This window comes from Oncorhynchus mykiss, chromosome 16 (genome assembly GCF_013265735.2).
Source record: "Oncorhynchus mykiss isolate Arlee chromosome 16, USDA_OmykA_1.1, whole genome shotgun sequence".
Taxonomy (NCBI): Eukaryota; Metazoa; Chordata; class Actinopteri; order Salmoniformes; family Salmonidae; genus Oncorhynchus; species Oncorhynchus mykiss.
Window position 1 is genome coordinate 49995211 of NC_048580.1, and position 72089 is coordinate 50067299.

Below are 72089 nucleotides of genomic sequence, written 5' to 3' on the forward strand. Positions count from 1 at the left end.
AGATGGGATGGCGTATGGCTGCAGAATGCCATGGTAGTCATGCTGGTTAAGTGTGCCTTGAATTCTAAATAAATCACAGACAATGTCACCAGCAAAACATCGACACACCATCAAAACTCCTCCTCCATGCTTCATGGTGGGAACTACACATGTAGAAATAATCTACTCTGCATCTCACAAAGACACGGCAGTTGGAACCAAAAATATCATATTTGGACTCATAGACCAAAGTACAAATTTCCATCGGTCTAATGTCCATTGCTCGTGTTGCTTGGCCAAGCAAGTCTCTTCTTCTTACTGGTGTCCTTTAGTAGTGGTTTCTTTGCAGCAATTCGACCATGAAAACCTGATTCACACAGTATCCTCTGAACAGTTGATATTGAGATGTGTCTGTTACTTGAACTCTGTGGAGCATTTATTTGTGCTACAATTTCTGAGGCTGGTAACTCTAATGAACTTATCCTCTGCAGCAGAGGTAATGCTGGGTCTTCCTTTCCTGTGGTGGTCCTCATGTTAGCCAGTTTCATCATAGTGCTTAATGTTTTTTTGTGACTGCACTTGAAAAAACTTTCAAAGTTCTTGACATTTTCCAGATTGACTGATCATCATGTCTTAATAAAGTATTTTCACTTTGCTTATTTGAGCTGTTCTTGCCATAATTGCCAAATAGGGCTATCCTCTGTATACCACCCCTACCTTGTCAGAACACTACTGATTGGCTCAAACGCATTAAGAAGGAAAGAAATTCCACAAATTAACTTTTAACACAGGAACACAGGAACACCTGTTAATTGAAATGCATTCCAGGTGACTGACTACCTCATGAAGCTTGTTGAGAGAATGCCAAGAGTGTACAAAGCTGTCATCAAGATACATGGTGGCTACTTTGAAGAATCTTAAATATAAATATATTTGTTTAGCACTTTTTTGGTTACTACGTGATTCGATATGTGTTATTTCATAGTTTTGATGTCTTCTTCCTAATTCTACAATGTAAAAAATAGTAAAAACGTATATATATTTTTTTTGAATAAGTAGGTGTGTCCAAATGTTTGACTGGTACTGTATAGAAATATATATAGAAATTAAATGTAAAAAATGACCTAGGTCCGCACCACGGTGTCCTTAAATGTAGTTACGGCCATGGGTTTTAGACAGACTGGTCTAGAATATTAATTAATGTTGGATAGTTATTAGTAGCCAATCACTAGTTACCACAGACACAAAGTCATAATTATGGCTAAACCCCGCCTATTTCTACAATTTATCTTCTTAAAATCTGATTTTAAACGTAACCCTAACCACTCTGTTAACCGTATGCTTAACCATAACCTTAAATTAACACCAAAAAGCTAATTTTTGTTTTCATGAATTTTTACAATATAGGCCTAGACAATTTGTACTCAGTGGCTGTGGTAACTAGTGACAACCAAGGCCTATGTTTATGTAATTGGGAACGCATGAAATTGTTACAAAAAAATCCCACCCTCCTCAGCAATGAATCATGCGTTTTATATTTAATTTGAATGAAGCAGCAGCTTGCTAGTCTAAAAGACTCATAACAGTCAGTTGCAGACGAACTAATTTACAGTGGTAGTACCAGTGTAAGCATTGCTTCAAAAAAATGAAACACTGATTCAATCATGGAAATAACCAATTAGGCTCTGAAATCCAAATTTCATGTTGATTATTTAAAAAAAAACTAAAACCCTGAGACGGACCGCCCTCAACAATCGCCGCTATCAATTCAACGCTTTGGTGCGGACTGGACACAGTGCCTGAGACGTTTACACTGGCACATGTGAAGGTGGGAAGATTTTGGAAAGTAGAGAGCATCCAACAAATTCTAAAGGTATGTGTATTTTTGACATATTTTCCAAGAGGATGCCCGTTATAGCTGCAAATGTTTTTGCTTTACACACTATAAGAGCTTTTTTGTTTTTGTTTGTTTTTTTGCAAGCTACAGAATGTGATATCAATGTTACTGTCATAGACGCGATTGTCTGTCATTAGCCTATGCATGCCCAGCGAAATAGAATTCCGTGTCATTTTAAGAAAATAAAAATGAATAGCCTATCAACTAAACAATATCAATTAGACAAATAAAATGCATTTGGTCATATGGGCACATTTTGGGCACTAATGCACGCGCAGTCTCCAAATAACCCCGCCCCAAACAGGTTGCATGACAAACACGCCCTGGCCAGTTGGTTGCCTTGTTTGGAGAATTTGGAGGGTATACATTTAAGTAAAAAAATATATAAATGTGTGTGTGCGCTCGTATGTGCCTGCGTTCGTACGATCGTGGTTATTGCAACAAGTTGGCTTTCTAAGAACAAAGGATGGAAGTGAAATTAAATTACGAATATCCTTGACTGTTGTGCCTTCACAATTACATACTGCACATGACTGTTTTGTATCTCACTCAAATGTAACATTAAAGGCTTCACATCAAAGGCTATCAGTAAGTAAGCAACTTGAGGTGTTTCCAGGTCTGTTCTATTTGTGCATATTGTGTTGCTGGTTTTAATGGTTCTGTTCAGGAGTCCCAGCCCTCCAACATATCTTTGCCCTAGAACACACTGCCCCTGCCAGGCAGCTGTTGAGTGGTATGTGTTGTGCCTGCTACTTTAGTCCAAAACCCTTTTGCAATCATGCCAAGACCCTGTGCTGAACTAACTGCTTTTTCTGGGTAGTGGAAGTTAAGGGGACCAGGGGTTAATGTTACCTATGGATTATTTTGAGTAGCAGGATGGTATATAAACTGCTGGGGGGGAATGCATAAACCCTTTCAGTAATATAACCACAGGAGGTCTGAAACATGTCATACCTGCTCTGTCAGTGTTATGGATATCAGTACAGTGGGGGGATGGTTGGTGGCAAAATCTGGATCATAAAATAGGGATCATATTTTTGTATGTGTTGGAGTGGGTGCAGTATGTCCACCCAGTCCTACTGGCACCATGGCCGGTGGGAGAGTGTTTTGTTTGGGGTATCACAGTGATGGGACAGTGTGTTGGGGAACTGTTGTGGACAGTCTGATCTCTCTCTGTCTCTGTCTCTGTCTCCCTCTCTAGCAAAACAGTATGGCATGGCTCCAAGCTTGGAAAACTATTTCTGGATCAGCTATGGGAAAAGTCCATAATCACTCACCAATAGACAGCTTTATGAAAATTCCTGGAAAACAAAAGTTGACTCTGAGATTTATGGAATCAGAGTAAAAGTAAAGAACCTTCCATATGTCATAGTAGACTTTTCACTGTGGTCCATATATTAGTTGAAGTTGGTCTACACACAGTATGTTGTTGACTTGTATAACATAACTGTTCTAGTTTTATCAAAGTCATGTTTCCTGGCAGTTATATGTTTAAAAAGAGTTAAACGATATCACTGACACCTAATGATGGAAGTTCAGTTTACTTCCCTCTAAAACCCTAGGCCTTTGTGTAGGTGTAGGCTAACAATGGCTTATTTTTAACCTGTGGTTGTTGGGCGAGGGGGGTGGAAGTGCCAGGACAACAGAGGAAGAGAGGCCTCCTCATACTTCATCCTTCCTGGGATTCTGAGAGGCTCTCCACAGCCCTTTTGTAATACAAATAAACAGGCTTCTCCTCAGTGAGTTAGTCAGTGAGCTATGACAGCCTGACCTACAGTAAGCAAAAGAGGGGGGATTAAGTGGGGGGATTAAGTGGATTAAGTGTAGAGGTCGTCCCTAAACTCAACTACCACCACTTGTGGAAAGAAACAACAAATTGGCATCAAAGAGCCACCTTCAAATAATCTGCCTCTAAAGCAGGGTTTCCCAAACTCGGGTGCATGATTTGTTTTTTTTTGCCCAAGCAGTACACAACTGATTTAAATAATCAAAGCTTGATGATAAGTTGGTTATTTGAATCCGCTATGTAGTTCTAGGACAAAAACCAAAATGTGCACCCAGGCAGGGGGGTTGGGAAACCCTGCCCTAAAGGACAGAAAGATGCATTGCTCTCGGCGGTCATGGGGTCGTCAAAGGAGCTGGGAAATCCAAATAATTTTCATGAAATACGGAATGCATGATTAGCAATCTCTTCAAGTCAAATGGTTAAAGATGCTTCTAACGTGTGGGTGGAGATTCAGTACCCAAGTAGTCATCAAGGTCTGTCTCAGAGGAATTAATACATCTGAATGAAAGTTAGAAAGAAAAAAACTGGGAAAGGAAACGCCAAACTGCTCAGGGAAATGTTGGTGACTGTGGTAGTTAAGGTGAAGACTAACAGTGAAATGCTTACTTATGGGTCCTTAAAGATCAAATAGAAATAGTGACACAGAGAATAAATACTCAGTGAATAACAATAATGAGTCAAAATAACATGGCTATGTACAGGGAGTACCAATACCGAGTCGATGTACAAGGTAATTGAGGTAGCTATTCACATATACTGTAGATAGGGGTAAATTGACTAGGCAAAAGGAAAGGTAATAGAGGAAGAGGCTCTAGGGTCTCTGGCATGATGGTGTTGATGTGAGACATGACTAGCCTATCAAAGCACTTCATGGCTATAGATGTGAGTGCTATGGGACGATAGTCATTTAGACAGGTTACCTTGATGTTCTTGGGCACGGGGACTATGGTGGTCTGCTTGAAACAAGTTGGTATTATTCAAGATGTTCAATATGGTTCAAGACACACTCTAGTCACATCTGTACTTTTCCAGTGGCAGGCCTCTTTGGTAGAAAATGATGTAAGGAAGGGTGAACTTGAAAATATCCATACACTGAAATGGTACATTGATCAAGAGGTTAGCAAAGCGCTTCAGTGTTACATGTAACACAAGGATATTTAAAACAAGTTAAAGTACTTCGATTTGATGGTCCTATATCAAAGCTTAGAATAACTCTGAGTCCGCCTTAAAGAAGACTTGGACTGGAATGACAACTTCATGAATTTCATTGAGTGGTTATGAAGAGCCTCCTGAGTGGTTATGAAGGGACAGTTTCTAGCAGTAATTACATTTTTATATAGTCATATCTTGAAACTGTTTGTCCTGGTCTGCAAATCAGTGAATAAATACATCTAAATAGTGTAGAGCATTCATTTTTGCTTAACTACAGGTATTATACGTACCAATTATTTCTTGAATGAAGTGAACTACCTGGGATGCTGGTAGACCAATTATATTAATTCCTTGAAGCTAGAATCCTTAATTGAAACAATAAGAAAGCTGTCACCTCAAATTCATAGACATAGCTAAAGATGCAAGGAATGACCAATGATCGTAACCATAGCCATGTTGAGGCTTTACAGTGTTTGTTCCCATTCACATTGTTTACAAACATTGGAGTAAAACAAGCTCATGTTTTAGGTTCTGATGGGGTATGACAGTTGAACTAAGCTGAGGCATTTAAGTTGAGATTTTTTAAGAATCAATGGGCATACATATCATTTAAAAAAATGGATGCAGCAACCTAAGGATTCTATCTTTAGCGCTGTGTTTTGTTTTGAGTTGGCATTCTGCTTAACCTAGATTAGGGCTCAGGTTAAGGGGCCAATAGCCTCGCAAGGCGCCTGAGAGGTATACTGCTAAAGCTAGCCAGCTCCAATTAGCTTCCCATTCCAGCTCAGGCTTTATCCATACGACGGTGGATATTGCTCGTTCACCTGCCGCTAACTCTAGGCTTGTAACTGTGTGTAAATGTGTGTATGTCGCACATGGCTCGTCGAACGCCAAACTCTTCATTGAAACATCTGAAACATTAATCCGTGGACAAGTCAGTGCGACATTTTAATTTATGCCGAAATCAAAATGAAAAGTTCTCGCAAATCCAGAAGGCTATCGTGTGAAATATTGTTTTTGAAGTGCTGTCTTTATTTTATTCGTTTGGTGTGCTCTGGTGTAGTTATCAATGGACAGGCACCCCCCACTATTTTTTTAAGTCATACAAAAGTTTTCCTGTGCGTGAAGTTTCAAATGTATTTGTCATTACTGAAGGTCTCTCGCTCTCATGAAAAATATCAAACTACTATTACTACAAAAAAATGTACGCTTCAACCACTTTTATTTACACTAATACCACAACTATCCCTATTACCACTACTAGCTATCATTTCTAGCTACTAACACTATTACTACTATTATCATCGTCCCTATATTTGTGATACAACTACCATCATTACCATTTGGGATAATAATCATGGAAATAATAATAGCGAGTGTTAATGCTTAATTAGGGAGGAGATTGTGGATCTGTCTCAGTCTGTACTTTCGTCACACGCGATACCTCAGACAGCACTGTTCCGATTTTGACTCAATTTGGATGAATTATGTGTCTTGCCATAGATCCGGCATTTACAAAATGACACTGATTGGCCCAAGGGCGAGAGCTATAGTAATTAACTGAAATGTGTTAGTCACGCGCAATATCGCAATTGGCCCAGTGTCAGGCAATGAGTGGCAAATACATATTTGGCTGCAAGAGGAGCCAACACTCCTTCGTCAATGAGTATTTAACCTTTTTCCTCTGGGTTTAATATATATACATTTTAAATAAATTGAGTATTTTCTTCAAAGAATGACTCTTTCTGAATAATATTTTTTTTAATGGCGGAGGAAGTGCATCTCCATCTTTACTTCCCCTGTCGTGCATTGACTACATACACACACTCCTCTTTGGGTAGCCAAGTCTTTTTGTGTCTCTTTTCTCTATAGCCAATAAAACCCCACAGTGGAAGTGTCATAAAACCTAGCGGTCAAACAGGGACATTTTTCTAATCTTTTTTCCACCAATAATTTTTCCCATGGGGAATTTTATAAGCACTTACAATTAGGTCTGTGCTATGTGTAGGTTTACCTTGGCGTGACGTTTTGATAACCATGTAAATCTCTCTTGGACAAAGTGTCTTATCAATATATTCAGCTCTATTTACTCTCAGATTTGAAAATGCTAATTAGATTAAAAGTAGACATCACGCAAGACTACAAATCCCTGCAAGCTCCTGCATATCACCTCTAGCTGACACCTTTGCTAACAGGTATTGTCAATTTAAAACTTGGACAAGACAGACGATTGTCGATTTTTAAAGAAATGTTGCCAATTTATTAATTACTAAATGTAGTTAACATTAGAATCCAGAGATTCTTACATTTTCCTCGATTTGGCAGTCTCATCCAGATCATCATGGCATTTGTAGTTCTTTGTGATAGCCACATAAGCAGCTAATTAGCTTTAAATTTTGGAGGAATAAATACAGACATGTATTGATCAAAGTCACCTTGTCCTAGAGATCTACAACGTTATCAAAACATCACGCCAGGGTAAGCCTACACGAAAAAGCCCTTATTTGAAGTGTTTCTAAAATCTCCTATAGGAAAAATGAATGGTGGAAAAACAATTGGAATCATTTCCTTTTTTGACCCCTAGGTTTTATGGGTATTAGTACTCATTCTGTGGTACTGTATTGGTGGTCACTGAGCTTGTATCTGGTCATGTTGTTTCTGTTTTGTATTTCTGACAGGGTAGAGCGATTCTGCTAATTTATAATCTCTTTTTAGGGCCGAATAGCAATTTGGTATATAATTTGTTTTTGTTTCATTTTCCCAATATGTCTAATAGGAGGTTTTAATTTCTGTAACAATCTGATTGATTTCCCTGTGTGCGTCTCTCTCTCTCTAGGGCTCGTGTCATGTGACACTTGACATTTTTGATATAGTGAAACAAGTCTGATTAATTGATATCATCAGGATGTAATATCCTGCTCATTACTACTCAGTTCATGATAACAACCAGACTGTAATTACAGTTCTCATTTCAGTTTGTTTTCCTTGGCATAGGAGGCAAATAGCAGTTTTACAGACTGAAAGGGAATGGGAAGTTGCTTGATTGTGAAAGGGTGTTGTATAGCGTTGAATGAGAACACTACTGAGCACTTGTGACACCAGTGTCCATCCTGGGACTTTGGTCAGGTGACAAGCCATTGAAGAGATATAGAACCATCTATATAGACTACACCAGCACACTGCCTGATGGAGAATGATGATGTAGTATTTACAGCCTTATCCATAGATTTGGTTTTACCTTCAAACATAAATGGATGTCAAATTGATACATTTGTGAAGTGAAACTATAGAAACTGACAGTGTTTAGCAGTTATCAAACTATATACGTTAACTAGGCACTACATCAGTTTTGATCAGTTTGATTAAGTGATAGTTAGTTGTATTGTTAGCAAATTACAATCATATTACTACTACAAATTATTTAATAAAAAAAATGTTTTTACTCCGTGTGTTTGTTTTCCTTGTATAGGAGGCAAATAGTAGTTTTACAGACAAAGGAAATGGGAACGTTGCTTGATTGTGAAAGGGTGTTGTATGAGAACACTATTGAACAAGTGTGACACCCATGTCCCTCCTGGGACTTTGATCAGGTGACAAGCCATTGAAGAGAGTGGACCCTATATATAGACTACACCAGTGTATTGAGTTTCTGGGCCAACCGTGCGCCTCTGTGGATTGTCCTGCCATAGGGGTCAGCCATTGGGCTTGTGTTCTGCCTCTGTACCAGGTCTTACCCCCTCTCTCTCGATCTCTGTATTCCTCTCTTTTATCTCTCTCTCCCACACCCATGGTCACAGATAAAAGGTCAAAGACAATTTACAAGAGATCTAGAGCAGAGCTGCAGTAAGATGCTGTGGCTCCCTTCTTAGATTGTGATCCACACCCATCTCTGTCTGACCATTGACAGTTATGACATTTCCAAAGAACCCGGGGTAAGGAGCGAGAGAGCTGGAAGTGTGTGACTCATCCTCCCTTACTAACAGTCTTCCCCCACAGCTCCAAAGCATTCCACATTCTATCCTCTCTTTTCCTCTGGTCTTTCTCTCCCTTTGCTATTGTTTTACACTCGTCATTTTTTAATAACTCACTAAAAATATGTTTTCATATGTCTCTTAGTACTCAAAGATCAATACTTCTATGTTCCTGTTCCAGCTGGAATTTGACTGTGCTTTATAATTCAAAAGGTTTCTTTTTGCTGGGTTAGTGAATTAACATTTTGTAAGAAGAGTGTGGATTTCACGAGGGACAAGCTTTGTATACTTTTACATCAGATTTCAGCTATCTTCAAATAAACATCCTCGTCTTTCTTGGTATTATAAATATGCACGTTCCCTGACCATGGGCGGAACGACTGTGACCTGTTTTGAGTGGACATCCTGTTCTGAGACCCTGCAATGTGTGTTCCGTCAGCACATACACATAAACAAACATGTATTTATGTTGTCTCATATAGTATGGCCAATTACTGTTGAGTGGTCCATTCAAAGGGAGCTATTGCTGCAAATAATTTCTACCATGAACCAGACCATAGAAGTATATCAGTTAGAAATGCAGCCGCTCCCCTCTACTATTTCCATGCTTGTGATTCCTCTCGTCATACAGTGCCTTGCAATATTCATCCCCCTTGGCGTTTTTCCTATTTCGTTGCATTACAACCTGTTATTAGTTTCTTTAATTTGCATTTCATATAATGGACATACACAAAATAGTCCAAATTGGTGTGATGAAAAAAAGAATACGTTTAAAAAAAATTCTAAACGGAAGTGGTGCGTGCATTTGCTATGAAGCCCCTAAATAAGATCTGGTGCAACCAATTACCTTAAGAAGTCCCATAATTAGTTAGTTTGCACACAGGTGGACTTTATTTAAGTGTCATGTATGTATGTAATGTATGTATGTAATGTAATGTAATGTAATGTAATTGTGTGTGTGTGTATGTATGTAAAAAATCTGTTCTGAAAGGCCCCAGAGTCTGCAACACCACCAAGCAAGGGGCACCACCAAGCAAGTGGCACCATGGTAACCAAGGAGCTCGCTAAACAGGTTGGGGACAAAGTTGTGGAGAAGTACAGATCAGAGTTGGCTTATAATTTTTTTTCACACTTTGAACATCCCACAGAGCACCATTAAATCCATTATTAAAAAATGGAAAGAATATGGCACCACAACAAACCTGCCAAGAGAAGGCTGTCCACCAAAACTCACAGACCAGGCAAGGAGGGCATTAATCGGAGAGGTAACAAAGAGACCAAAGATAACCCTGAAGGAGCTGCAAAGCTCCACAGTGGAGATTGGAGTATCTGTCCATAGGACCACTTTTAACCGTACACTCCACAGAGCTGGGCTTTACGGAAGAGTGGCCAGAAAAAAGACATTGCTTAAAGAAAAAAATAAGCAAACACATTTGGTGTTTGCCATGTGGGAGACTCCCCAAACATTTGGAAGAAGGTACTCTGGTCAGATGAGACTAAAATGTATTTTTTTGGCCATCAAGGAAAACGCTATGTCTGGCACAAACCCAACACCTCATCACCCTGAGGACAACATCCTCAAGGTGAACCGTGCTGGTAGCATCATGCTGTGGGGATGTTTTTCATCGGCAGGGACTGGGAAACTGGTAAGAATGGAAGGAATGATGGATGGCGTTAAATAAAGGGAAATCCTTGAGGGAAACCTGTTTCTTCAGTCTTGCAGAGATTTGAGACTGGGACAGAGGTTCACCTTCCAGCAGGACAATAACCCTAAGCTTGAGAATCTGTGGTATTACTTAAATATTGCTGTACACAAGCTGAACCCATCCAACTTCAAGGAGCTGGATCAGTTTTGCCTTGTAGAATGGGCAAAAATCCCAGTGGCTAGATGTGCCAAGCTTATAGGGACATACCCCAAGAGACTTGCAGCTGTAATTGCTGCAAAAGGTGGCTCTACAAATTATTGACTTTGGGGGGTGAATAGTTATGCATGCTCAAGTTTTCAGTTTTTTTTGTCTTGTTTCACAAAGATTTTGCATCTTCAAAGTGGTAGGCACGTTGTGTAAATCAAGTGATACAAACCCCACAAAAATCTATTTTAATTCCAGGTTGTAAGGCAACAAAATAGGACAAATTCCAAAGGGGGTGACTACTTTCCCAGGCCACTGTAGTTCACCTATGCTCACTGGCAACACCTCTCTTTGTCCCATATAGAAAAATGTGGAGGATCCCAGCACTATGGCTTCCGGTGCTTCTACTGGCCGTTGAGGTGAGAGACTCCTGAATATGTGTGTTTTTGTCTGATTAGAAACTATATAAAAGGGGCTGTTAAACATCCAATAGGTATGCCACTGTGAAGATGTGGGGACCATGCTGGCATCCGAGGAGGTGCCCAACATCCCTTTGTCGACCACCGTGACCCGCAGCCAGATCCTCTCAGCTCAGTTTGAGTGCTACCTGAAGATCATCTATGACCCACCACGCAATGAAGCTGGTGAGGCACTACACACACGTGCGCACACATACAATATGGTTCAGGTCAGGGGGGAAGGGAAGTGACTACCCTCAGGTCTGAAAGGAGTGGTCTTTGTGTCCAAGCTGCCCCTGTATCTCAACCTCACTAAATAAAGGCTTTTGAAATGCTGTTTTGCACTCTATTTCTGTACATACAACCTGGACACAGACTTCATTGTATTGTTCACTAGGACTGTTTTTTTTAAAGTGACTTTTGTTTGCACATGTAGCTGTTTCTCTGTTTTAAATGCATTTATACTATTTTCAATGTCGTAAATAATACATTTTGAAGAGACATTTTAAACATTTAACAGGTGTCTTCTTTTTTTGATCTGTTTTTCATTACTCTGCTTTCGCATGAGAGACCGTTTTCACTTTGTCTTAAATGCCTCAACACTGTATTTTATGGTGACAGATTTAGCCCTAGGTTTTTTAGACGTTTTAGAAGTTCTAATATCACTAACAATGTCACTCTCTTTATATTATGTCCATGATATAATAAAACAGTTCAGAGATAACAAAGGCAATGAACCTAAACATTTGAAACATGGAACAGATGCATTACTATAATACACTGTACACAGCTACTCTTCTGTTGTCGCCCCTTCCAGGCACATTCTGTAACCGCACGTGGGACGGCTGGCTGTGTTGGGATGACTCTGCACCTGGCACGGCCATGCAGCTCTGCCCTGTGTACTTCCAGGACTTTGACCCCTCGGGTAAACAGCCCAGCCACACAACTAACAATCACAATTAAACTGACTTGATATTTAATAATGATGCCTCGCCTGAAGTGTTTTTTGACACCCATCCTCTCCCTGTGTCCATTCAAACAGAGAAAGCAACTAAAGTGTGCAACTCGGACGGACAGTGGTTTCGTCACCCTGAGAGCAACCGTATCTGGTCCAATTACACCCAGTGTCAGATGTACACTAAGGACAAACTGACGGTATACTTCTAAGCCAACTTGTTTAGTAATTTTGACAGTGGCTTAGACAATTTTGTGAGTCAATTTAGTGATTGTTTTTAAGTTCATCTCTCTCTATTGTGTTCATTTAGTTAATACCTGTTAAACTCTGAGGGTTGTTTTGGGCCCACGGAGCTTAACTGCTACCCACTCTGTCAATTTCAGTCAGAAAATAGAAAGTGGCATATCTTTCGAAAGCTACAGCACTTGTATTTTTGGAAATCTAGCTCAACTCTTACTGCTGGCGATGTCATAAGAATCCTCCCATAGGCCATAAATCATGTGCTATGCTATGGTCATAGTAATAGAGTATGTAATTTAGGTCAAGTCACCAAAAGTGTAAAAACGTTGTATGAATGGAAAGAGTACACCCTGGTGGTCAGCATAAAGCAATACATTTATTTTCCATCCACATTTAATGTCATGACCTTGAATGCATCCTCCATATTCGCTGTTGATCTCTTTTTTCCAATGGGAAAAATGAATCGTAAAATAACTTTGAATTTCCTTCGCATGTCTGTTACTTTTTTTTAAAAATTATAACTTTTGGGTCATTTTAAAATGTCAGGCTTGAAAATCCGTTCAGCCATTTTTGGACTGAGGTACTACCCAAACCAGACGCCTCTAGTTTCAAGTGGTCATGTCATGTGATCTTCTAGTGGGTGAACTGGGAATCTGACATGAGTTGATTACATCAGTGAAAATGTTATGACTTCCGCTTTCTCCTTATACAGTGCCTTCAGCCTGAATTAAAAATGGATGAAATTGTTTTCTCTCACATTCAACACACAATACGCCATAATAACAATATGAAAACATGTCTTTAGAAATGTTTGCAAATTTGATTTCAAATTAAATACTGAAATATCTCATTAACATAAGTATTCACACCCCTGAGTCAATACATGTTAGAATCACCTTTGGCAGTGATAAGAGTCTTTCTGGGTAAGTCGAAGAGCTTTGCACACCTGGATTGCACAATATTTGCACATTATTATTTTTTAAATTCTTCAAGCTCTGTCAAGTTGGTTGTTGATCATTGCTAGACAGCCATTTTCAAGACTTGCCATAGATTTTCAAGACAATTTTATCCAATTGTAACTAGGCCACAGCAACATTCAATATCCTCTTGGTGTATATTTGGCCTTGTGATTTAGGTTATTGTCTTGCTGAAAGGTACATTTGCCTACCAGTGTCTGTTTTAATGCAGACAACTAGGTTTTCCTCTAGGATTTTCTGTGCTTAGCACTCTTTTTTTTCCTTTTCATCTTAAAAAACACCCTAGCCCTGGCCTATGACAAGCATACCCATAACATGATGCTGCCATCACCATGCTTGAAAATATGAAGTGTTAGTGATTTGTTGTATTAGCCCCAAACATCACGCTTTGTATTCTGGGAATAAAGTGAATTTCTTATCCACATTTTTTCAGTTTTACTTGAGTGCCATATTCCAAACAGGATGCATGTTTTGGCTTCCTCCTTTTCATTAAGTTTAGTATTGTGTAGTAACTACAATGTTGATCCATCCTCAGTTTTCTCCTATCACAGCCATTAAACTCTGTTTTTAACTGTTTTAAATTGGCCTCACTATTGGCCTCGTGGTGAAATCCCTGAGTGGTTTCCGTCCTCTCCAGCAACTGAGTTAGGAAGGTATCTTTGTAGTGACTGGGTGTATTGATACACCATACAAAGTGTAACTAATAACTTCACCACGCTCAAAGATTCAATGCCTGCTTTTTACATTTTTTACCCATCTAGCAATGGGTGCCCTTCTTTACGAGGCATTTAAAAACCTCCCAGGTCTTTGCGGTTGACTAAGTTTTAAATTCACTGCTCAACTGAGGGACCTTACAATTATCTGTATGTGTGGGGTACAGCGATGAGGTAGTCATTCAAGTGTCCATGCAACTTATTATGTGAATTGTTAAGCACATTTTTACTCCTGAACTTATTTAGGCTTGCCATAACAAAGGGGTTGAATACTTATTGACTCAAGACATTTCCGCACTTGATTTTTCATTCATTTGTAAACATCATTCATTAATTTCTAAACAACAAAATTCTCTTTTCACATTATAGGGTATGCCGTGTAGGCCAGTGACACAATCTCAATTTAATACATTTTAAATTCAGGTTGTAAAACAACAAAATGTGGAAAAAGTCCAGGGGAGTGAATAACTTCTGAAGGCTCTGTATGCATAGCATTCCTGTGAGAAGGCCTGACACGTTGCATCGGGCCTGCACTTTTAAAATGGCTGTCTTACTATAGGAATTTGCACATGTTTTGAGTGCCAGGAAAAATATATGACAAAAAATGTATCCTTTTGGAATGGTAATTGTGACATATTTTATTTCAAACCTAGACTTTAACATTTCTTATTCCCTAACATGGGGCCAATTTTGGGAACGTTGTTGCTGTACACCTGTATCAGAATCCCACGGTTCTTACCTTTTCTAACAATACTAGGCATGCGTTTCTTGGACTTTTTGAAGTCTAGATGTATGTAATGAAGGGATTTTACATGTTATGTGTCGTTTAGAAAATACCACCAGATGGTGTCTGAGTTTACCAGGTTAAAGAAGGGAATTAATGCTTCCCCTTCTTGCCCAGTTTGCGTTTAGCTTGTACTACTTGGCCATTGTGGGACATGGATTGTCTGTGGTATCTCTCATCATCTCACTCTGCATCTTCTCCTACTTCAAGTGAGTCATGCATTGTTTCATCTATGGACCCACCAGATAGACTGTGCTCTGAATGTAACTTTAGTGTACCTTTTCACTGTACACCCTCTAATCAAAGTGATTTTGTTTGTATTGCTCTTCCTACACCAGAGCCCTCTATTCTAAACAGAGGTCTTTGGTTGTTCCCTACATTGCAAACATTAATTCACATAGTCAAATGGAATACTGAGCTTTCCTATGACCCTATACGAGCCAGTGTAGATACATTTACACACTTGTTTGTTTCCTAAGTGTGCCTCTCTCTGTTCTAATCCTCCCATTAGGAGTCTGAGCTGCCAGAGGATCTCCCTCCATAAGAACATGTTCCTGTCCTTTATCTTCAACTCCATCTGCACTGTCATCTGGCTCTCTGCTGTAGCCAACAACCAGCAGCTAGGGGCCAGCAACCCTGTAAGTACTGTGCACCTCTGCCATCAGGGTGAATAGCTACTAGTTGAACTCTGTTGGTGAACATTTTGAGGTGCTACACTCCACAATGTGTGGAAATGAGTGCCAGTGACCGCTTAAAGTTTAGCGTTTTATAAAAACAACCTCTGTCCTGAGGCTTCTCCCTGTGTTGTTCTCTCTCAGATTGGATGCAAGATCCTGACAGTCCTGAACCAGTATACGTTTGGATCCAACTACTTCTGGATGCTGTGTGAGGGGATCTACCTGCACACTCTCATCATCGTGACTGTGTTTGTGGGAGAGCAGAAGCTGGGCTGGTACTATGTCCTGGGTTGGGGTCAGTGACTACATCTTTATTTTTCACTTTTCAAATCTCTGTCCTGCTCTGCTGTCTGATATTCATTGTTGTTTGACCATCCTGATCCCCTAGCACATAATTTACTTGCATTGACATTTTAATAATTTATCAGACGCCCGGGTGAGTTATGTAAGATACTCGAGGTAGGGTTTCAGAAGTTTTCGCAAGATAGGCAGGGACTCCCACTCTTTGGCTGGGCTGAGCAGGAGCCACCCTCCCGTAGGGGTGGGAGGGCTAAGAGACCGGAGGTGGTGGAACAGTTGGGATGTAGTGTTTTGGCATAGCCTGAAGGTAAGGAGGTGCAGTTCCCCTTACATAATGTTTTTTCATATCTCTATCACATTGAGTGAATGATTGGTATCTAACACATGGAAACTGCGTATTTGATTGACCATTTATTCAGTTTCAGCCATTACCATGAGTCCGTCCTTCCCAAATAAGGTGCCACCATCCGCCTGTGCTTTATCAGTTCTTGAACCTCTCCTCGGGGATGCCCATTCGATCTATACCAGAGCTAGCACACCTGATTCAACTTGTCAACTAATCAAGCCCTTGAATAGGTAAATCAGGTGAGCTAGTTCAGAGCTACAACAAAATTGTGAAATGTCTGGGGGTCCCTGAGGAGAGCTCCATTTGTTATGTCATATCTATGAAGGCCTTATGGAAGCTCGACAGTCATGTACTCCTCCGTCTCTCTCCCAGGCTTCCCCATCATTCCTGCCATCACACATGCTGTGGCACGTGGGCTCTTCTATGATGACCGGTAATGTGTCACAACTCCCTCTGAATATAGTGCATATTAGTGGCATAGATTGACATTCTGCGCTTTATACTGCATTAGAACATTGTCAGTTACTGAAATCTCAGTTAAACTCAGAATCAGATGTTTCTGTCTCAGTTGAGCTCAGGTTTGTCTCTGTCTCCCAGATGCTGGATCAGTTCCGACACACACCTGCTCTACATCATCCATGGGCCTGTCCATGCTGCCCTGCTGGTGATTCTGCACTACCAAAACAAACATTTAGCAGAAATAGAAACCAAAGGGTTTCAAAAACAGAATTATTATTGTTTTAATCTAGTATTGGGTTTGAATTGCAAGTACTCAAGGTGCTCATGGAAAACAATCGATCACTGAATGCAATCACTCAATTCACTCACTCTATTCCTCTTCCTCTTCTACACTCTCTCTCCAGGTGAACCTGTTCTTCCTGCTCAATATAGTGCGTGTGTTGATCACCAAGCTGCAGGTGACCCACAGTGCAGAGTCTAATGCCTATATGAAGGTGGTGAGAGCCACTCTCATCCTGATCCCTCTGCTGGGAGCCCAGTTCATCCTGGTTCCCTGGAGGCCAGAGGGACGTAAGGCCAGGGCCATCTACGAGTTCATCATGAACATTTTTGCACATTTCCAGGTATAGATTGGATGGTGCTGCTCACAGTTCCATTCTATACAAACCTAAATCGATGTTTGGTAGCATAGACAGTGCCTTACAAAATGAATATAACTAGCCGACATAGAGTATGTATCGTGTTCAAAACATTGGTATAACCTTTCCACACTCAATATTCACTGAATTACTTTTATTTGATATAGGGACTCCTGGTCGCAATTATATTCTGCTTTTACAATGCAGAGGTAAGTGCCAGCATCTTAAATATGATGATTAAGCTCAGTATACCTATTACAATTTGCATTTTTATTTAATAATATAATCATGATCATTCAGAAATTCTTATGTATTTACTGAGAATGTTCAAGCTAGCATTTATGTTGCTCTTAAACCACTCCGTGTCTGGTTCCATAGGTGCAGGCATGTCTTAGGAGGAAATGGGCACAGACCAAGCTGGTGTGGAAATGGACAGATTTCTACTCCCACTACAACACCAACTCCTCTGGGACTGAGACGAGTCGCGCTACAGTCAGCCTGGAGCTCACCGCTCCTGAGGAGGACACCATCATTAAGCCAGGTGGCAGTGTGCACTATCGAGCCAATGGACAGAGCAACGGCAAGCGCTGCACCAACGGGGAGATGGACACGCCCAGGATCCTGGAGACCACGGACATCTGATAGCACTGCACTGCCACTTCCCATAGGCACCATCGCATGATGCTGTGACAAACAGGCTCACGAAACTCACAGATTGGCCACAGACAATTGATCAATGCAGAAAATGGGGGCCATGAACTGTTGTGTCATTGTAAATGTTGGATCACACACGTGGTAAGAATATACACACAAATGTGTACAAGATACACATGCAAACACACAGACAAAAACCCATATACAGACATCTGATAATGGATGAGCAGCTTACAGGGTCCAGTTGAAACCTTACAGACAATTATTTGCAAGCAGATGTATATACATTTCACTGTAGCTTTTCATTGTTGCTGATTTTGGCCTTAGGCACAAGATATTATGGAACAATCCCAGTGATAAAATGACCCAATAAAGAGGGCTATCTCTGGCAATGTTTGAAATTGGCCTTCACTGCCGATCAGTGTCGGATGTAATCAATTCCTGTGGGCATATTGGACAGTATATACACTGGCAAGAAAGTATGTGAACCCTTTGAAAATACCTGGATTTCTGCAAAAATTGGTCATAAAATTATCTGATCTTCATCTAGGTCACAAACAAGTCTGCTTAAACGAATAAAACAAACAATTATACGTTTGTCTTCATTGAACACACCGTGTAAACATTCACAGTGCAGGGTGGGAAAAGTATGTGAACCCTTGGATATAATAACTGGTTGACCCTCCTTTTGCAACAATAACCTCAACCAAATGTTTTCTGTAGTTGCGGCTCAGATCTGCACAACAGTCAGGAGGACCATTCTTTACAAAACTGTTTCAGTTCAGCAATATTCTTGATGTCTGGTGTGAACTGCTCGAGGTCATGCCACAGCATCTCAATCGTGTTGAGGTCAGAACTTTTGTTGAAACCATTCTATTGCTGATTTACTTCTGTTTTGGGTTAATGTCCTGCTTCATCACCCAACTTCTTCTGTTGAGCTTCAATTGGGAGACAGCCTTACATTTTCTGGCAAAATGTCTTGATAAACTTGGGAATACATTTTCCCGTCGACTATAGCAAGCTGTCCAGGCCCTGAGGCAGCAAAGCAGCCCAAAGCATAATGCTCCCTCCACCATACTTTACAGTTGGGATGAGGTTGATGGTGTGCTGTGCCTTTTTTTTTTGTTTTTTTTCTCGACAAAGTGTGTTCCTTCCGAACAACTCAACTGTAGTTTCATCTCCACAGAATATTCTGTCAGTAGTGCTGTGGAACATCCAGGTGCACTTTTGCAAACTTCAGACTTGCAGCAATGTTTTTTTTGGACAGCAGTGGCTTCTTCCGTGGTGTCCTCCCATGAACACCATCCTTGTTTAGTGTTTTACGTAACGTAGACTCGTCAACAGAGATGTTAGCGTGTTCCAGAGATTTTTGTAAATCTTTAGATGACACTGTAGGATTCTTCTTAACCTCATTGAGCATTATTTGCTGTGCTCTTGCAGTCATCTTTGCAGGATGGCCACTTCTAGGGAGAATAGCAACAGTTCTGAAATTTGTCTTACTGATGAACATCAAGGCTTTTAGAGATACTTTTGTAACCCTTTCCAGCTTCATGCAAGTCAACAATTCTTAATATTAGGTATTCTGAGATCTCTTTTGTTCGAGACATGGTTCACATCATGCAGTACTTCTTGTGAATAGCAAACTCAAATTTTGAGTTTTTTTTTTATAGGGCAAGGCAGCACTAACCAACATCTCCAATCTCGTCTCATTGATTGAACCCCAGGTTAGCTGACTCCAATTAGCTTTTGGAGAAGTCATTAGCCTAGGGGTTCACATACTTAATCCAACCTACACTGAATGTTTAAATTATGTATTCAATATAGACAAGGAAAAATACAATTTGTGTGTTATTAGACACTATGTATGTCTATTGATAGGGTCACATACTTTCTCTTGGCACTGTAAGTGTTGGTTTATTAGGAATTTCTGGTATCGTTTAATTATTTTTTATTACTGACACTGCTAAGGCTATATTGTAAAGGTTTGGATCAGCATTTTCTGTCACTTTAATGAAGTTGAACTTATTATTTAAATGTGTTACATAAGCTTGCCTTTTTTAGAAACATGAAATGACTGCTTAACTTGGCATAGTTCTGACTGCTGAATGTTAAGTTCTCTGAGGCAAGTAAGACGACAGTGTATAAGGAATACAACACAATGAGGAAAAGTGTGTGCTTTGAATCTCTAATAGTAGAACCTGTGATGAGAGAATGCCCTATGTCTGACACAACACTTTTTATCCAGTGTTACTTTCTTATGCTTTAGCGAATCTTGTATATTGAGTTGCTATACACAATCTTTGAAAAATCAGAGAGGATACATGTATTATACCGCTGAGCTGCAGTTGAACTGTGCATCTGTATGTGTGTAGGGGGGAGAATTTACTATGCAGTGTATGAAAAACATTCCACTTTAACTTCCAAATAAATTGTGTTCTAAGTGTAAAAAAATCATTTAATAAACATTTATCATTTTGGTTTGTGCTAGAGTTTTCTTGTCCATTGAATAATAGTTTTGGGGATATTTTTTTTATAATGTAGGTCTGAATGTATTAAAATAAATAAGGAGTGAAAAGTGTTTGTTAAAAACGGACACTCATTGACTTTAGTTAAACTTGCAAGTCAAAAGGGGATATTTCTTGCAAACTGTAAAGATTGCTATTAAAAATGGGCTGGTGTTTTTCCCAGACTCCTTTCATCTTAGGTGGATAAGGGCCTGTGTCAATCCTGTCTTAGAAATTAAAGTTACTTTTTAGGGGCTGATGTTACTGCTCTTTGTCTTAGGTTAGGTAGCTTTTTTTTAATGTGGAGAGAAGCCTAAAGTACATACTTGATCACATGAACATTACAAATAATGCTGGCCTAAATTGGATGTAATGGCAATTCCTTATGATACACTATTGGTACAGGTTGAGAGCAGTTCATGAGGCGTCCACATAATGTAGGTAATTGACGTTCCAGACGTAGGTCTTTAGTTGGGTGATGTTCCCATTTATTGCAGATATTGAAGATGATGAACATAAGGCCTACCGTGCAACGTGAAGAGTTGCACTCCATAATTGTTTGTGGGAATATTGTCACATCCTCTTCTGCTCCTCTCCTCCGGCATACGACATCGCCAGAATACTAACGACCGGTCCTTGGATTCATCATTACACACACCTGGCACTCATCATTATGTAAACCTGTTCATGATTCACACCTGAACGTCATTACCGTCATCATTTCCTCCCCTTTATATGTCACTCCCTTATGTTTTCTCACCAGTTATTGTTCTTGTTTATCGGCATGTAGCCGATAAATGGAATTGTCTCGTTACTGGTTTCGCTGGCTTTATTAAACGTTTCAGCTGCTTCCTGACTCACAGCTCCGTTATTACAAATATTCTCTGAATGTCGATTAAAAAAAACTTAGCCTCTATTTATATAAATTATCATCTGACTGTTTCTCCAGCTTACAATTTTGCATCTAGCACCTTAGCTAATTGGTTTTGGTGTACAGTAGATTCTACCCATTTATACAGTTGAAGTCGGAAGTTTACTTACACTTAGAAGAACACTCGATTTTCAACCACTCCACAAATTTCTTGTTAACAAACTATAGTTTTGGCAAGTCGGTAAGGACATCTACATTGTGCATGACACAAGTAATTTTTCCAACAATTGTTTACAGACAGATTATTTCACTTATAATTCACTGTATCACAATTCCAGTGGGTCAGAAGTTTACATACACTAAGTTGACTGTGCCTTTAAACAGCTTGGAAAATTCCAGAAATTGATGTCATGGCTTTAGAAGCTTCTGATAGGCTAATTGACATCATTTGAGTCAATTGGATGTGTACTAGTGGATGTATTTCAAGGCCTACCTTCAAACGCACTGCCTCTTTGCTTGACATCAAGGGAAAATCAAAAGAGATCAGCCAAGACCTCAGAAAAAAAATTGTAGACCTCCACAAGTCTGGTTCATCATTGGGAGCAATTTCCAAACGCCTGAAGGTACCACGCTCATCTGTACAAACAATAGTACGCAAGTATAAACACAATGGGACCATGCAGCCGTCCTACCACTCAGGAAGAGATGAACGTACTTTGGTGAGAAAATTGCAAATCAATCCCAGAACAACAGCAAATGACCTTGTGAAGATGCTGGAGGAAACGGGTACAAAAGTATCTATATCCACAGTAAAACAAGTCCTAATTCGACATAACATGAAAGGCCGCTCAGCAAGGAAGAAGCCACTGCTCCAAAACCGCCATAAAAAAAGCCAGACTACGGTTTGCAACTGCACATGGGGACAAAGATCGTACTTTTGAGAAATGTCCTCTGGTCTGATGAAATAAAAATATAGCTGTTTGGCTGTAATGAATATTGTTATGTTTGGAGGAAAAAGGGGGAAGCTTGCAAGCCGAAGAACACCACAACCATGAAGCACGGGGGTGGCAACATCATGTTGTGGGGATGCTTTGCTGCAGGAGGGACTGGAGCACTTCACAAAATAGATGGCATCATGAGGAGTAAAATTATGCAGATATATTGAAGCAACATCTCAAGACATCAGTCAGGAAGTTAAAGCTTGGTCGAAAATGGGTCTTCCAAATGGACAATGACCCCAAGCATACTTCCAAAGTTGTGGCAAAATGGCTTAAGGACAACAAATTCAAGGTATTGGAGTGGCCATCACAAAGCCCTGACCTCAATCCTATAGAAAATTTGTGGGCGGAACTCAAAAAGCGTGTGCGAGCAAGAAGTCCTACAAACCTGACTCCATTACACCAGCTCTGTCAGGGGGAATGGACCAATATTCACCCAACTTATTGTGGGAAGCTTGTGGAAGGCTCCCCAAAACGTTTGACCAAAGTTAAACAATTTCAAGGCAATGCTACCAAATACTAATTGAGTGTATGTAAACTTCTGACCCACTGGGAATGTGATGAAAGAAATAAAAGCGTAAATAAATCACTCTCTCTACTGTTACTCTGGCATTTCAGTCTTAAAATAAAGTGGTGATCCTAACTGACCTAAAACAGGGAATTTTTACTAGGATTAAATGTCAGAAATTGTGAAAACTGAGTTTAAATGTACTGTATGTAAACTTCTGACTTCAACTGCATATATATATATATGAATTACAAAGCTGTAAAACATTATCCTAAATATAACACTTCAACTTAGTAAATACCATTGGTTTAATAAAAGGATTTCAGCATGAAAACTCCTTTATATTTATATGCACTTTTATTTATTTTACTATGTCAATGTCTATTGTAAATGTTTTGGCACAAAACTGGTGGCAGTGTTGAAAAAAAGTAAATAGTTGGTTGAGTTGCAGAGTTAATTGTTCAGATGCTTTTTGAACTAGTTTGGCTATTTTCTCCTGATCCATATGGTCTAGAAACTCATGGATAATATGGACACAGACACAATATATAAAAGTAAAACATTGTTTTTGTAATTACCAAAGTTACCATTTACTGACTGAATTCCTCTAACTTTGAAATACTGACTTCTTCTACATTGTGGCTAGATGGAGAATTAAAAGATAGACTCAGCTCTGTGACAAATATATTTATAACTAAACCGAGAATTTATCTGTTTTCTATGGGAGCAAATTAAACATAATGGGCGTAACAAGCAAGGAGGTGGGCAGAGCTCAGCACAAGCTAGTGAGAGCCTATTGGCGTTAGGGAACGCCTTCTCTGTAAAGTGTTTGTGAGCAATCACTCAAAATTCTCCCTTGCACTCATTTGCAAACAACACAATTGTTTTGAAACTGGCAAATGGTGAAGTCTACAAAACTTAGTGCACTCTGTTCATAAAATATTATAGTTTTGGGAATCGAAAACTGTATTGAGAATGGGCTTTTCTTCTACCAGAAAATCAGCAGAATGCCTGCCTGGCTCCATCTCGCTCCCTACTATCACACGGCCAGCCACTGGGCTTCATATCCTTGCCATATTTGGTGGGGAGAGGAAATTCCAACCGGATGCTTCAGATTTATACATCCGGTGACACATCAGGCTACTTGTTCCATCTGTGACGTAGGTGAGAAGTAAACAGCATAGTGGGTCAATTACCACAACTAAGAGCTGTGAAGCACAAGCCTAAACTTCCCTGTTTTGGTCTTGTACCTACCACAGTGGGAGCGAAGACTTGCATCTTGCTCCTCGCAATGGGCTTGTTCGACATTGCCTCCGACAGTGCAGGTCGACTGCTGACTGACTGATCAACAAATCACCTTGTATCATAAATAACAAATAATTATTATTTGTAGTGCAGTCAGTCAGCCACAATTTACCCATGATACATCACGGTTTTGATGCTCTCGAATATGGATATCATCTGTGGTACTGCTATTATCTGTGGTGCTGCTATTATCTGTGGTGCTGCTATTATCTGTGGTGCTGCTATTATCTGTGGTGCTGCTATTATCTGTGGTGCTGCTATTATCTGTGGTGCTGCTATTATCTGTGGTGCTGCTCGCAGCAACGTCATTTGGCTGAGTCTACCTTTAATGTAGCAGCTGGTTAGGAGAATGATCCTTGCTATCTGGTATACTTGGGACTTCCCAACTCAGACACTACCCCATTGAAGTTGAAATGTAAAATGGTTCAAGTAAGGGTTAGGTTTAGGGTAACTGTATGGGTTAAGGTTAGGGTTTAGGGTAGTGGCATCCCAAGGATCATGGATAGCACTAACCTTAGGATAATTAAAGTAGCAGGTTAGGATAATTAGGAAAAGGTTTAAGCTTAGCTGAAATGCTGTACTCCATCTAGCCACAACAGTAGAAGCCATCAGTGCAGAGAAACCATCAGTATTGCCACATCAGTAGTTTTGCAAACCTATGCAGGAATGAATCAATGCCGTTTGATCCACAGTCACACAGTGTTAGCTTTTAGAATTTTTGCACAGTGATATCAGCACTTTGTGTGTCTCAAAAGGACAAGGTCCTACTGAGATTTGAACTCAGATCGCTAGATCATTTCACCATAGGACGCTAATCATTTCACCATAGGACGGGATGAAAACAGTTAAATAGGATTTTGCTTAGTGTAAAGGATGATCGCAGGAATATGCTATTTTCTGAATTAAATAAACTACTTAAATGCTTGACATTTTAATTCACCAGAAAAGTATTACCTCTCAAAGTACAAAGCAACGATGTACAGTAGCTCAATAGCTATGGTAAGCCATAGAATAGAATAGAATAAAACTTTATTGTCCATCCAGGATGGACATTTTTCTTTGGCATCACCTTCATTAAAAGAATCACATTACACATACAGTACATTCTCACATCATACACATTCAAACCAGTCAGTCCATCATGTTGCATACACTAACAACAACATTAATACATTCACTCACAACCGATCACCGTCTCAACTGCACTAGATAGATAAGTATATACAGTGCCTTGCGAAAGTATTCGGCCCCCTTGAACTTTGCGACCTTTTGCCACATTTCAGGCTTCAAACATAAAGATATAAAACTGTATTTTTTTGTGAAGAATCAACAACAAGTGGGACACAATCATGAAGTGGAACGACATTTATTGGATATTTCAAACTTTTTAAACAAATCAAAAACTGAAAAATTGGGCGTGCAAAATTATTCAGCCCCCTTAAGTTAATACTTTGTAGCGCCACCTTTTGCTGCGATTACAGCTGTAAGTCGCTTGGGGTATGTCTCTATCAGTTTTGCACATCGAGAGACTGCAATTTTTTCCCATTCCTCCTTGCAAAACAGCTCGAGCTCAGTGAGGTTGGATGGAGAGCATTTGTGAACAGCAGTTTTCAGTTCTTTCCACAGATTCTCGATTGGATTCAGGTCTGGACTTTGACTTGGCCATTCTAACACCTGGATATGTTCATTTTTTAACCATTCCATTGTAGATTTTGCTTTATGTTTTGGATCATTGTCTTGTTGGAAGACAAATCTCCGTCCCAGTCTCAGGTCTTTTGCAGACTCCATCAGGTTTTCTTCCAGAATGGTCCTGTATTTGGCTCCATCCATCTTCCCATCAATTTTAACCATCTTCCCTGTCCCTGCTGAAGAAAAGCAGGCCCAAACCATGATGCTGCCACCACCATGTTTGACAGTGGGGATGGTGTGTTCAGCTGTGTTGCTTTTACGCCAAACATAACGTTTTGCATTGTTGCCAAAAAGTTCAATTTTGGTTTCATCTGACCAGAGCACCTTCTTCCACATGTTTGGTGTGTATCCCAGGTGGCTTGTGGCAAACTTTAAACGACACTTTTTATGGATATCTTTAAGAAATGGCTTTCTTCTTGCCACTCTTCCATAAAGGCCAGATTTGTGCAATATACGACTGATTGTTGTCCTGATTGTTGTCCAGCTGTAGATCTCTGCAGTTCATCCAGAGTGATCATGGGCCTCTTGGCTGCATCTCTGATCAGTCTTCTCCTTGTATGAGCTGAAAGTTTAGAGGGACGGCCAGGTCTTGGTAGATTTGCAGTGGTCTGATACTCCTTCCATTTCAATATTATCGCTTGCACAGTGCTCCTTGGGATGTTTAAAGCTTGGGAAATCTTTTTGTATCCAAATCCGGCTTTAAACTTCTTCACAACAGTATCTCGGACCTGCCTGGTGTGTTCCTTGTTCTTCATGATGCTCTCTGCGCTTTTAACGGACCTCTGAGACTATCACAGTGCAGGTGCATTTATACGTAGACTTGATTACACACAGGTGGATTGTATTTATCATCATTAGTCATTTAGGTCAACATTGGATCATTCAGAGATCCTCACTGAACTTCTGGAGAGAGTTTGCTGCACTGAAAGTAAAGGGGCTGAATAATTTTGCACGCCCAATTTTTCTGTTTTTGATTTGTTAAAAAAGTTTGAAATATCCAATAAATGTCGTTCCACTTCATGATTGTGTCCCACTTGTTGTTGATTCTTCACAAAAAAATACAGTTATATATCTTCATGTTTGAAGCCTGAAATGTGGCAAAAGGTCGCAAAGTTCAAGGGGGCCGAATACTTTCGCAAGGCACTGTATACCGCTACAATTTACTTTGCATTTAGTAGTCCAACAGCACAAGGAAAGAATGAATGTTTTAACACGTTCTTCTTGTCCATGGGCATTCTGAAGGCCAGAGGGAAGCCTCTCAAACTGAGGGTGTAGAGGGTGGGAGGGGTCACCAATGACAGCCAGTGCCTTCTTTATGGTTAACTTGTGGAACAGAATGCTCAGAATGCCTGTGGTCGACCAATTACTTTGCTGGCTGTGTTTACCTCACGCTCAGATTACCGTACTGTCAGACTGTCATATTGAACATGAGGATGCTCTCCACCAAGCTGCTGTACACCCTCTCCAGAACATCCTGGCTGACCCCAAACCCCTTTAATTTCCTGATTAAGAACAGGCTTTGGCTTGCTTTAAAAAAAATACTCTCTGTAAAACTCAGCTTGTTATCAATATGTGTCCCTAGGTATTTAAAACACTCAACCACCACTGGTTGGTCGTTCAGAGAGAGTGGTCTGGACATTGGTAAGTTGTTGCCATCGATGATCAGCTCCTTTGTCTTTTCCAAATTCATGTGGAAGGCACTTGACCGACATAATTCTTGAAGGTTGTTGGTCTGTTTAAAATAGCTGTCCCAATCTGACTTGGCATCTTTAAAAAAAGAGTTCTACCAGAGCCATGTCATCCACGTACTTAAAAAGGCTCACATTGTTTCCTCTGATCTTCATCTAGTTAGTGTAGATAGAGAACAACAACGGTGAAAGGACACACCCCTGGGGCGCCCCTGTGTTCAGAGTCAGTTCATCAGAGAGGGCCCCATTCATGAGGACCCTCTGTGGGCGATCAGATAAAAAGTGCTTGATCCAACCTGTGAGACCTCTGTTGACATTCTGGTCCAGTAGTCGTTTCAGCTGTATGTGTATTTGCATTGTATTGAAAGCTGAACTAAAATCAATAAATAAAATGTGTGGATATGATTTTGCATGTTAAAGGTGACTTGCCACCATGTTCACCAAGGTCAGGATAGCATCCTCAGTCCCCCTCTGTGCCTCATAGGCAAACTGTAATGGGTCCAGTTGATCTGCTATGGAAAGGGCAAAGTGCTTACTAACAACCCTTTCCATGCATTTGGCCAAAAGGGGCGTGAGGGCCACAGGTCGAAGGTCATTTGGGGATTTCTTAGGCCCCGGTACAATGGCCAACACCTTCCAGGATTTTGGCACTGTACAGGTGCTCAGCAGGAGTTGAGACAGTCGTGTGAGAACTCCCTTGAGCTGGTCGGCACAAACCTTCAGTACTTTGCCCCGTAGTCTGGGCCCGGTGCTTTGTGTGGCTTAATATTTGACAAGCATGAGTCCACCTCGTTCTCTGTTATCTGGACAGGAGAGCATTCGGGGATACTCTCACATACTGGTTTACATTCGTCTTTAAATCAACAGTATCAAATCTTCCATAAAACAGTTTAGGTCGTTAACAAAGGATGAACAGTATGCCATATTATTGTTCTCTATTTTCCTTTCTCCTCCCATCATTGCATTAAGCCTTTCCCATGTTTGTCTTGGATTTTCTGTACAGAACCTCTGCTCCACTTTATCCTTGAAGTCCTTTTTTGAATTCCATATTTTTGACCTGAATTCATTTTCATTCTCCTTTACAGCATCAGTATCTCCTTTCAGGAATGCAAACTTCCTTTCATTGAGGCATATTTTCAAGTCTTGAGACACCCAGGGCTTGTTGTTGGGAAATACTCTGACAGTTTCTGTATTAATGACAGTATCCTCAAAGAACTGGATGTATGATGCAATGCTGTCTGTCAACTCGTGGGGATCTCTGCATGAGTCAAAGAACGCCTCGCAGTCTGTGACATCAAAGCAATCCTTGAGCTCCTCCCTCCTCCCTACTGTCCAAACCTGAATGGATTTCTCTACAGGTTTTTTCACATTTCACCTGGTGCCTGTATCTCCGGAGGAGATGGATAACGTTATGGTCTGATTTCCCCATGGGTGCTCTGCACTGCCTTATATGCGTCCTCTACGTTCACATAACACTGATCCAGGATGAGAGTTGGACAGGTGACGTACTGTTGCAGAGTTGGGAGGTGTGCGGAGAGGGAGAGAGTATTAAAATCCCCAAGCACAAATACTGGCTGGTCAGTTGATCATGAAAGCGCAGCATTGAAACAGTCTGTGATCCTGTCAGCAGCTTCCTTATTGCACATTATTGCACATAATGGTAATTTGTAGATAGTGCTGGTTCCGTTTTTCTGTGCTCCGTTTTATTTACTTAACAAATAAGGAACACTCGAAATGTGCACTTATAAATCATAACATTTTTTTTAATCAAAATACAGCTGTAGACAGAAGTCAAAGATCAAACATCACACATACAACTGATGTTTCTTCTGAGTTCTGCAAAATAGGAAAAGTCCCAAGTTATTTTATTAAGCCCGAAGTCCAGCCCTAGTGATGTCAAAGCATACGTCATTACCTTCTACTCATCAGACCAAGCCCATGCATACACAGCTATACAAATTTGCAAGACAGATACAATAGTTCCAGTGTTTTCTAAAGGCTCAGCAGTAAATATCCACTCCCCAAGTTGATTTTTAGAGGTATGTCTGACTAGTCTTTTATCTCTTTCCCCTGAAGGGTTCTGTGTTTATCCTTGAGTTGCTTTTCTCATAGACTGTTTCTTTATAAGAGGCAGAGACTAGAAAAGAACTGTGAAACTATTTTAAACCTTATAATGTATATATAATGTTAATCTGTTGTCACGCTCTGACCTTTAATATCTCTGTTTTCTTTATATTTTGGTTAAGTCAAGGTGTGACGAGGGTGGGTATGCTAGTTTTTGTATTGTCTAGGGTTTTTGTAGGTCTAGGTATTTATGTCTATGGTGGCCTGATATGGTTCCCAATCAGAGGCAGCTGTTTATCGTTGTCTCTGATTGGGGATTATATTTAGGTGGCCATTTTCCCTTTTGTGTTTGTGGGTTCTTGTTCTATGTTTTTCTCGCCTGTCTGCACTCTGCATATTAGCTTCACGGTTCGTTTTGTTATTTTGTTTGTTTGTTCAGTTTCATTCTTAAATAAAGAAGAATGTACGCATTCCACGCTACACCTTGGTCTCATTCGTATGATGAACGTGACATCTGTAGTCTAGGACCCTATAAATGTAGTGGGGAAGGGTCTTATAGCCCTTCCCCTTCTATTAATACAACACAAGCATAATCAATTATTATAATACTTCAAACATTTGGTGCAGCCCCTATCATGACCCCAATTTGACCCCATCATTCCTGCCTTTGAGACTCAAACAGAGTCTCACACCTTCAATCATAATATTCTCCTCTGAAATCAAACAGATTTAGCAAATCCCCCGGATCCATTTGATCCCAGGGATGGCCTGCTAAAGGGAGAAACAACTTCTGAGGTTCCTGGAATGCTGGTGGGGGTGGGGTGAGTCTGTCTATACTCCCATTCATCCTGAGTCCTGGGAAGAACCACACGAGTTGAATATACAATGGGATTAAGAGAAACCAGAATTGCACCAGTCCCACCTTCAGCACGATTTGCATCAGCTTCCACCAACACCATCACTCCAGCATGTTCAAGAGCAGTTACAGTCAATTACTTACAAATATAAACAGTAACCAAAATCACCAAACCTCTTACAAGTATAGGAGTAAACAATGAAAACAAAGTCAACATAACTTTCCCCATTACATTTCCAAATGTAGCATTAAACCAGTCACCAATTTTGTCAAAAACAGATTTTTCAGATTTTGAGAGTTTTACTAAGATCATCAATCTTATCAATTATCACAGTCATATTCTCAGAGGAGTCAGGGAGGAGAATAACACAATTTTCAGGATCAATAATACCTAGTACATTACAGTGACCTCCTTCCTTCGCCAAAAGATCATCTCAAGCCAACTCATGGTGGCTGACGACTGCTTTCAGATTTTGGACATCTGATGAGAGTTGGATAAATCTTCAGATCGTTAAATTCATAAAGGCCTGTAAAGAGTAGGTTAAATTGTTTACCCACTTTCCAAGGACAGCCACACCCCAGGATACCAAAAATCTCACCCGGGTGTAGGACATGACCATAGGCATCCTGATTGTCTAGGATGAGTAATTTGGGGCGCTTCAGGTCCCCAGAGTTGGTTTTACCTGTTTCATTGAAAAGATTGGTGACTGGAATTCTTAACATGTAAATTTCTGTTCTCCCAAAATAACAACATCCCCCCCATCCAGGAGGTAAAGTGAGATACCCCTTATTAATGCATACCCACATCCATCCAAAAGGTGCTCCCATGCCTTCCTCTATTCTGGAAGGGTTTACACAGTCTTTTTTTAGCCAGGCACTTTATTATACAGAAAGAAACAGCAAAGCACAGTAGCCCTACCAGAAGTGGAACAATCATGGCAGACATCATGAAACATCATCACCTTACCCATCGCGTGAAAATACACCCCTAACCCAGTGGCCAATTTGGTCAAAGATGGTGTTGTCAGTTTTTCCCAGAGTACAACCTAACTTAGCCAGGTCATTAATAATAGTGTTGTCAGAGGAGTCAGTAAGCAACATGACACAGTAATCCTCATTGTCTATTCCAAGGGCCCTGCGGGCACCACCCTTTTCAGCCAATATGTAATCGAGTGCCATATCGTCTCTGGTCACTACTGCCTTCAATTTCTGCACATCTAGTGACAACTGAATAAAACCCTGTACGGTCAAATTAGTAAGGGCCTGCATGGAGTATGTCAAATTGTTAATCCCCTTACCCTTTACTACAACTCCTGCACCTGGAAAGATTACTGGGGCTGCAACTCTACCTGAGACAGCACATGTCCACAAGCTTCATTATTTTGAGCCACTGCTCTTTTAGCTCTGCCATTCGATCTGAAACTCATTTGCAAATAACTATTCAGCAGCTCAGAAGGAAGTAATGTTGCTACTGTCAGCTCAGTTTTCCCCAGATAATAACACCCTTTCCATCCCAAGGGGGAGGGGGGGGGGGGGATTTAGCCATAACCCCCACAGATCCAGAGATGACCAGGAGGTGTCCCCCCCCCCATGCCTTAGCCTATGTTTGACATATTTCCTCTAGTTATCAGTTATTGCCCATCCAGTACATCAAAACTACTATCCGTTTTTAAAAACTACTATCCGTTTTTAGGCCTGTGTAAGACAGGCAATTAGTGGTGTTTCCTACATCCACATTCCCTGAGTTGCAGATACAAACAGGGGGAGTTATTGTGGGTTTTAATCCTGTCAACACAACATCTCCTTTATCATTTAGGGGCTTTACACTACCAGTCAGATACTCTCCCCATTGTACTTTTGGAGGTCCTATGCATTTACTCAGCTGGGAAATGTTTCCTGGTTGTACGCTAGGAACCTTCTTCCACCTTGGCCATTTAGTCTCAATGGACCAACTCTACTTAAATTCTTCAGCTGCATCTGAACTATTACCTATTGTCTTATTGGATAATCCACCTTCCCATGCTGCTTCCTTCCCCCTAATGACCAACATCAGAATAGTATAATTGATGTTTCTTTGTCAAACCCTGGTATTGTTCCTTTGCATAAAATGGAGTAATTAACATCCAAAATCATTCTTTCCAATTGGTACTACCTGGGTTCCCCACAGAAAGGTTGTGGAGGTGTTTTTCTGGAAAATCATTACCCGTGTGCCAGATGTGCTCCCCTACCCCAATAATCCCATGTATGTCACTGCTTTCACCCATTTATTATTCTCCACATGCCCGTCCACAAAGGGAACGAGTAGGATTTGGAGAGCAATAAATACCCTGCATGTGTGTTTCCACGGTTGCGATTTTCTTGTTTCACAACCATAGTGTGTGTGTGTGTATGATGGTGTCCTTGACATCTGATGGCTCTTCAGGTTCTGTGGCTGAACCCTCTGTTGGTTCTTCTGGCCTTTGGTCTCGGCCCTCTGGCTGTGGTCTCCCCCATTTCTCCTCTGGTCCCTCCTCATCGGTGGATCTCAGCCTCCAAGCAGGAGGACACAGAACTAGCCATCTTGGCTTGTTCCATTTTCTTTTATGGACTCGTAGTTTACTCAGTCTCCTATGCAGATGGTCAGAGCATCTGGATCCTCACCTGGGATTGGTTCCTCTGCTTTCCTAGTGTAAGAGTTGAGAAAACTTACAACAGAAGTTAGTTCCTTCATGTACTCAAGATGGTCACACTGTGTCTCAGTTGTCTATCTGTCGGTCAGTCATAGGTCTCACCCCTGGGGTGTTCATTGGTTGTCTTGTTAACATTTCATAAGGTGTACACCCAATACCTTTGTTAAGGCTCCTGCACATTTTCATCGGGACAAGGGCCAGCATTTCACCCAGCTCATTTCTGTGGAATGGCAGGCTTATGCAAGCCCCCCTTTAATCATTTGATTAGCCCTCTGTAATCCCGTTACTCCACAGGTGATAGATGGACACAGACTTCTGGTCAACACCCATCATTTTGGCCATTTGGGCAAACACATCTCCTATGAGATGGGTCCCATTGTCTGCAGACAAAACCTCAGGCACTCCGAAGCTGAGTATAATTTCCCTGACTAGCAATTTTGCAACTGTTCGTGCAACGCAGTTGGTGGTGGTTTGTTCCACCCACCTGGTAAACATGTTAATTATCACCAGGCAGTATTTCTTTCTTTCTTTTTGTTCTATCATGTCTATGAAATCCATAGCAAGGTGGACAAAAGGCCCTTTTAGAGTGGGGAACTTCCCTGGTTGCATTGGAGTTCCCTTGTCTATGTTATATAACAAACATGTTGCCCAGTGCTAAATTAACAGTTTTTTTTACGTGCTGATTCAAATGTTTGCAAAACCATCGGGCCGAAGTCTTCTCCACCTACATTTTCTCCACCTAAATCTTCTCCTCCTTAAATCTTCTCCTCCTCCATATCCCCCCTTTGACGAATGGCTCAACTCCCTAAGCCAATTAGCAAATATTAAACATCATGTTTGATGGTAAACAGGGCATGCCAGACAAAAGATGTAGCCATAAGCCAGACCTAGGACAGAGAGCACACCCTCTCTCCCTCCACACTTGGTGATTGAGAATATTAGCCTGCTGCTATTTATCAAGATCAGTAGTTTCAAATGACACAAACGATTCAAAATAGAATGCATGTGTGTGACAACGGGTAGCAGCCAATTTGTCCTCCTCATCAGCTATGCTGTTACCAATTCTAGCATAATCACACCAATCTGTGTGTGCCTCAACCTTAACAATAGCCAATGTGTTTGGTTTTCACATAGCTTCAATCAACTGTTCAGCATAAGGTGTGCCTGTGGTATTAACAAACCCTCTTGCTTTCCAAACCTTACTAGCATATGCTGAGTCTGAGTAGAAAGTAAGGGCCTTCCCTTCCCCCAATTCACAAGCTGTGTTCAGAGCTAATAAATATGCCTGTTGCGCTGATAAATGGTCTGGTAGGGGCCGTATAACCTCAATATCACCTTCCACATCTACTACAGCAAATCCTACATGTTTCTTCCCTGTGCTTTGATCTATATAGGCAGAACCATCAACGAACAGCACCATGTCAGAGTCAAGCAGAGGTTCATCAAACAAGTCTTTCCTGGGCTGTCCCAATGTCCCTGTTATTGTTACTGATGATTTGCTCAGAGAAGCCCAAACAACTTGTCCAGGTTTGCCTAAACAGGAACAGTGAGCTCTAATGTCTGTTAGAAATGGTAGGTCATGCCCATTAACAATAAGAGTAACCATTGGCTCTTCTCTTCCATCATTGAATTCATACTGAAGCAGGGGAGTCGGGCGCTTTCATTGTTGATTCTGAGGGAAATAAGAACTGTTGGTGTTCTGATTTCCCATTGGCCATGGCTGTCCTCTGTCATTAGCAAAGTTTCCTCTTCCTCTGCCAGGCCCAAAGTTTCCTCTGCCCCTGTTGTAACCTCTTCCTCTTTCATTTCCCACACACTGCGAACTCACATGCCCCAACTGCCCACAGGTCCAGCATTGAGTGTTGTTCCATTCACGAAGGGCTCTGGCGGGCCCACCTCCTCTTCCAGTCCATGTTTGTGGGTCACCATAATGCTGAGTGGTGAAAAGCCCATACCCTGCAGGCACCAGGTTCACAGGTGTGACTAATGTGACTGTGGGGGAGCTGCAGGCGGTGGTTGTGGCGAGCCTGTAGAAACAATTTGAGCAGATGTCTAGGGTCTTCCAGTCTGTTCCTTTTTGTGGAGTGAGTTGGGGTGGTGAGGGAAACTCCCTCCACGAACTGTGCCTTGTTTTTTTTTTCTTTCATCCAATTCTATTGTTCTCATGTCACTTGTTGCTGCTGATGTGTCATCCACCTCCTTCAGAGTCCCCTTGAGGATAATTGTGGTTGCTTCTCCATTTTCTTCTGTCAGTGGTATGAGAGGGAAGATCTGTGTATAGTCACCCAGGGGTCCTCTGGGTTGATTCCCATATGGCAGCGGGGCGGTGGGGAGTACTGCTGTTCTGCCTCTGTCCTGACACTTTTCTTTTCTTCTGCACTCTATTGTTTCCTCCAGCTTTAGTTTGGTCTCGGTAGCCTGGTTCATGAAGATCTGTTCCTCCAGCTTTAGTTTGGTCTCGGTAGCCTGGTTCATGAAGATCTGTTCCTCCAGCTTTAGTTTGGTCTCGGTAGCCTGGTTCATGAAGATCTGTTCCTCCAGCTTTAGTTTGGTCTCGGTAGCCTGGTTCATGAAGATCTGTTCCTCCAGCTTTAGTTTGGTCTCGGTAGCCTGGTTCATGAAGATCTGTTCCTCCAGCTTTAGTTTGGTCTCGGTAGCCTGGTTCATGAAGATCTGTTCCTCCAGCTTTAGTTTGGTCTCGGTAGCCTGGTTCATGAAGATCTGTTCCTCCAGCTTTAGTTTGGTCTCGGTAGCCTGGTTCATGAAGATCTGTTCCTCCAGCTTTAGTTTGGTCTCGGTAGCCTGGTTCATGAAGATCTGTTCCTCCAGCTTTAGTTTGGTCTCGGTAGCCTGGTTCATGAAGATCTGTTCCTCCAGCTTTAGTTTGGTCACGGTAGCCTTGTTCATAAAGATCTGTCCCTCCAGCATCATCATTCCCATCACAGTTTCTGATACAAGGGCACTTCTCTTCATCCCATTCTCCTTGTCCATTCTCCCATGAACCAGCCATTGGATATCTATTTTCTCCTGCCATCTCTGTCCAGACATGCCATTTCTTAAAAGTGAACGTAAATTCCACAGCAGGAAACTTGTTTTGCACATATTCAACAGGCGTGACAGGCTTCATTGCTCCCATCTCCTCATTCTGGTTTGACTGTGCCATGGCTCTCCCGCTTTTTATTTAGATAGTCTGCGTGTAATGTGTTTTCCAATTTCTATAGGGTTATCCTAAAGTGGGTGTAATATGTATGAATATGCCTATGTAAATTATTCTCTATCTCCCCTCAGTGTGTGTTAAAAAACAGTGGGTGACACTGTAATCATAATTCTACTCTCACTTAATCCAGGTTATAGTAAATGGTTCTACTAAACTCAAATATATTTCACACACGGACCTCACATAGACAACCGCATGCTAGACATCAATTCCTAATATTATATCTTAAGGGTGTAGAGTAACAGTAATATATTATTCACCAGTGTCCCCTGGTGATAGCGTCACAAAGTAATTTTCTATGGAAATCTCTACAGAACTCAACTTCCTTGTAATAGTTTTACTGGTATACAAGGGTTGTACATTTCCTATACTATCCTATGGTAGGAAAGTGTCAATAACAAATATGTTCAACCTTTTATTCAAATAACTTCTGTCCTACTTCTAACTTTTTATTCCACCATTGGGCCATTACTGTCACGTCCTGACCTTAGTTCCTTTTTTATGTCTCTGTTTTAGTTTGGTCAGGGCGTGAGTTGGGGTGGGCATTCTATGTTTTGTATTCTATGTTTTGTATTTCTGTGTTTGGCCTGGTATGGTTCCCAATCAGAGGCAGCTGTCGATCGTTGTCTCTGATTGAGAACCATACTTAGGCAGCCTGTTTTCCCACTATGGGTTGTGGGTAGTTGTTTTCTGTTTTGTGTTTCTGCACCTGACAGGACTGTTTCGTTTTCGTTAATTCTCTTTGTTATTTTGTTTAGTGTTTCTGTTCCTAAAAGATAACATGAACACTTACCACGCTGCGCCTTGGTCCTCTTCTCCTTCTCCCGACGACAGTCGTTACAATTACCTAATAAAAACCCATTTACAGGCCTTTGCGGACATGGTGAGCGTCAGTTAGGTTTTATTTGACAGTCAGCCGTGTAATGATAATGGTGTAGGTGCCCTTTGTTAGCCTTTCCTACCTATTATCTAACTTGCAATAATGTCAGTGGGTGTTGTATCAGTTTGAACTCTATTTCATCCACTATCTTCTCATATGTCCATAAAACACAACCTCCTCTCCACAATTCCACTTAAAAGGCTCCTTAACTATCCTTCTACAAGTAATTATAGGTTGAATTTCAACGAATACAAAATATGTTGAGGGTATTACTAGTTCCTCAGGGTGTAGGGTAATAAATGTCTTATAGGTATTATCTTTATCAAACCCGCCTTTTCTTATACAATGACAGAACTCCTTCCTGCCGCCCTCATACTATTCCAATTGAATGCCTTTATCTATATATTGTTCCTCATCCTCCTCTTTATCAAAAATCCACTTACACCGACTCTCAGTCCTCAGACCAAATAACAAATTCTCGACTTGTTTATCTCCCCACCCACTGCACATTTCACTCACACCAAACAAACACATAAGGACAGACAATATATTATTTCTATCTTCCAGGTGCCCCACAGGTCTGTGTCAGAACTGTTCTCTCAGACACAGCTTCCGTCCCTAACTAAACAATCTATCTCAGGTGTCCCATAGGTTATCGCCTGTGTCAGAACTGTTCTCTCAGATACAGCTTCCGTCCCTAACTAAACAATCTATCTCAGGTGTCCCATAGGTTATCGCCTGTGTCAGAACTGTTCTCTCAGATACAGCTTCCGTCCCTAACTAAACAATCTATCTCAGGTGTCCCATAGGTTATCGCCTGTGTCAGAACTGTTCTCTCAGATACAGCTTCCGTCCCTAACTAAACAATCTATCTCAGGTGTCCCATAGGTTATCGCCTGTGTCAGAACTGTTCTCTCAGATACAGCTTCCGTCCCTAACTAAACAATCTATCTCAGGTGTCCCATAGGTTATCGCCTGTGTCAGAACTGTTCTTTCAGATACAGCTTCCGTCCCTAACTAAACAATCTATCTCAGGTGTCCCATAGGTTATCGCCTGTGTCAGAACTGTTCTCTCAGATACAGCTTCCGTCCCTAACTAAACAATCTATCTCAGGTGTCCCATAGGTTATCGACTGTTTCAGAACTTTCACGCTAGATACAGCTTCTGCTCCTACCTACTCTTGAGTACCCTTCCGGAAGATACCCCAGCACCCCAACGCGCAACTAGGCGAGCTACTGTTTTTAATACATATAACATATAACACACATTGACATACAACAATTACCACACATTCATTGACTTATACATGCACATTTTAGGTTCCTTAGTTTTCATAATTACAAGAAGGAGGCGGCACTTTTATATACCAGCGAAACACTGAACACCCACTTCTTTTAAATTACACACTTCGATAAAACAGGTGTCTGCTTACCTTACAATTTGGTGATCAGAGAAGGGGGTTCAGGTTCCGTCCAGTAGCGTTGCACTCACTCCCCCCTGGCAAGCTCGCCAAATGTTGGTTCCATTTTTCTGTGCACCGTTTTATTTACTTAACAAATTAGGAACACTCGAAATGTGCACTTATAACTCATAACATTTTTTTTGATCAAAATACAGCTGTAGACAGAAGAAAATCAAAAATCAAACATTATACATACAACTGATGTCTATCATGAGTTCTGCAAAATAGGAAAAGTCCCATGTTATTTTATTAATTAAAAACCTCTTAAGGCTCCCCTGCATTTTTTCAATATTTTGTTAAAAATAAAATTTCAACGTCCTGCTACTCATGCCAGGAATATAGTATATGCATATGATTAGTATGTGTGGATAGAAAACACTCTGAAGTTTCTAAAACGGGTTAAATCATGTCTGTGACTATAACAGAACGTGAATAACAAGCAAAATTCCAAGAAAAACCTCTTCACAAAAAATAAATAAAAGTATCCATCCGCCAGTATCTGTATTGTCTATGGCAAGGGAAAATAGATAGCGGTCAGTTTACAGTTCCTACAGATTCCACACGATGTCGCCAGTACTGGCAATTACTTTGAAGTTAATCCTTGGTGGGATGAGTAATAGGCACTTCCTGTCATCCAGTACACACCGGAAGTTTCTGGAAGAGACAATTTGGACCATGATTTCAAGAGTAGCTGCTATTGAATACAGATCGCCCCGTGATCAATTTGATCGATTATTAACGTTTACAAATACCTAAAGTTGGGTTACAAAAGTAGTTTGAAGTGTTTTGTCAAAGTTTATCGGGAACTTTTCTAATTTAAAAAAATGACGTTGCGTTTCGGAAAGCTGTTTTTTCCTGGATCAGACGGGCTATATAAATGGACATTTTGGGTATACATGGACGGATTTAATCGAAAAAAAAGACCCAATTGTGATGTTTATGGGACATATTGGAGTGCCAACAAAGAAGCTCGTCAAAGGTAATGAATGTTTTATATTTTATTTCTGCGTTTTGTGTAGCGCCGGCTACGCTAATTATTTTGTTTACGTCTTTTTCCGGTATTGCGGGGGGGTGCATGCTATCAGATAATAGCTTCTCATGCTTTGGCCGAAAAGCATTTTAAAAATCTGACATGTTGGCTAGATTCACAACGAGTGTAGCTTTAATTGAGTACCCTGCATGTGTGTTTTAATGGAAGTTTGAGTTTTATCGAGTACGATTAGCATTTGGCGTTGCACATTTCCGCAGATTATTGGCCAGGAGAGTCTCTCTAGCCTTAAGAGGTTAATTAAGCCCGAAGTCCAGCCCTAGTGATGTCACTGCATATGTCATTACCTTCTACTCATCAGACCAAACCCATGTATACACAGCTATACAAACTTGCAAGAGAGATACAATAGTTCCAGTGTTTTCTAAGGGCTCAGCAGTAAATATCCACTCCCCAAGTTGATTTTTAGGGGTATGTCTGACTAGTCTCTTATCTCTTTTCCCTGCAGGGTTCTGTGTTTATCTTTGAGTTGATTTTCTCACATACTGTTTATAAGAGGCAGAGACTAGAAAAGAGCTGTGAAACAATTTTAAACCTTAAAAGATTATTCCTTAGTTGTTGATTTTCTCTAAATCTAAAGGCACAACCTAGATTCGAGCCAATGTATAAACATCCGGTGAAATTGCAGAGCGCGAAATTCAAATGACAGAAATATAAATATTTAATATTCATGAAAATACAAGGATTATGCATCAAAATAAAGCTTAACTTCTTGTTAATTCAGCCGCTGTGTCAGATTTCAAAAAGGCTTTATGGCGAAAGCACACCATGCACACCAAGCACACCATTATCTAAGGACAGTGCCCCGCATACAAAAGTATGAAAAACATTTTTTAACCAGGCAGGTGTGACACGAAAGTCAGAAATAGCGTTATAATAAATGCCTTACCTTTGAGGATCTTCTTCTGTTGGCACTCCAAAAGGGCCCAGTTACATCACAAATGGTGTTACGGTGAGTGAATGAGGACCCAAAAGCGAACTAACTTAAACAGAGCTTCTTTAATAACCAAACATAGGTAGGCTCAGATAGACCGGCAGATTCCGACAGGACAGGACAAGGTTACAGCAAACATGACGATAGTCTGGCTCAGGCATGAAACACAACAAACAAGAATCCGACAAGGACAGGAACAAAAACAGAGAGAGATATAGGGACCTAATCAGAGGGAAAAAGGGAACAGGTGGGAAACGGGGTGAATGGGTAGTTAGGAGGAGACAAGGCACAGCTGGGGGAAAGAGGGGGAGAAAAGGTAACCTAACAACGACCAGCAGAGGGAGACAGGGTGAAGGGAAAGGACAGAAACACACAACATGACAATACATGACAGTACCCCCCCACTCACCGAGCGCCTCCTGGCGCACTCGAGGAGGAAACCTGGCGGCAACGGAGGAAATCCTCGATCAGCGCACGGTCCAGCACGTCCCGAGAGGGAACCCAACTCCTCTCCTCAGGACCGTACCCCTCCCAATCAACGAGGTACTGGTGACCACGGCCCCGAGGACGCATGTCCAAAATCCTGCGGACCCTGTAGATGGGTGCGCCCTCGACAAGGATGGGGGGGGGGGGGAAGACGAGCGGGGGCGCGAAGAACGGGCTTAACACAGGAGACATGGAAGACCGGGTGGACGCGACGAAGATATCGCGGAAGAAGAAGTCGAACTGCGACAGGATTAATGACCCGAGAAATACGGAACGGACCAATGAACCGCGGGGTCAACTTGCGAGAAGCCGTCTTAAGGGGAAGGTTCTGAGTGGAGAGCCAAACTCTCTGACCGCGACAATATCTAGGACTCTTAGTTCTACGCTTATTAGCAGCCCTCACAGTCTGCGTCCTATAACGGCAAAGTGCAGACCTGACCCTCTTCCAGGTGCGCTCGCAACGTTGGACAAAAGCCTGAGCGGAGGGGACGCTGGACTCGGCGAACTGAGATGAGAACAGCGGAGGCTGGTACCCGAGGCTACTCTGAAAAGGAGATAGCCCGGTCGCAGACGAAGGAAGCGAGTTGTGGGCGTATTCTGCCCAGGGGAGCTGTTCTGACCAAGACGCAGGGTTGCGAAAAGAAAGACTGCGTAAGATGCGACCAATAGTCTGATTGGCCCGTTCTGCTTGACCGTTAGACTGGGGGTGAAAGCCGGAAGAGAGACTGACGGAAGCCCCAATCAAACGGCAAAACTCCCTCCAAAATTGAGACGTGAATTGCGGACCTCTGTCCGAAACGACGTCTGACGGAAGGCCATGAATTCTGAAAACATTCTCGATGATGATTTGTGCCGTCTCTTTAGCAGAAGGACGCTTAGCAAGGGGAATGAAATGAGCCGCCTTAGAGAACCTATCGACAACCGTAAGAATAACAGTCTTCCCCGCTGACGAAGGCAGTCCGGTGACAAAATCTAAGGCGATGTGAGACCACGGTCGAGAGGGAATGGGAAGCGGCCTGAGACGGCCGGCAGGAGGGGAGTTACCGGACTTAGTCTGCGCGCAGACCGAACAAGCAGCCACGAAACGACGCGTGTCATGCTCCCGGGTGGGCCACCAAAAACGCTGGCGAATGGAAGCAAGCGTACCCCGAACGCCAGGGTGGCCGGCTAACTTGGCAGAGTGAGCCCACTGAAGAACGGCCAGACGAGTAGGAACGGGAACGAAAAGAAGGTTCCTAGGACAAGCGCGCGGCGACGGAGTGTGAGTGAGCGCTTGCTTTACCTGCCTCTCAATTCCCCAGACAGTCAACCCGACAACACGCCCCTCAGGGAGAATCCCCTCGGGGTCAGTGGAGGCTACTGAAGAACTGAAGAGACGAGATAAAGCATCAGGCTTGGTGTTCTTAGAGCCCGGACGATAAGAAATCACGAACTCGAAACGAGCGAAAAACAGCGCCCAACGCGCCTGACGCGCATTAAGTCGTTTGGCAGAACGGATGTACTCAAGGTTCCTATGGTCAGTCCAAACGACAAAAGGAACGGTCGCCCCCTCCAACCACTGTCGCCATTCGCCTAGGGCTAACCGGATGGCGAGCAGTTCGCGGTTTCCCACATCATAGTTACGTTCCGACGGCGACAGGCGATGAGAAAAATACGCGCATGGGTGGACCTTGTCGTCAGAGAGGGAGCGCTGAGAAAGAATGGCTCCCACGCCCACCTCTGACGCGTCAACCTCGACAACGAACTGTCTAGAGACGTCAGGTGTAACAAGGATAGGAGCGGATGTAAAACGATTCTTGAGGAGATCAAAAGCTCCCTGGGCGGAAACGGACCACTTAAAGCACGTCTTGACAGAAGTAAGGGCTGTAAGAGGAGCTGCCACCTGACCGAAATTACGGATGAAACGACGATAGAAGTTCGCGAAGCCGAGAAAGCGCTGCAGCTCGACGCGTGACTTAGGGGCGGGCCAATCAATGACAGCTTGGACCTTAGCGGGATCCATCTTAATGCCTTCAGCGGAAATAACAGAACCGAGAAATGTGACGGAGGAGGCATGAAAAGTGCACTTCTCAGCCTTCACAAAAAGACAATTCTCTAAAAGGCGCTGGAGGACACGTCGAACGTGCTGAAGATGAATCTGGAGTGACGGTGAAAAAATCAGGATATCGTCAAGGTAAACGAAAACAAAGATGTTCAGCATGTCTCTCAGGACATCATTGACTAATGCCTGAAAGACAGCTGGAGCGTTAGCGAGGAGCGTATGCTGGAGCGTATGGAGCGTATGCTGAGTCTGAGTAGAAAGTAAGGGCCTTCCCTTCCCCCAATTCACAAGCTGTGTTCAGAGCTAATAAATATGCCTGTTGCGCTGATAAATGGTCTGGTAGGGGCCGTATAACCTCAATATCACCACCTCAATATCACCTCAATATCACCTTCCACATCTACTACAGCAAATCCTACATGTTTCTTCCCTGTGCTTTGATCTATATAGGCAGAACCATCAACGAACAGCACCATGTCAGAGTCAAGCAGAGGTTCATCAAACAAGTCTTTCCTGGGCTGTCCCAATGTCCCTGTTATTGTTACTGATGATTTGCTCAGAGAAGCCCAAACAACTTGTCCAGGTTTGCCTAAACAGGAACAGTGAGCTCTAATGTCTGTTAGAAATGGTAGGTCATGCCCATTAACAATAAGAGTAACCATTGGCTCTTCTCTTCCATCATTGAATTCATACTGAAGCAGGGGAGTCGGGCGCTTTCATTGTTGATTCTGAGGGAAATAAGAACTGTTGGTGTTCTGATTTCCCATTGGCCATGGCTGTCCTCTGTCATTAGCAAAGTTTCCTCTTCCTCTGCCAGGCCCAAAGTTTCCTCTGCCCCTGTTGTAACCTCTTCCTCTTTCATTTCCCACACACTGCGAACTCACATGCCCCAACTGCCCACAGGTCCAGCATTGAGTGTTGTTCCATTCACGAAGGGCTCTGGCGGGCCCACCTCCTCTTCCAGTCCATGTTTGTGGGTCACCATAATGCTGAGTGGTGAAAAGCCCATACCCTGCAGGCACCAGGTTCACAGGTGTGACTAATGTGACTGTGGGGGAGCTGCAGGCGGTGGTTGTGGCGAGCCTGTAGAAACAATTTGAGCAGATGTCTAGGGTCTTCCAGTCTGTTCCTTTTTGTGGAGTGAGTTGGGGTGGTGAGGGAAACTCCCTCCACGAACTGTGCCTTGTTTTTTTTTTCTTTCATCCAATTCTATTGTTCTCATGTCACTTGTTGCTGCTGATGTGTCATCCACCTCCTTCAGAGTCCCCTTGAGGATAATTGTGGTTGCTTCTCCATTTTCTTCTGTCAGTGGTATGAGAGGGAAGATCTGTGTATAGTCACCCAGGGGTCCTCTGGGTTGATTCCCATATGGCAGCGGGGCGGTGGGGAGTACTGCTGTTCTGCCTCTGTCCTGACACTTTTCTTTTCTTCTGCACTCTATTGTTTCCTCCAGCTTTAGTTTGGTCTCGGTAGCCTGGTTCATGAAGATCTGTTCCTCCAGCTTTAGTTTGGTCTCGGTAGCCTGGTTCATGAAGATCTGTTCCTCCAGCTTTAGTTTGGTCTCGGTAGCCTGGTTCATGAAGATCTGTTCCTCCAGCTTTAGTTTGGTCTCGGTAGCCTGGTTCATGAAGATCTGTTCCTCCAGCTTTAGTTTGGTCTCGGTAGCCTGGTTCATGAAGATCTGTTCCTCCAGCTTTAGTTTGGTCTCGGTAGCCTGGTTCATGAAGATCTGTTCCTCCAGCTTTAGTTTGGTCTCGGTAGCCTGGTTCATGAAGATCTGTTCCTCCAGCTTTAGTTTGGTCTCGGTAGCCTGGTTCATGAAGATCTGTTCCTCCAGCTTTAGTTTGGTCTCGGTAGCCTGGTTCATGAAGATCTGTTCCTCCAGCTTTAGTTTGGTCTCGGTAGCCTGGTTCATGAAGATCTGTTCCTCCAGCTTTAGTTTGGTCACGGTAGCCTTGTTCATAAAGATCTGTCCCTCCAGCATCATCATTCCCATCACAGTTTCTGATACAAGGGCACTTCTCTTCATCCCATTCTCCTTGTCCATTCTCCCATGAACCAGCCATTGGATATCTATTTTCTCCTGCCATCTCTGTCCAGACATGCCATTTCTTAAAAGTGAACGTAAATTCCACAGCAGGAAACTTGTTTTGCACATATTCAACAGGCGTGACAGGCTTCATTGCTCCCATCTCCTCATTCTGGTTTGACTGTGCCATGGCTCTCCCGCTTTTTATTTAGATAGTCTGCGTGTAATGTGTTTTCCAATTTCTATAGGGTTATCCTAAAGTGGGTGTAATATGTATGAATATGCCTATGTAAATTATTCTCTATCTCCCCTCAGTGTGTGTTAAAAAACAGTGGGTGACACTGTAATCATAATTCTACTCTCACTTAATCCAGGTTATAGTAAATGGTTCTACTAAACTCAAATATATTTCACACACGGACCTCACATAGACAACCGCATGCTAGACATCAATTCCTAATATTATATCTTAAGGGTGTAGAGTAACAGTAATATATTATTCACCAGTGTCCCCTGGTGATAGCGTCACAAAGTAATTTTCTATGGAAATCTCTACAGAACTCAACTTCCTTGTAATAGTTTTACTGGTATACAAGGGTTGTACATTTCCTATACTATCCTATGGTAGGAAAGTGTCAATAACAAATATGTTCAACCTTTTATTCAAATAACTTCTGTCCTACTTCTAACTTTTTATTCCACCATTGGGCCATTACTGTCACGTCCTGACCTTAGTTCCTTTTTTATGTCTCTGTTTTAGTTTGGTCAGGGCGTGAGTTGGGGTGGGCATTCTATGTTTTGTATTCTATGTTTTGTATTTCTGTGTTTGGCCTGGTATGGTTCCCAATCAGAGGCAGCTGTCGATCGTTGTCTCTGATTGAGAACCATACTTAGGCAGCCTGTTTTCCCACTATGGGTTGTGGGTAGTTGTTTTCTGTTTTGTGTTTCTGCACCTGACAGGACTGTTTCGTTTTCGTTAATTCTCTTTGTTATTTTGTTTAGTGTTTCTGTTCCTAAAAGATAACATGAACACTTACCACGCTGCGCCTTGGTCCTCTTCTCCTTCTCCCGACGACAGTCGTTACAATTACCTAATAAAAACCCATTTACAGGCCTTTGCGGACATGGTGAGCGTCAGTTAGGTTTTATTTGACAGTCAGCCGTGTAATGATAATGGTGTAGGTGCCCTTTGTTAGCCTTTCCTACCTATTATCTAACTTGCAATAATGTCAGTGGGTGTTGTATCAGTTTGAACTCTATTTCATCCACTATCTTCTCATATGTCCATAAAACACAACCTCCTCTCCACAATTCCACTTAAAAGGCTCCTTAACTATCCTTCTACAAGTAATTATAGGTTGAATTTCAACGAATACAAAATATGTTGAGGGTATTACTAGTTCCTCAGGGTGTAGGGTAATAAATGTCTTATAGGTATTATCTTTATCAAACCCGCCTTTTCTTATACAATGACAGAACTCCTTCCTGCCGCCCTCATACTATTCCAATTGAATGCCTTTATCTATATATTGTTCCTCATCCTCCTCTTTATCAAAAATCCACTTACACCGACTCTCAGTCCTCAGACCAAATAACAAATTCTCGACTTGTTTATCTCCCCACCCACTGCACATTTCACTCACACCAAACAAACACATAAGGACAGACAATATATTATTTCTATCTTCCAGGTGCCCCACAGGTCTGTGTCAGAACTGTTCTCTCAGACACAGCTTCCGTCCCTAACTAAACAATCTATCTCAGGTGTCCCATAGGTTATCGCCTGTGTCAGAACTGTTCTCTCAGATACAGCTTCCGTCCCTAACTAAACAATCTATCTCAGGTGTCCCATAGGTTATCGCCTGTGTCAGAACTGTTCTCTCAGATACAGCTTCCGTCCCTAACTAAACAATCTATCTCAGGTGTCCCATAGGTTATCGCCTGTGTCAGAACTGTTCTCTCAGATACAGCTTCCGTCCCTAACTAAACAATCTATCTCAGGTGTCCCATAGGTTATCGCCTGTGTCAGAACTGTTCTCTCAGATACAGCTTCCGTCCCTAACTAAACAATCTATCTCAGGTGTCCCATAGGTTATCGCCTGTGTCAGAACTGTTCTTTCAGATACAGCTTCCGTCCCTAACTAAACAATCTATCTCAGGTGTCCCATAGGTTATCGCCTGTGTCAGAACTGTTCTCTCAGATACAGCTTCCGTCCCTAACTAAACAATCTATCTCAGGTGTCCCATAGGTTATCGACTGTTTCAGAACTTTCACGCTAGATACAGCTTCTGCTCCTACCTACTCTTGAGTACCCTTCCGGAAGATACCCCAGCACCCCAACGCGCAACTAGGCGAGCTACTGTTTTTAATACATATAACATATAACACACATTGACATACAACAATTACCACACATTCATTGACTTATACATGCACATTTTAGGTTCCTTAGTTTTCATAATTACAAGAAGGAGGCGGCACTTTTATATACCAGCGAAACACTGAACACCCACTTCTTTTAAATTACACACTTCGATAAAACAGGTGTCTGCTTACCTTACAATTTGGTGATCAGAGAAGGGGGTTCAGGTTCCGTCCAGTAGCGTTGCACTCACTCCCCCCTGGCAAGCTCGCCAAATGTTGGTTCCATTTTTCTGTGCACCGTTTTATTTACTTAACAAATTAGGAACACTCGAAATGTGCACTTATAACTCATAACATTTTTTTTGATCAAAATACAGCTGTAGACAGAAGAAAATCAAAAATCAAACATTATACATACAACTGATGTCTATCATGAGTTCTGCAAAATAGGAAAAGTCCCATGTTATTTTATTAATTAAAAACCTCTTAAGGCTCCCCTGCATTTTTTCAATATTTTGTTAAAAATAAAATTTCAACGTCCTGCTACTCATGCCAGGAATATAGTATATGCATATGATTAGTATATGTGGATAGAAAACACTCTGAAGTTTCTAAAACGGGTTAAATCATGTCTGTGACTATAACAGAACATGAATAACAAGCAAAATTCCAAGAAAAACCTCTTCACAAAAAATAAATAAAAGTATCCATCCGCCAGTATCTGTATTGTCTATGGCAAGGGAAAATAGATAGCGGTCAGTTTACAGTTCCTACAGATTCCACACGATGTCGCCAGTACTGGCAATTACTTTGAAGTTAATCCTTGGTGGGATGAGTAATAGGCACTTCCTGTCATCCAGTACACACCGGAAGTTTCTGGAAGAGACAATTTGGACCATGATTTCAAGAGTAGCTGCTATTGAATACAGATCGCCCCGTGATCAATTTGATCGATTATTAACGTTTACAAATACCTAAAGTTGGGTTACAAAAGTAGTTTGAAGTGTTTTGTCAAAGTTTATCGGGAACTTTTCTAATTTAAAAAAATGACGTTGCGTTTCGGAAAGCTGTTTTTTCCTGGATCAGACGGGCTATATAAATGGACATTTTGGGTATACATGGACGGATTTAATCGAAAAAAAAGACCCAATTGTGATGTTTATGGGACATATTGGAGTGCCAACAAAGAAGCTCGTCAAAGGTAATGAATGTTTTATATTTTATTTCTGCGTTTTGTGTAGCGCCGGCTACGCTAATTATTTTGTTTACGTCTTTTTCCGGTATTGCGGGGGGGTGCATGCTATCAGATAATAGCTTCTCATGCTTTGGCCGAAAAGCATTTTAAAAATCTGACATGTTGGCTAGATTCACAACGAGTGTAGCTTTAATTGAGTACCCTGCATGTGTGTTTTAATGGAAGTTTGAGTTTTATCGAGTACGATTAGCATTTGGCGTTGCACATTTCCGCAGATTATTGGCCAGGAGAGTCTCTCTAGCCTTAAGAGGTTAATTAAGCCCGAAGTCCAGCCCTAGTGATGTCACTGCATATGTCATTACCTTCTACTCATCAGACCAAACCCATGTATACACAGCTATACAAACTTGCAAGAGAGATACAATAGTTCCAGTGTTTTCTAAGGGCTCAGCAGTAAATATCCACTCCCCAAGTTGATTTTTAGGGGTATGTCTGACTAGTCTCTTATCTCTTTTCCCTGCAGGGTTCTGTGTTTATCTTTGAGTTGATTTTCTCACATACTGTTTATAAGAGGCAGAGACTAGAAAAGAGCTGTGAAACAATTTTAAACCTTAAAAGATTATTCCTTAGTTGTTGATTTTCTCTAAATCTAAAGGCACAACCTAGATTCGAGCCAATGTATAAACATCCGGTGAAATTGCAGAGCGCGAAATTCAAATGACAGAAATATAAATATTTAATATTCATGAAAATACAAGGATTATGCATCAAAATAAAGCTTAACTTCTTGTTAATTCAGCCGCTGTGTCAGATTTCAAAAAGGCTTTATGGCGAAAGCACACCATGCACACCAAGCACACCATTATCTAAGGACAGTGCCCCGCATACAAAAGTATGAAAAACATTTTTTAACCAGGCAGGTGTGACACGAAAGTCAGAAATAGCGTTATAATAAATGCCTTACCTTTGAGGATCTTCTTCTGTTGGCACTCCAAAAGGGCCCAGTTACATCACAAATGGTGTTACGGTGAGTGAATGAGGACCCAAAAGCGAACTAACTTAAACAGAGCTTCTTTAATAACCAAACATAGGTAGGCTCAGATAGACCGGCAGATTCCGACAGGACAGGACAAGGTTACAGCAAACATGACGATAGTCTGGCTCAGGCATGAAACACAACAAACAAGAATCCGACAAGGACAGGAACAAAAACAGAGAGAGATATAGGGACCTAATCAGAGGGAAAAAGGGAACAGGTGGGAAACGGGGTGAATGGGTAGTTAGGAGGAGACAAGGCACAGCTGGGGGAAAGAGGGGGAGAAAAGGTAACCTAACAACGACCAGCAGAGGGAGACAGGGTGAAGGGAAAGGACAGAAACACACAACATGACAATACATGACAGTACCCCCCCACTCACCGAGCGCCTCCTGGCGCACTCGAGGAGGAAACCTGGCGGCAACGGAGGAAATCCTCGATCAGCGCACGGTCCAGCACGTCCCGAGAGGGAACCCAACTCCTCTCCTCAGGACCGTACCCCTCCCAATCAACGAGGTACTGGTGACCACGGCCCCGAGGACGCATGTCCAAAATCCTGCGGACCCTGTAGATGGGTGCGCCCTCGACAAGGATGGGGGGGGGGGGGAAGACGAGCGGGGGCGCGAAGAACGGGCTTAACACAGGAGACATGGAAGACCGGGTGGACGCGACGAAGATATCGCGGAAGAAGAAGTCGAACTGCGACAGGATTAATGACCCGAGAAATACGGAACGGACCAATGAACCGCGGGGTCAACTTGCGAGAAGCCGTCTTAAGGGGAAGGTTCTGAGTGGAGAGCCAAACTCTCTGACCGCGACAATATCTAGGACTCTTAGTTCTACGCTTATTAGCAGCCCTCACAGTCTGCGTCCTATAACGGCAAAGTGCAGACCTGACCCTCTTCCAGGTGCGCTCGCAACGTTGGACAAAAGCCTGAGCGGAGGGGACGCTGGACTCGGCGAACTGAGATGAGAACAGCGGAGGCTGGTACCCGAGGCTACTCTGAAAAGGAGATAGCCCGGTCGCAGACGAAGGAAGCGAGTTGTGGGCGTATTCTGCCCAGGGGAGCTGTTCTGACCAAGACGCAGGGTTGCGAAAAGAAAGACTGCGTAAGATGCGACCAATAGTCTGATTGGCCCGTTCTGCTTGACCGTTAGACTGGGGGTGAAAGCCGGAAGAGAGACTGACGGAAGCCCCAATCAAACGGCAAAACTCCCTCCAAAATTGAGACGTGAATTGCGGACCTCTGTCCGAAACGACGTCTGACGGAAGGCCATGAATTCTGAAAACATTCTCGATGATGATTTGTGCCGTCTCTTTAGCAGAAGGACGCTTAGCAAGGGGAATGAAATGAGCCGCCTTAGAGAACCTATCGACAACCGTAAGAATAACAGTCTTCCCCGCTGACGAAGGCAGTCCGGTGACAAAATCTAAGGCGATGTGAGACCACGGTCGAGAGGGAATGGGAAGCGGCCTGAGACGGCCGGCAGGAGGGGAGTTACCGGACTTAGTCTGCGCGCAGACCGAACAAGCAGCCACGAAACGACGCGTGTCATGCTCCCGGGTGGGCCACCAAAAACGCTGGCGAATGGAAGCAAGCGTACCCCGAACGCCAGGGTGGCCGGCTAACTTGGCAGAGTGAGCCCACTGAAGAACGGCCAGACGAGTAGGAACGGGAACGAAAAGAAGGTTCCTAGGACAAGCGCGCGGCGACGGAGTGTGAGTGAGCGCTTGCTTTACCTGCCTCTCAATTCCCCAGACAGTCAACCCGACAACACGCCCCTCAGGGAGAATCCCCTCGGGGTCAGTGGAGGCTACTGAAGAACTGAAGAGACGAGATAAAGCATCAGGCTTGGTGTTCTTAGAGCCCGGACGATAAGAAATCACGAACTCGAAACGAGCGAAAAACAGCGCCCAACGCGCCTGACGCGCATTAAGTCGTTTGGCAGAACGGATGTACTCAAGGTTCCTATGGTCAGTCCAAACGACAAAAGGAACGGTCGCCCCCTCCAACCACTGTCGCCATTCGCCTAGGGCTAACCGGATGGCGAGCAGTTCGCGGTTTCCCACATCATAGTTACGTTCCGACGGCGACAGGCGATGAGAAAAATACGCGCATGGGTGGACCTTGTCGTCAGAGAGGGAGCGCTGAGAAAGAATGGCTCCCACGCCCACCTCTGACGCGTCAACCTCGACAACGAACTGTCTAGAGACGTCAGGTGTAACAAGGATAGGAGCGGATGTAAAACGATTCTTGAGGAGATCAAAAGCTCCCTGGGCGGAAACGGACCACTTAAAGCACGTCTTGACAGAAGTAAGGGCTGTAAGAGGAGCTGCCACCTGACCGAAATTACGGATGAAACGACGATAGAAGTTCGCGAAGCCGAGAAAGCGCTGCAGCTCGACGCGTGACTTAGGGGCGGGCCAATCAATGACAGCTTGGACCTTAGCGGGATCCATCTTAATGCCTTCAGCGGAAATAACAGAACCGAGAAATGTGACGGAGGAGGCATGAAAAGTGCACTTCTCAGCCTTCACAAAAAGACAATTCTCTAAAAGGCGCTGGAGGACACGTCGAACGTGCTGAAGATGAATCTGGAGTGACGGTGAAAAAATCAGGATATCGTCAAGGTAAACGAAAACAAAGATGTTCAGCATGTCTCTCAGGACATCATTGACTAATGCCTGAAAGACAGCTGGAGCGTTAGCGAGGCCGAAAGGAAGAACCCGGTATTCAAAGTGCCCTAACGGAGTGTTAAACGCCGTCTTCCACTCGTCCCCCTCCCTGATGCGCACGAGATGGTAAGCGTTACGAAGGTCCAACTTAGTGAAAAACCTGGCTCCCTGCAGGATCTCGAAGGCTGAAGACATAAGAGGAAGCGGATAACGATTCTTAACTGTTATGTCATTCAGCCCTCGATAATCTATGCAGGGGCGCAGGGACCCGTCCTTCTTCTTAACAAAAAAAACCCCTGCTCCGGCGGGAGAGGAGGAGGGGACTATGGTACCGGCGGCAAGAGCTACAGACAAATAATCTTCGAGAGCCTTACGTTCGGGAGCCGACAGAGAGTATAGTCTACCCCGGGGGGGAGTGGTTCCCGGAAGGAGATCAATACTACAATCATACGACCGGTGTGGAGGAAGAGAGGTGGCCCTGGACCGACTGAACACCGTGCGCAGATCGTGATATTCCTCCGGCACCCCTGTCAAATCACCAGGCTCCTCCTGTGAAGAAGAGACAGAGGAAACAGGAGGGATAGCAGACATTAAACATTTCACATGACAAGAGACGTTCCAGGAGAGGATAGAATTACTAGACCAATTAATGGAAGGATTATGACAAACTAGCCAGGGATGGCCCAAAACAACAGGTGTAAAAGGTGAACGAAAAATTAAAAAAGAAATGGTTTCGCTATGATTACCAGAAACAGTGAGGGTTAAAGGTAGCGTCTCACGCTGAATCCTGGGGAGAGGACTACCATCCAGGGCGAACAAGGCCGTGGACTCCCTTAACTGTCTGAGAGGAATGTCATGTTCCCGAGCCCAGGTCTCGTCCATAAAACAGCCCTCCGCCCCAGAGTCTATTAAGGCACTGCAGGAAGCTGACGAACCGGTCCAGCGTAGATGGACCGACAAGGTAGTGCAGGATCTTGAAGGAGAGACAGGAGTAGTAGCGCTCACCAGTAGCCCTCCGCTTACTGATGAGCTCTGGCTTTTACTGGACATGAAGTGACAAAATGACCAGCAGAACCGCAATAGAGACAGAGGCGGTTGGTGATTCTCCGTTCCCTCTCCTTAGTCGAGATGCGGATACCTCCCAGCTGCATAGGCTCAGCTCCCGAGCCGGCAGAGGAAGATGGTAGTGATGCGGAGAGGGGGGCAACGGAGAACGCGAGCTCCTTTCCACGAGCTCGGTGACGAAGATCAACCCGTCGCTCAATGCGAATAGCGAGTTCAATCAAGGAATCCACGCTGGAAGGAACCTCCCGGGAGAGAATCTCATCCTTTACCTCTGCGCGGAGACCCTCCAGAAGACGAGCGAGCAAAGCCGGCTCGTTCCAGCCACTGGAGGCAGCAAGAGTGCGAAACTCAATAGAGTAGTCTGTTATGGATCGATTGCCTTGACATAGGGAAGACAGGGCCCTGGAAGCCTCCTCCCCAAAAACAAATCGATCAAAAACCCGTATCATCTCCTCCTTAAAGTCCTGATACTGGTTAGTACACTCAGCCCTTGCCTCCCAGATTGCCGTGCCCCACTCACGAGCCCGTCCAGTAAGGAGAGATATGACGTAGGCGACACGAGCAGTGCTCCTGGCGTAAGTGTTGGGCTGGAGAGAAAACACAATATCACACTGGGTGAGGAACGAGCGGCATTCAGTGGGCTCCCCAGAGTAACACGGCGGGTTATTGATTCTGGGCTCCGGAGATTCGAAAGCCCTGGAAGTGGCCGGTGGATCGAGGCGGAGATGGTGAACCTGTTCTGTGAGGTTGGAGACTTGGGTGGCCAGGGTCTCAACGGCATGTCGAGCAGCAGACAATTCCTGCTCGTGTCTGCCTAGCATCGCTCCCTGGATCTCGACGGCTGAGTGGAGAGGATCCGAAGTCGCTGGGTCCATTCTTGGTCGGATTCTTCTGTTACGGTGAGTGAATGAGGACCCAAAAGCGAACTAACTTAAACAGAGCTTCTTTAATAACCAAACATAGGTAGGCTCAGATAGACCGGCAGATTCCGACAGGACAGGACAAGGTTACAGCAAACATGACGATAGTCTGGCTCAGGCATGAAACACAACAAACAAGAATCCGACAAGGACAGGAACAAAAACAGAGAGAGATATAGGGACCTAATCAGAGGGAAAAAGGGAACAGGTGGGAAACGGGGTGAATGGGTAGTTAGGAGGAGACAAGGCACAGCTGGGGGAAAGAGGGGGAGAAAAGGTAACCTAACAACGACCAGCAGAGGGAGACAGGGTGAAGGGAAAGGACAGAAACACACAACATGACAATACATGACAAATGGTCCTTTTGTTCGATAAAGTCCTTCTTAATTTCCATAAAACTCAGTTTAGCTAGCGTGCTTCATTCAATAATCCACCGGTTTCCCTCCTTCAAAATGCATACAAAATGAATCCCAAACGTTACCAATAAACTTATCCAAATAAGTCAAACAACGTTTATAATCAAACCTCAGGTACCCTAATACGTAAATAAATGATAAAATTTAAGACGGAGAATAGTATGTTCATTACCGGAGATAAATAACAAAGAACGCGCTTTCATCCACGCGCATGGAAACACTACAGCCAAAATGGGAGCCACTTAGAAAAACTACTACTTCTAGCTCATTTTTCCAAAAACCAGCCTGAAACTCTTTCTAAAGACTGTTGACATCTAGTGGAAGCCCTAGGAACTGCAATATGGGAGGACTTCGCCTTATAATAAACATGAAAGCCATTGGAAACAGTGGTAGGCTGAATATTTTTGGGGGATGGTTTGTCTTCGGGATTTCGCCTGCCATATCAGTTCTGTTATACTCACAAATATTTTAACAGTTTTAGAAACTTTAGAGTGTTTTCTTTCCAAATCTACAAATTACATGCATATCCTAGCTTCTGGGCCTGAGTAACAGGCAGTTTACTTTGTGCCCATTTTTCATCCGGACGTGAAAATACTGCCCCCTACCCAAGAGAGGTTAAGTAGTTGAACATGTTATTACTCCAACCCTGTGAAAGTGACAAACTGACATGTTTTCATTTTCGTCAAAAACAAATTTATATCGAAGGAATGCCTTTGATTTGATGGCCTGCACATACGCAGTTCGGCGTGAGACGACCGTTAGAGATACACACGGAAGACAGAAGAAAGAGAGTTGAGCAGATGAGCTTCCGCATTTTTCAGCATGTTTATACAAAAACATAGATTTAGAGTGAGATAAACTTGGATTTTTTTGGGGCATAACCACACCAAATCAAAACTTCAAACCCACAACCTGATTTTGTACAAAATAACATGGAATGATTCCTTCTACCAAAGACACTCATTTCCAAGCTCTAGCAAACAAACAACAGAAACCTGAAAACACCATCCAACCTGGAACTGAGTGAGTCATGTTTTGTCTGAATCTACTTTTAAAGCAAAGAAGAAAAATACATTACAATGATATATTTTATAAGGATTGAATGCTAAGTTAAGGCTACCAAGCTTGCTTGGACAGAACATATCTGACTGCAGATAAGGCACGAAAAAAGTACAAAAAGAAGCTCCTTATGGAAAATCAACAGACACTTTTTGCTGACTATTATAAAAATGGGAACATAAGCAACTTAATCTCCACACAGACCATCCCCTGGCATGGCACAGTGCTATATTATTAACACACTACCCCTCTTAAGAGGGGGGTGTTAGCGATGGGTGGAAACTCAGTATATTATTAGACAACGAGGACTCTGACAAAGCCCATGTCAACTTGTACAAGTCTGGAACAGTAATGGTACAGGGCAACCCCAAACAGTTTCAGCTGGACTTTCACATAATCAAAGAGATAGCTCAGCAGGATAAGCTCTCCTTTGAAAAATATACTCCCACCCCGAGCATGTCAGACCAGACCTCTTCAATATCCAATGCCACAGACGAGCAACCCCACGCAGAAAGTCAACCTCCCAGCACAGAGTACTACTCCATCCTTGAAATGAAGGATAAATTAACCCAGCTGGAGGTACGGCAGGTGGAGCTGGATCAGCATGTGAACACACTCCAGTCAGAACAAAAAAATAGTCCAGCTCAACAACACCCCCTAAACCAGCCCTGGAGAGCTGGAGTTGGAGAGAGACATATCTTCACTCTGGACTGTGGTGAGACAACATCAACTGGAGAAAGAGCAGGAGCAGTAGAAGAACAGAGCACTAGAGGAGAAGGTGAAAGTGCTCGAGTAGAAGGTGAGAATGATGACGTGTGACAGAGAACAACCAATTAGAGAGCTGGCCACCCTCGCAGAGAAGCCAGTAGAACAGCTCACCTCAGACCCTGACCAAAGTCTCGACACCACAGCGGAACAGTCCACCCCAGACCCTGACCATAGCCTCGACATCACAGCAGGACAGACAAATGAAGAACCCCAAGCCTAGGGGGTCCAACCCCCTCGGAGCAGCCCCCCTGTCAGCCCCCCTGATAGCGCACCTGATAACCCCCCCCCCCCCCCACACCCACTGAGGACATACACAAGCAACAGATTGTAATACTTATGGACTCAAATGGGAAATATATACAAGAAAATACACTTTTTCCCAAACACACAGTGTCTAAACTCTGGTGTCCAAAAACCCAGCGCACCTTAGACCTCCTGTCTCAGGACAGAAGGTCGAGGGTCACCCAGAACCAACTAGGGTCACCCAGCCACATAATAATACACACAGGCACAAACGACCCGAGAACACAGGAAAGGCTGGCCACAGCACTCAAGGGAGTGATTGCAAAAGCTTCTTTTACTTTCCCCAATGCACAAGTGGTTATCTCAAAATCACAGTTTACTTGAAAAGAGCAATATTCAATCATGACGCATCAAAGCCAAAGGAACTAAATCATAATAAGAAATGCTATAGATGGAAGGAAAGTAGTTTGGAAACCTACAAAAAAACTATTAGGCAACAACAAATTGAATCCCTGGACAAAACGTTGCACTGTAATAGTGAAGGTGTAAACTTAGCGGTAGAAAACCTAAACAGTATTTTTGACCTCTCAGGTCACAAATTCCAAATTAACACCAATGACAAATGGTTTGATGAAGAATGCAAAAACCTAAGAAAGAAATTGAGAAACCTAACCAACCAACAACAAAGGGACCCAGAAAATCAGAGCCTACGCCTTCACTATTATTATTTGACCCTGCTGGTCATCTATGAACATTTTAACATCTTGGCCATGTTCTGTTATAATCTCCACCCGGCACAGCCAGAAGAGGACTGGCCACCACTCATAGCTTGGTTCCTCTCTAGGTTTCTTCCTAGGTTCTGGCCTTTCTAGGGAGTTTTTCCTAGCCACCGTGCTTCTACACTTGCATTGCTTGCTGTTTGGGGTTTTCGGCTGGGTTTCTGTACAGCACTTTGTGACATCAGGTGATGTAAGAAGGGCTTTATAAATATAAATACATTTGATTGATTGATTGATTGAATGACTATGGTGAATCACTGAAAGAATACAGGAACACACTATGGAAAAAGAAGCAACAGTACATCAGAAATCCGCTCAATGTAATTGAATAATTCATAGACTCTAATGACTTCTGGGAAAATTGGAAAACTCCAAACAAACAACAATTCGAAGAGTTATCAATCCAAAATGGAGATGTATGGGTAAACCACTTATCCAATATTTTTGGCCCTATAACAAAGAACAAACAGCAAAGACATATACATGATCAAATACAAATCTTAGAATAAACTATTAAAGACTACCAGAACCCACTGAATTATATAAGGACATTGAATGAACTACAGGACAAAATACAAACCCTCCAACCCAAAAAGGCCTGTGGTGTTGATAGTATCGTCAATGAAATTATCAAATATACAGACCACAATTTCCAATTGGCTATACTTACACTCTTTAACATCATCCTTAGCTCTGGCATCTTCCCCAATATTTGGAACCATGGACTGATCACCCCAATCTACAAAAGTGGAGACAAATTTGATCCAAATAACTACTATGGGATATGAGTCAACATCAACCTTGGGAAAATTCTCTGCATTAGCAATAAGAGCAGACTCATACATTTCCTCAGTGAAAACAATGTACTGAGCAAATATCAAATTGGCTTTTTATCAAATTACCGTACGGCAGACCACATATTCACCCTGCACACCCTAATTGACAAACAAACCAAAACAAAGGCAACGTCTTCTCAAACAAAGGCAAAGTCTTTGGATGGAAAGTGGTGTTTGGGGAAAAACATACAACATTATTAAACAATTTCTTCAGGGATGGTTAAGGGATGGTTAAGCTAACGTAGGCTAATGCGATTAGCATGAGGTTGTAAGTAACAAGAACATTTCCCAGGACATAGACAAATCTGATATTGGCAGAAAGCTTCAATTCTTGTTAATCTAATTGCACTGACCAATTTACAGTAGCTATTACAGTGAAATAATACCATGCAATTGTTTGAGGAGAGTGTACAATTTTGAACATGAAAAGTTATTATTAAACAAATGAGTCACATTTGGGCAGTCTTGATACAACGTTTTGAACTGAAATGCAATGGTTCATTGGATCAGTCTAAAACGTTGCACATACACTGATGCCATTTAGTGGCCAAAATCTAAATTGCAACTGGGCTGGAATAACACATTATGGCCTTTCTCTTGCCTTTCAAAGATTATGGTACAAAAAACCCCACAATAGAATGGTGTTTTTTTCTTTGTATTATCTTTTACCAGATCTATTGTGTTATATTCTACTACGTTCCTTCCACAGTTCCATAAATGTCCAAGTGTTTCCTTTCAAATGGTACCAATAATATGCACATCCTTGCTTCAGGGCCTGAGCTACAAGCAGTTAGATTTGGGTATGTCATTTTAGGCAAAAATTGAAAGAAAGGGGGTAATCCTTATTAAGACCCACCCTATTCAACATATATATCAATGAATTGGTGAGGGCACTAGAACAGTCAGCAGCATATGGCCTCACACTACCTGAATCTTAAGTCAAATGTCTAATGTTTGCTGATGATCTGCTGCTTCTGTCTCCAACTGAGGAGGGCCTACAACAGCACCTAGACGTTCTGCACCGATTCTGCCAGACTTGGGTCCTGACAGTAAATCTCATTATGACAAAAATTATGAAAAAGGTCCAGTTGCCAGGACCACAAATACAAATTTCACGTTGCCAAGAAGGGCCTTCTGTGCCATCAAAAGGAACATGAAATTCGACATACCAATTAGGATCTGGCAAAAAATACTTGAATCAGTTATAGAACCCATTGCCCTTTATGGTTGTAAGGTCTGGGGTCCGCTCACCAGCCAAGAATTCACAAAATGGGACAAACACCAAATTGAGACTCTGCATGCAGAATTCTGCAAAATATCCACGTGTACAACCCAAGACACCAAATAATGCATGCAGAGCAGAATTAGGATGATACCCACTAATTATCAAAATCCATAAAAGAGTCGTTAAATTTTACAACCACCTAAAAGGAAGTGATTCCCAAACCTTCCATAACAAAGCCATCACCTACAGAGAGATGAAGCTGGAGAAGAGTCCCCGAAGCAAATTGGTTCTGGTGCTATGTTCACAAACAGACCTCCAGGACAGATCAAACTAGGATGCTATTTGGCCCTAAACAGTACACAGTGGCAGAATATCTGATCACTGTGACTGACCCAAACTTAAGGAATCCTGCAAATCAAATCCTCAAATCCTCAAATCCTCAAATCCTGCAGTGCCAGACGTGTCCCCCTGCTTAAGCCAGTACATGTCCAGGCCCGTCTGAAGTTTGCTAGAGAGCATTTGGATGATCCAGAAGAAGATTGGGAGAATGTCATATGGTCAGATGAAACCAAAATATAACTTTTTGGTAAAACTCAACTCGCCGTGTTTGGAGGACAAAGAATGCTGAGTTGCATCCAAAGAACACCATACCTACTGTGAAGCATGGGGGTGGAAACATCATGCTTTGGGGCTGTTTTTCTGCAAAGGGACCAGGATGACTGATCCGTGTAAAGGAAAGAATGAATGGGGCCATGTATCGTGAGATTTTGAGTGAAAACCTCCTTCCATCAGCAAGGTTATTGAAGATGAAACGTGGCTGGGTCTTTCAGCATGACAATGATCCCAAACACACCGCCCGGGCAACGAATGAGTGGCTTCGTAAGAAGCATTTCAAGGTCCTGGAGTGGCCTAGCCAGTCTCCAGATCTCAACCCCATAGAAAATCTTTGGAGGGAGTTGAATGTCCGTGTTGCCCAGCAACAGCCCCCAAACATCACTGCTCTAGAGGAGATCTGCATGGAGGAATGGGCCAAAATACCAGCAACAGTGTGTGAAAACCTTGTGAAGACTTACAGAAAACGTTTGACCTCTGTCATTGCCAACAAAGGGTATATAACAAAGTATTGAGATAAACTTTTGTTATTGACCAAATACTTATTTTCCACCATAATTTGCAAATAAATTCATAAAAAATCCTACAATGTGATTTTCTGGATTTTTTTTCCTCATTTTGTCTGTCATAGTTGAAGTGTACCTATGACGAAAATTACAGGCCTCTCTCATATTTTTAAGTGGGAGAACACAAGAACACAAGAATAGAATGGTCTACCCTGTCAAAAGCCTTGGTCAAGTCAATAAAAAGAGCAGCACAACATTGCTTAGAATCAAGGGCAGTAGTGACATCATTTAGAACCTTTAAGGTTGTAGTGACACATCCATAACCTGAGCGGAAAACAGATTGCATACCAAAGAGAATACTATAGACATCAAGAAATCCCGTCAGTTGATTATTGACAAGATTTTCCAGCACTTTTAATAAACAGGGCAAGATAGAAATTGGCCTGTAACAGTTAGGATTAGCTTGATCTCCCCCTTTAAATAAAATATGCACTGTGGCTGCCTTCCAAGCACTGGGAACCTTCCCAGAGAGGAAAGACAGGCTCGGCGATGATAGGTGCTGGGAAGGATCTAAACCATCTGACCCAGATGTTGTTTTGGGGTCAAGTTAAAGGAGCTCTTTTAGCACCACAGACTCATTGACTGCCTGCAGGGAGAAGCTGTGTACTGGGGCAGGGGGAAAGAGGCAGGAGCATCAGGGCTAGTCGCATTAGAAGGGCTGGGATAGAGGAAGTATTGGACAGGCAAGGAGGCATGGCTGAGTAAAATAGGAATTCTGACTTAGTGAAGTGGTGATTAAAACTTGTTGGGGATAGGGGGCAGTATTTTCTCTTTGGATGAATTGCGTACCCATAGTGAACTGCATCCTACTCTGTCCTAGATTGCTAATATATGCATATTATTATTACAATTGGATAGAAAACACTCTGAAGTTTCTAAATCTGTTTGAATTATGTCTGTGAGTATAACAGAACTCATAGGGCAGGCAATCTTCCAAACAAGAAGTGAAATTCTGAATGTGGGTCAAATTTGACGTCATCGCCCCTTCCCTTCCAAATAAGATATGGATATGTTAGCACTTCCTACGCCTTCCACTAGATGTCCTCATTCAGTAGAACGTGGAATGGAGCCTCTGGTGTGAACTTTGACCGAATGGGAGGGGAAATAGTCACTGTCTTAGCAGAATGCAATTTCCCTGTGGCGCATTTGTCTGTTGATGTCACCGTTGTTCCATTTGGCTGCAGATGAAAACGTATGATCAGGTTGGAACGTTATTGGATATATATGAAAATAACATCCTGAAGATTGATTCTCTACTTAGTTTGACCAGTTTATTCAACCTGGAATATATATTTTTGAAGTTTTCGTCCGAGTTCTCCTGGACCAGCGTCAGCTTTTGGGCACGTGAGCTGAAAGTGCTAGCAAATGCAGCTAATTGGACACTAGTATTGGACATTATGGAACAAAGCAACGATATATTGTGGAACTAGGACTCCTTGCACTGCATTCTGATGAAAGATCATCAAAGGTAAGGGAATATTTATAATGTAATTTCGTATTTCTGTTGACTCCAACATGGCGGAGAAATATATTTACGTCTGAGCGCTGTCTCAGATTATTGCATGGTAGGCTTTTTTCGTAAAGTTAAAAAAAAATCTGACACAGCGGTTGCATTAAGAACCAGTGTATCTTTAATTATATGTAGAACATGTATCTTTAGTCAAAGTTTATGATGAGTATTTCTGTTATCTGGCGTAGCTTTCTATAATTCCTCCGGATATTTTGGAGGCATTTCTGAACATGGCGTCAATGTAAACCGAGATTTGTGGATATAAATATGCATATTATCGAACAAAACATAAATGTATTGTGTAACATGTCATATGAGTGTCATCTGATGAAGATTTTCAAAAGGCTAGTGATTCATTTTATCTCTAATCCTGCTTTTGTGACTCTATCTTTGGCTGGATAAAATGGCTGTGTTTTCTTTTTTGATTTGGTGGTGGTCTAACATAAATATATGTTGTGTTTTCGCTGTAAAACATTTAAAAAATCGGACATGATGGGTAGATGAACAAGATGTTTATATTTCATTTGCTGTATTGGACTTGTTAATGTGTGAAAGTTAAATATTTCAAAATAATATTTTTGAATTCCCTGCGCCACCTTTTCAGCTGAATGGGGGGGGGGGGAGTTCCCCTAGGGGATCGCCTTGCCATAACAGGTTTTAAAGAGCTCAGCTATACACTCCTTGTCAGTAACAACCACATCATAAACATTAAGGGACATGGGTAGCTGTGAGGAGGATTGTTTATTCTCCAGGTCGTTCACTGTTTTCCAGAATTTCTTGGGGTTAGACCCAAAGAGAGAGAACTGCTCCTTAAAGTAAAACACTTCCGTAGAGCCTGAGTGTGCTTATTTCTAATTTACCTGAACGAAAGCCAGTCAGCCTGAGTGTCATGTATTGTCATGTGTCTTTCTGTCCTTTCCTTTCACCCTGTCTCCCTCTGCTGGTCGTACTAGGTTACCGTTTCTGTCCCTCTTTCCCCCAGCTGTTCCTTGTCTTCTCTGACTACCTCATTCACCCCTTTTCCCACCTGTTCCCTTTTTCCCTCTGATTAGGTCCCTATATCTCTCTCTGTTTCTGCTCCTGTCTTTGTCGGATTCTTGTTTGTGTGTCTCATGCCTGAACCAGACTATCATCGTGTTTGCTGCAACCTTGTCCTGTCCTGTCGGAATCTACCTGTCCATCTGAGCCCACGTGTGTTCATCATTAAAGAAACTCTGTTTGTTAATTCGCTTTTGGGTCCTCATTCACGCACCTGACAGAAGAATCCGACCAAGAATGGACCCAGCGACTTCGGATCCTCTCCACTCAGCCGTCGAGATCCAGGGAGCGATGCTAGGCAGACACGAGCAGGAATTGTCTGCTGCTCGACATGCCGTTGAGACCCTGGCCACCCAAGTCTCCAACCTCACAGAACAGGTTCACCATCTCCGCCTCGATCCTCCGGCCACTTCCAGGGCTTTCGAATCTCCGGAGCCCAGAATCAATAACCCGCCGTGTTACTCTGGGGAGCCCACTGAATGCCGCTCGTTCCTCACCCAGTGTGATATTGTGTTTTCTCTCCAGCCCAACACTTACGCCAGGAGCACTGCTCGTGTCGCCTACGTCATATCTCTCCTTACTGGACGGGCTCGTGAGTGGGGCACGGCAATCTGGGAGGCAAGGGCTGAGTGTACTAACCAGTATCAGGACTTTAAGGAGGAGATGATACGGGTTTTTGATCGATCTGTTTTTGGGGAGGAGGCTTCCAGGGCCCTGTCTTCCCTATGTCAAGGCAATCGATCCATAACAGACTACTCTATTGAGTTTCGCACTCTTGCTGCCTCCAGTGGCTGGAACGAGCCGGCTTTGCTCGCTCGTCTTCTGGAGGGTCTCCGCGCAGAGGTAAAGGATGAGATTCTCTCCCGGGAGGTTCCTTCCAGCGTGGATTCCTTGATTGAACTCGCTATTCGCATTGAGCGACGGGTTGATCTTCGTCACCGAGCTCGTGGAAAGGAGCTCGCGTTCTCCGTTGCCCCCCTCTCCGCATCACTACCATCTTCCTCTGCCGGCTCGGGAGCTGAGCCTATGCAGCTGGGAGGTATCCGCATCTCGACTAAGGAGAGGGAACGGAGAATCACCAACCGCCTCTGTCTCTATTGCGGTTCTGCTGGTCATTTTGTCACTTCATGTCCAGTAAAAGCCAGAGCTCATCAGTAAGCGGAGGGCTACTGGTGAGCGCTACTACTCCTGTCTCTCCTTCAAGATCCTGCACTACCTTGTCGGTCCATCTACGCTGGACCGGTTCGTCAGCTTCCTGCAGTGCCTTAATAGACTCTGGGGCGGAGGGCTGTTTTATGGACGAGACCTGGGCTCGGGAACATGACATTCCTCTCAGACAGTTAAGGGAGTCCACGGCCTTGTTCGCCCTGGATGGTAGTCCTCTCCCCAGGATTCAGCGTGAGACGCTACCTTTAACCCTCACTGTTTCTGGTAATCATAGCGAAACCATTTCTTTTTTAATTTTTCGTTCACCTTTTACACCTGTTGTTTTGGGCCATCCCTGGCTAGTTTGTCATAATCCTTCCATTAATTGGTCTAGTAATTCTATCCTCTCCTGGAACGTCTCTTGTCATGTGAAATGTTTAATGTCTGCTATCCCTCCTGTTTCCTCTGTCTCTTCTTCACAGGAGGAGCCTGGTGATTTGACAGGGGTGCCGGAGGAATATCACGATCTGCGCACGGTGTTCAGTCGGTCCAGGGCCACCTCTCTTCCTCCACACCGGTCGTATGATTGTAGTATTGATCTCCTTCCGGGAACCACTCCCCCCCGGGGTAGACTATACTCTCTGTCGGCTCCCGAACGTAAGGCTCTCGAGGATTATTTGTCTGTAGCTCTTGACGCCGGTACCATAGTCCCCTCCTCCTCTCCCGCCGGAGCGGGGTTTTTTTTTGTCAAGAAGAAGGACGGGTCTCTGCGCCCCTGCATAGATTATCGAGGGCTGAATGACATAACAGTGAAGAATCGTTATCCGCTTCCTCTTATGTCTTCAGCCTTCGAGATCCTGCAGGGAGCCAGGTTTTTCACTAAGTTGGACCTTCGTAACGCTTACCATCTCGTGCGCATCAGGGAGGGGGACGAGTGGAAGACGGCGTTTAACACTCCGTTAGGGCACTTTGAATACCGGGTTCTTCCTTTCGGCCTCGCTAACGCTCCAGCTGTCTTTCAGGCATTAGTCAATGATGTCCTGAGAGACATGCTGAACATCTTTGTTTTCGTTTACCTTGACGATATCCTGATTTTTTCACCGTCACTCCAGATTCATGTTCAGCACGTTCGACGTGTCCTCCAGCGCCTTTTAGAGAATTGTCTTTTTGTGAAGGCTGAGAAGTGCACTTTTCATGCCTCCTCCGTCACATTTCTCGGTTCTGTTATTTCCGCTGAAGGCATTAAGATGGATCCCGCTAAGGTCCAAGCTGTCATTGATTGGCCCGCCCCTAAGTCACGCGTCGAGCTGCAGCGCTTTCTCGGCTTCGCAAACTTCTATCGTCGTTTCATCCGTAATTTCGGTCAGGTGGCAGCTCCTCTCACAGCCCTTACTTCTGTCAAGACGTGCTTTAAGTGGTCCGTTTCCGCCCAGGGAGCTTTTGATCTCCTCAAGAATCGTTTTACATCCGCTCCTATCCTTGTTACACCTGACGTCTCTAGACAGTTCGTTGTCGAGGTTGACGCGTCAGAGGTGGGCGTGGGAGCCATTCTTTCTCAGCGCTCCCTCTCTGACGACAAGGTCCACCCATGCGCGTATTTTTCTCATCGCCTGTCGCCGTCGGAACGTAACTATGATGTGGGAAACCGCGAACTGCTCGCCATCCGGTTAGCCCTAGGCGAATGGCGACAGTGGTTGGAGGGGGCGACCGTTCCTTTTGTCGTTTGGACTGACCATAGGAACCTTGAGTACATCCGTTCTGCCAAACGACTTAATGCGCGTCAGGCGCGTTGGGCGCTGTTTTTCGCTCGTTTCGAGTTCGTGATTTCTTATCGTCCGGGCTCTAAGAACACCAAGCCTGATGCTTTATCTCGTCTCTTCAGTTCTTCAGTAGCCTCCACTGACCCCGAGGGGATTCTCCCTGAGGGGCGTGTTGTCGGGTTGACTGTCTGGGGAATTGAGAGGCAGGTAAAGCAAGCGCTCACTCACACTCCGTCGCCGCGCGCTTGTCCTAGGAACCTTCTTTTCGTTCCCGTTCCTACTCGTCTGGCCGTTCTTCAGTGGGCTCACTCTGCCAAGTTAGCCGGCCACCCTGGCGTTCGGGGTACGCTTGCTTCCCTTCGCCAGCGTTTTTGGTGGCCCACCCGGGAGCATGACACGCGTCGTTTCGTGGCTGCTTGTTCGGTCTGCGCGCAGACTAAGTCCGGTAACTCCCCTCCTGCCGGCCGTCTCAGGCCGCTTCCCATTCCCTCTCGACCGTGGTCTCACATCGCCTTAGATTTTGTCACCGGACTGCCTTCGTCAGCGGGGAAGACTGTTATTCTTACGGTTGTCGATAGGTTCTCTAAGGCGGCTCATTTCATTCCCCTTGCTAAGCGTCCTTCTGCTAAAGAGACGGCACAAATCATCATCGAGAATGTTTTCAGAATTCATGGCCTTCCGTCAGACGTCGTTTCGGACAGAGGTCCGCAATTCACGTCTCAATTTTGGAGGGAGTTTTGCCGTTTGATTGGGGCTTCCGTCAGTCTCTCTTCCGGCTTTCACCCCCAGTCTAACGGTCAAGCAGAACGGGCCAATCAGACTATTGGTCGCATCTTACGCAGTCTTTCTTTTCGCAACCCTGCGTCTTGGTCAGAACAGCTCCCCTGGGCAGAATACGCCCACAACTCGCTTCCTTCGTCTGCGACCGGGCTATCTCCTTTTCAGAGTAGCCTCGGGTACCAGCCTCCGCTGTTCTCATCTCAGTTCGCCGAGTCCAGCGTCCCCTCCGCTCAGGCTTTTGTCCAACGTTGCGAGCGCACCTGGAAGAGGGTCAGGTCTGCACTTTGCCGTTATAGGACGCAGACTGTGAGGGCTGCTAATAAGCGTAGAACTAAGAGTCCTAGATATTGTCGCGGTCAGAGAGTTTGGCTCTCCACTCAGAACCTTCCCCTTAAGACGGCTTCTCGCAAGTTGACCCCGCGGTTCATTGGTCCGTTCCGTATTTCTCGGGTCATTAATCCTGTCGCAGTTCGACTTCTTCTTCCGCGATACCTTCGTCGCGTCCACCCGGTCTTCCATGTCTCCTGTATCAAGCCCGTTCTTCGCGCCCCCGCTCGTCTTCCCCCCCCCCCCCATCCTTGTCGAGGCCGCACCCATCTACAGGGTCCGTAGGATTTTGGACATGCGTCCTCGGGGCCGTGGTCACCAGTACCTCGTTGATTGGGAGGGGTACGGTCCTGAGGAGAGGAGTTGGGTTCCCTCTCGGGACGTGCTGGACCGTGCGCTGATCGAGGATTTCCTCCGTTGCCGCCAGGTTTCCTCCTCGAGTGCGCCAGGAGGCGCTCGGTGAGTGGGGGGGTACTGTCATGTATTGTCATGTGTCTTTCTGTCCTTTCCTTTCACCCTGTCTCCCTCTGCTGGTCGTACTAGGTTACCGTTTCTGTCCCTCTTTCCCCCAGCTGTTCCTTGTCTTCTCTGACTACCTCATTCACCCCTTTTCCCACCTGTTCCCTTTTTCCCTCTGATTAGGTCCCTATATCTCTCTCTGTTTCTGCTCCTGTCTTTGTCGGATTCTTGTTTGTGTGTCTCATGCCTGAACCAGACTATCATCGTGTTTGCTGCAACCTTGTCCTGTCCTGTCGGAATCTACCTGTCCATCTGAGCCCACGTGTGTTCATCATTAAAGAAACTCTGTTTGTTAATTCGCTTTTGGGTCCTCATTCACGCACCTGACACTGAGTATTTATGTGCCAAGCCTTTCGGAAAAACAAAGTAATATATGTGCCAAGCCTTTCGGAAAAACAAAGTAATATACACAAATGAAATATTGTATTATTTCATAGTCATTTCCTATTCTTCTATTGAGGTCTACCCAATGTGGACCTGACAGAGACAATGGAATGTTTTGGCATGTTCACTTTCTATGTTTTTCTCTGTTCACTATTTTTGGCTTTGGAATTACCATTAAAAAGCTCTAAAATCATTGTAATGCCATTATTTCATAATACATTTGATGTTTTTTTAAAAGTAATCGAAACCGAAATCCGTGATTATTTTTTAATAATCGAACAAAAACCGTTCCGACCTCAAAAAACACTAATCACTCAGCACTACCATACACTGGACATTGTCTGTACCACAAATGTGGATCTCGTCAAATTGAAAAGAAATGTGGCGGGGCTGTCCGACCATAAACTCATCACCCTTACCTACCCACACAGCCCAAGAAACACTCCATTCAATTTAGGAGTCTGAAAACAATAAAACCCTGCCCAGCTTACTGAATACATCTCCTACCTGAAAGCAACTGGGTGTCGTCTAGAACGACATTATAAGGAAACTGGGCTAACTGTACATGCACAGATGTATGAGCAACGTCAGCAAGAATACAAACAGGCCATAAAACCAGCTCGTACATCCTACTACTCCCAACTGATCAGCAACGGCAGTGGTAACTACCTGTGAGCAAGCTCCTCCAACCTGTGAACAATTCTGCTATCTCAGCCTCACCAGAACAGTTCATCCCGGTGGTTGAGCTACCCAGTCCTACTGGTTCTCCACCTTCCCCACAGTCACTGCAGCTGAAGTAACCAAGCTGGTTAGGACAATGAGCCCCACGACTTGTTCACTTGACCCCATCCCCAACTCCCTTGTCAAGACTTGCTTACCTGCTCTGGAGCCTTTCTTCACAGAAATGATCAACAAGTCCCTCATCACTGGATCTGTCTCTTCTCAGCTCAAACTGTCTGCAGTCACACCAATACTTACAAAGCCAGGATCTGAATCTGACAACCTCCAGAACTATAGGCCTATCTCCAACCTGCTCTTCCTGAGTAAGCTCCTCGTACGTGCGGTTTCTAGCCAACACCAAAACCACGCAACCTACTTGAGCCTTTCCAGTCGGGTTTCAGATCTAGACACAGCACTGAGACTGCCCTGGTGAGGGTCACCAATGACCTCCACATAAATGCTGACTCTGGGGCTGCCAGCATCCTCATACTGCTGGACCTCAGTGCAGCATTCGACACGGTCAGCCATGGCATACTGAAATTTGGGTCACGTGCAGCAACACTGCTTCAACATCAATAAGCTGCTCCCAAACATTATAAACCTGCATCAGGACATCAACAAGCTGCTCCCAAACATTATAAACCTGCATCAGGACATCAATAAGCTGCTCCCAAACATTATAAACCTGCATCAGGACATCAATAAGCTGCTCCCAAACATTATAAACCTGGATCAGGACATCAATAAGCTGCTCCCAAACATTATGAACCTGCATCAGGACATCAATAAGCTGCTCCCAAACATTATGAACCTGCATCAGGACATCAATAAGCTGCTCCCAAACATTATAAACCTGCATCAGGACATCAACAAGCTGCTCCCAAACATTATAAACCTGCATCAGGACATCAATAAGCTGCTCCCAAACATTTTAAACCTGCATCAGGACATCAACAAGCTGCTCCCAAACATTATGAACCTGCATCCGGACATCAATAAGCTGCTCCCAAACATTTTAAACCTGCATCAGGACATCAACAAGCTGCTTCCAAACATTATAAACCTGCATCAGGACATCAATAAGCTGCTCCCAAACATTTTAAACCTGCATCAGGACATCAATAAGCTGCTCCCAAACATTATAAACCTGCATCAGGACATCAATAAGCTGCTCCCAAACATTATAAACCTGCATCAGGACATCAACAAGCTGCTCCCAAACATTATAAACCTGCATCAGGACATCAACAAGCTGCTCCCAAACATTATAAACCTGCATCAGGACATCAATAAGCTGCTCCCAAACATTTTAAACCTGCATCAGGACATCAATAAGCTGCTCCCTAACATTATATACCTGCATCAGGACATCAATAAGCTGCTCCCAAACATTTAAAACCTGCACCAGGACATCAATAAGCTGCTCCCAAACATTATAAACCTGCATCAGGACATCAACAAGCTGCTCCCAAACATTTTAAACCTGCATCAGGACATCAACAAGCTGCTCCCAAACATTTTAAACCTGCATCAGGAAATTTAGTATATCATACTGTAGTTCATGTGGGCTTCAATGGTATTATGAAAGGCAGCTCAGAACAGCTGAAGATGGATTTTAAAGAACTGATTGGGTCATTGCGTCAACTGATTGGGACACCAACAAACGCCCCATAATCTCTGGCCCCCTGCCCTCTCTAAATTGTGGCATTGAACGTTTCAGCACTTTTAGCCCTTCATAACTGGCTACGAGACTATTGCAGCTCTGTGGGTGTAACGTTTATTGACCATTTTGATACCTTCTGGAAACAAAGCTTGTTTTATAAGGAGGATGGGATTCACCCAAATAATTTGGGTTCCTAGATCCTTTCACAGCAGTATAAGGCTGCGTTGGGACAATGACTTATCAATGACCCAAGCACAGCTCAGTTAATCCCTACCATTGTGTCACTGAGTTGCCATAATGCTTCAGCAAATGTATATCTTCCCAGTTGGAAGACACAATGTAAGTAACCTAATGTATGTCCCTATAACTGCCCTGCATGCCTGCTGATCTTACAGCTAATTGTATGTACTAATCATGTGCCTATGTGCAAACCATGGGCCTTAGCACTCAGGCGGTGTGCCCTAGTAGGAAGTCCAATGTGTGCAGCTCACCCTGCACTAACATAAATAACATGAGCATGTCTACTTCTGCTAAGTTTCCCAGTAAAGCAATGAAAGCAACCAAGCATCCCAGAAAAATGCTAAAAAATAGCCCACGTTAACATATGCAGCTTAAGAAACAAGGTTCATGAAATCAATAATATCCTAGTAACACATGACATTCATATTCTGACAATCTCTGAAACTCACTTAGATAATACATTTGATGATACAGTGGTAGAAATACATGGTTATAACATGTACTGTAGAGACAGAAATGTCAAAGGTGGAGGTGTTGCTGTTTATATTCAGAACCACATTCCTGTAAAGCTTAGAGATGATCTAATGTTAAAAACTGTTGAAGTAATATGGCAACAGGCTCATCTGCCTCACCAAAAGCCCATGCTGGTGGGAAACTGCTATAGACCACCAACTGCTAACAGTCCATATCTGGAGATGGTTATCAGTCAACCAACCTGGGTAGTTACAAAGAGCACAGGAATTAAATCATCAACATGTATTGATCACATCTTTACTAATTCTGCAGATATTTGATTTAAAGCATTATCCAAATCCATAGGATGTAGTGATCACAATATAGTAGCCATATCTAGGAAAACCAAAGTTCCAAAGGCTGGGCCTAATATAGTGTATACATTTTGTAGTGATTCCTATGTTGTAAAGAGTATTTGTCTGGTGTGTGTAATGAGGCACAACCAGACGCTGTACTTGACACATTTACTGAAATTGCTTATTCCAGTTACTAATAAGCATGCACCCATTAAGAAATGACCGTAAAAACTTAAATCCCTGTGGATTTATGAGGAATTGAACAATTGTATGGTTTAAATGGATGAGGCAAAAGGAATGGTAAATAAGTCTGGCTGCACAACTAATTGGCAAACGTACTGCAAA

At 43.1% G+C, this 72089-nt stretch overlaps 1 protein-coding gene across 1 annotated transcript; it reads left to right on the plus strand.

Annotated features, from left to right (window-relative positions):
• The first annotated feature begins 1511 nt into the window (after window positions 1–1511).
• Window positions 1512–20313, plus strand: LOC110492206 (calcitonin gene-related peptide type 1 receptor). The gene is made up of 13 exons (XM_021566305.2): window positions 1512–1852; window positions 11000–11054; window positions 11129–11279; window positions 11911–12018; window positions 12136–12248; window positions 14880–14971; window positions 15274–15400; window positions 15581–15734; window positions 16458–16518; window positions 16683–16749; window positions 16949–17167; window positions 17350–17391; window positions 17561–20313. The coding sequence occupies exons 2-13, from the start codon at window positions 11004–11006 to the stop codon at window positions 17822–17824; spliced, it is 1449 nt and encodes a 482-aa protein (XP_021421980.1). The 5' UTR covers window positions 1512–1852; window positions 11000–11003; the 3' UTR covers window positions 17825–20313.
• Window positions 20314–72089: the final 51776 nt, after the last annotated feature.

Excerpts from the sequence above, each read along its gene's own strand:
- LOC110492206 (XM_021566305.2), top strand. The coding sequence starts at position 11,004 with ATGTGGAGGATCCCAGCACTATGGCTTCCGGTGCTTCTACTGGCCGTT. Across the intron at positions 14,972-15,273 it reads TGCATCTTCTCCTACTTCAA|GAGTCTGAGCTGCCAGAGGA; the intron begins GTGAGTCATGCA and ends TCCTCCCATTAG. Across the intron at positions 15,735-16,457 it reads GTACTATGTCCTGGGTTGGG|GCTTCCCCATCATTCCTGCC; the intron begins GTCAGTGACTAC and ends TCTCTCTCCCAG.